Genomic DNA, 72089 nt, shown 5'->3' with positions numbered 1-72089 from the left:
TAATGGTCTTCTGAGATAAGACCACGTAAATAGTAGTTTGAAATTGCCCTCCAATCCAGAAGCTTATATATATATATATATATATATATATATATATATATATATATATATATATATAATATTATATATATACGCTTTCAAAATGCTATCATTCTTAAATTAGGCCAGCTAGGAAACGCCTTAGAATTACCATTTCCGCATCTTAAATCAATCAAAAATTCACTTTTTTTCCTTCTCCAGCTGGTTATTGTGTCTTTAGATATCTTCGTTTACAATGTTTTTGCAAACCCGGAATTATGTTTCACCATTCATTCTGTTTTATCAAAAAAGAAAGGGTACAAAAAGAAAAGTACAAGGACCTGTTTTTTTTTTTTAAGAGCGCTGTATGCGCACGAAACGAAGATACAAAGTCGAAACTCAAGTCTGAGTATTACAAACCATGAGAACAACCATCCTACAACAAAATGAGCGAGTACAATCTTGTTTTCATAGATTCAAGATTAAAAAGCGTGCACATGAACACTTATTTTGTAATATTAAAGACAATGTGGGGTTAAAGCATTCATTATCTGAAAATCAGTGTACAATACTGACAGTTAATTTTATTTTCCTTTTTTTATCCAATTCCATTTAGAGAGGGTAGTGCATTCTGTATTGAGAACTCTCCCTGCATTGGTACTCCTTGCAATCTATAGAAAAACTACAGAACAATAATCAATAATGAAATAGTTATTAAGCAGAGCGAGGAGTTTTTCAGTCATTAAGAACTCTTCAAACGATGACCTTTTCTTGCGTCGAATTGTTTCTATTGCAACTGATTGACAAATTGCCCTACATAATATGTTCATCGACGTAAATAAGCACTGATCAGTGTTTTAGTAGAAGCCATGACAAAAGAAATCATGGTCATGTACATACTCAGCAAAATAGTCACTGTAAAGCCCATTGATCGAGTCCAAGATTTCTTTGTATTCAGAGCATGTGAACTTAATGCACTGATATACTACGGTGGTGATACAAGGGGTTGATTCGTGTTGGAATCTAAATTAGTTAAGTAAAGTGAAAAATGAAACAGTTCATTCATTTTAATCGGCATTGTTTGACAAAGTGTTCTTGTTAAAATGCTGCAATTTGAAGCTTAAATGAAAAATTTATGTCAAAATTAGCACTTGTTGTAGACCTGCTTCTACATAAGCTCTAGAAGAAAGGCATTACGATTTTTCTTCTGTATGCAACCTCAGGGTAAAATAGCAACTGATTTTTAACCTTGATTTCCATCCATGTTTCTGTCAACGTTGTCAAGATCTTGTCTTCTGATACATATTCCATTACATACAATCCAACGCCATCACCGTGATCTATGACTATATTTTCTTCTAAATAACTACCCAGCGAGAAATAGTAATATAGAAATGATGGATTCATTGCTGCATATTTCTGAAAGTGTATAAAGCAAGTCAACTGAATCTTCGCTTGTATTGTTTTATCGTAATTATGTGCACATACATAATGTTATGTAACTATCATAACTATATGCAAATACATTAAGGCCAAATACTATACATACATTAAATGATGCAGCCAAATGGAAGGCTTCGAATATTTTTTTTCCATGAATGCTTAATGTTCAAATAGATATTCATAATCTCGACTAAAGGTATAAAATCTTAAGGAAAGAGAGAAAGTAGGGCATGCCATGCGATTGCACACATATTCACAAAAACGTACCCACAAACATTACTGTATACGCTTTTGTATAAAGGCAAAAAAGAAGTACTGAACGGTGCTGAATGGAAATGAAATAGTTTATGCATAAATCGATCTGAGATAGGTAGAACGTGTCCAAAGAGAATATTCAGTATATTAACTAGGCTCTATGTCAAAGAAGCAGCAAAAAATTTTCGACAAATAACCCTTGCTTCCGTGCTTGTCAGCAAGTAAACTAGTGGATGGATCCAAGTACACGATACCGCAAACTTATCCACGACATGGTCCCATGAATTACCCTGTACCGCATAATACATCAGATAGGGGAGCCAAACCACAAAGACCGATCCTGAGAGAAGTGCCACGGTAACCACTCCTCGATATCGGTCCGATGTAGAGCGTTCACGCCTGATATTGTAGTCGATGTTGTTACCATAGTCATAGTTCCTGGTTCTTACATTCAGTCGTTGGTCACTGCTTTGACTTCGATTCTGTTCGGTACAGCTTTCCCCGCGAGAAGCGTTTGGTACGTGCACGTTGAACACCATCACGCGCCGCTGTCGTCGCGCCGTTTGTAGCAGAAGGACGTTGACGGTTGACGTGAAAACGATAGTGACGGAAACAGGGATGACAACCAGAAGTGTCTGCGCCATGAAGATTTTTCTCTCAGCTGGGGTCAACTCTTGGCCGAGGCACATTCTGGTGATGATGACATGAAATGGTGAGAATGGGAAGGGCAGAAATAGCGAGTAGATGGGGATGGCCACGGCAAAGTACACGAGGAGAGCCACTCTCAATCGGGAATACGTCACGATGGCGTGATATCGGAGAGGCTTGTTGATAAGAACATACATGTTAAAACTAATTCCACAAAGACATGCCGTCACTGACACAATGAAAAACCTGTGAAAGAAGGCAAATGTATATGTAGTTATTGTGCATACTGTAACGTCAATGAATGAATACCACAAGATAGACCAGACGTTCCAGCATGCTCCGAGCACCAGATTACAGATGGCCAGAATTTGGTACAGAATCCGGATCGCTTCTTGGAGTTCTCGTTGATGCTTTAGAATAATCAACACAATACTGTTAAGGCCAAAACTGAGGACAAAAAATATCATGTAGCATATTGTGTGATACTCGGGAATTTTAGCAGTTGCAGTTTCGTTTCCAATATCGCTAGCCATTATGGTCAACGACACAGTCTCTACGCACATTACCACTTTTACGTCATTCGTCAAGGGGTCAGTACACTGCAGCGCAGCAATTTAGTCCCTTGAAATAAACGGCAATGCTTGCAGGGAGGCAGACAAGTTAATGAGATGAAGATGAACTGCAGACTGCACTGAAGCAAACATCCACAAGAAAAAGAAAGGATTACGTTGATCAAACATTCATCTGTATCTGGCCCAACCCCTCTCTCTCTCTCTCTCTCTCTCTCTCTTGGTATTGTAGAATCCGTTGGTTTATATCAGAGACACCTCACAAGCAACTACTACTTCGACGAGCAACCAGCAAAAATCGTCAAGTGATGAAGGGCATACCCAATGCACGGATGTATATTCCCCGAATGACATCCGCGCGTACAATGATTATCTTATAAAGAGCTAAATCAACCGTCGATCGTTAGCATCTGCTTTTGGGCAACGGACACTCTCACCTATATAGGTATTAATAACAATGTCCTTCACAGGTAAGAAGACGTGGAAAAGACGCTGAACATATTGGATGGGTAGGGTAAAGTGAGGCTGATTTAAATGAAGATGACATTGAGCAACATTTTCACTCATACATAGCTGACGACATAATATTTCAGGATTCTTGAAGTTCAGTGATTGGTCGACAGAGATCACGAGGACACACACTTCAGTGCACGGCCAATCCATCATAACTTATCTTTCGTATGACGTTTGAGACAGCGCGCACGCAAAGTCGCGAGCGGTACCACTCCAAGACTCCAACAGTTTAAAGTAGCATAGATGACAAAGGTTAATAATTCTCAGGCAACTGTGAGTATGTGCTGTTTCTATTTGAAAGAGTTTCTAGATTATGAACAGTGGTGACTATGCCAAAGTTTAGCAAAACTGTTGCGAAATTTGAAACGTAGATCCGTAATGTAGAAAAGTACGATGTTGTGAACCATGGTCCTCTGAAATTATTCAATAATCCTGATAATCATTTTTTCCCCTAAATCTGAAATCTTATCATTTGCTCCTATTGCACTTTCCGTAGGAAAATATGGAACGCTGAAATCATTTTGAGTAGTTAACATTGGTAAACGTTGAGTTAATGTATTGTGCTGTTATGGTGTATGTGATATTGTATGTTATAGGAGTTACTTTCAGTCGCATTCTGCGATATCTCTGTGGTGTACCTGTGATGTATTTGATGTTTATTTTGTTGTGATATCCAACGTACAAAGAATTTCCATTGTGGACAGTAAACTAATCAATCAATCAATCAATTCTGCTGTCGTTCGTTTGAAGATGAATGGGGAGAACACGATTGCTTTGAAAACTTTATTGGTTATCATCAAACATACCCCTCATTTAAAAGTTTCCTCGTTTGGTAATTTGTTCGTTTGGTGGGAATTGGGGGAAAATTGCAAAATTTGGCAATTTGCGCACAAATTAATGTTCTTTATGGACCAATTGTGCATACCTAAATGTCACAGTGAAGTAATTAACGCCGTGATGATTTCCCTTCCCATAGTCCACTGCCGAAATAATTGTCATAGTGCCGACTCCCACTAATGTATCTATCTATCTATATATATATATATATATATATACAGGGCTCGACACTAACGGTAGCCCGGTGGCCCGGGGCCACCAAAAACACGTCGGGCCACCCAAATTTCAGAAATGAAGATTTTGGTGGCCCGATCGGGCCACCAAAAAAAAGTTGGATGTTTGACTTCAATTTTGGAAACGGACAGCGGTAACAATCGGCTCCGTTAGATGCTAAAATGAATGTCAGATGTTTGCTTATACTTTTGGAAATGAATAATGGTAAGATTCAGCTCCGTATGGTGCTAAAATTAATGTCAGATATTTGATTTTGCGTTCGGAAATGAATAAGGATAACATTCGGCTCCGGAAGATGCTGAAATAAATGTGGAATGTTTGCTTTGACGTTCGGAAATGAATGCTAATAATATTCAGCTCCGTATACACGATGATAAAATAAGTGTCTGATGTTTGCTTTTATGTTCGAATGTAAATAGCAACGAAATTCAGCTCTACAGATGCTAAAATAAATGTCGTATATTTGCTTTGACGTTCGGAAATGAACAACAATAATATTCAACTCCGAACGATGATAAAATAAATGCCGGATGCTCGCTTTCACGTTCGAAAGTAAATAGCAATAACATTCAGCTCCGAAAGATGCTAAAATAAATGTGGAATGATCCATTTGACGTTCGGAAATGAATAACAATAATATTCAAGTCAGTACGATGATTAAATAATTGTCGGATGTTTGCTTTTACTTTCGAACGTAAATAGCAATAACATTCGGCTTAGGAAGATGCTAAAATGAATGTCAGATGATTGCTTTTACTTTCGGAAGTGAATAACAGTAATATTCTGCTCCATCTGATGCTTAAATAAATGTCAGACATTTGCTATTACATTTGAAATGAATAGCAGTAACATTCAGCTGCGTTTGATGGTAAAGTAAATGTCTGATGTCTGCCTTGACGTCCAAAAATGAAAAACAGTAACATTCGGCTCCGCACGATGCTAAAATAATTGTCAGATGATTCATTTCACTTTCGGAAGTGGACAGCAATAACATTCGGCTCCGTCCGATAATAAAGATAAATGTCGGATGTTTGCTTTTAAATTTGGAAATGAATAACGGTAATATTCTGCTCCGTACGGTGCTAAAATAAATAACAGATTGTTGCTTTTACATTTGGAACTGATTAACGGTATCAATCGGCTCAGTTAGATGCTAAAATACAGTGTAAATAGTGGATGTTTGCTTTCACGCTCGAAAATGAATAAGGATAACATTCAGCTCCGTAAGATGCTAAAATGAATGTCAGGTGTTTGCTTTTACATTTGAAAATGATTAACGTTAACATTCGGCTCCGTATATGTTAAAATACTAGTAAATGTTGGATGATGGCTTTTACAATCAGAAATGAATAACGGTAACTTTCGGCTCTTTATAATGCCAAAACAAATGTCGGATGTTTATAAATGTCTGCAAATGCTCCCACTTTATCATTTCAAACGTAAGTTTTGACCATCTAAATATATAGGCAGGGCTCGACACTAACGGTGGCCCGGTGGCCCGGGGCCACCAAAATTGAAAGTCGGGCCACCAAATTTCAAAAAAGGGCAAATTTGGTGGCCCGCCTCGGGCCACCAAAAGTTTTTGAAAAGTATGTCAATAAATTCGTAACTTTTTGCGCCGGAAATTAGCAGTTAAATTTGTTTAAAGGATGGATGAAAAGGACTGAAGGAGTGCCTGAGAGTGAGTGTTGCAAGTTTGTTGAAGTGTATTTATGAGTAAATATGTCCAACTTCTAATTCTTACTATCCTAAAACTTAAATATTTGACTCATTAAAAAAAAGACTTTTAACGTTTTTTAATTTTTTTTTTCGGAACACCAAATTTTTCTCTCGGGCCACCAAAAATTTGAAATTTGGGATTTTGGTGGCCCCATCGGGCCACCAAACAAAAAAAGTTAGTGTCGAGCCATGATATAGGCATCAACTTTTATGATAATCTATAAGCCTATTTTGTGAAATCATAGAACTCGGAATAACGGTAAGACATTTGAATTTTTTATTCATATTATTTTAGACATGGGTACCTGTATCACTTCAGTAATACTTGATATTTATTTTTCTATGTTTAGTAGGACCGATTTATTTTTATGCCTCCGCTACGAAGTGGTGCCGGAGGCATTATGTTTTTTCGTATGTTTTTCTTGATTTTTTTTTCGGGCCACCAGATTTTACTTTCGGGCCACCAAAAATAGAAATCAATGATTTTGGTGGCCCGATCGGGCCACCAAAAATAAAAGTTAGTGTCGAGCCCTGATATATATATATATATATATATATATATATATATATATATAATGTCACTTTCTAGGGCAATTGATAGTTGTGTCTACATCACTCTTGACTGTCTATTTGTTATGACCGTCTCTCCTAGTGTGCTTCAATGCATTTCCTCATTGTGATTTTATCGGCAATGCATTTATTGAATTTATGGCGTTGTTTCATTATCCTTGTCGGCATCCTGTAAGCAGTGGTAAGGCTTCACCGCCTCTACTTATTTCATAAGTTATTTAACCGTACGCTTGCAATATTTGGTATTCGTAGCACCACTAGGGCTCACTTTAAAAGAAGGGTCTCTGAATGTGACCACTCTGTTCATCTTTAGATAAAATAATGACATGAATAGCTGAAATTAAAATCGCCGTAGCTAGTCTTAGATTATGAGAACAGTGAAAGTGCTTCTATGTCGAGTGTGAGCAATACCATGAATATCTAGACGAATAAGAGCACCCATCCGTTTTTATCGTCTGTGTAGTAAAACTTGGTTGGTAGCACTGGGAGATATTACCTCTTTGTTGGATTTCTATGTGAATTTCCGTCTTTGACTGTCTTGTCCTTTTCCAATATGGAGTATTCACGTTCCTTCCAACCCACTGCTTCTAACATTATTGATTGGAATTTTCTTTATGGTTTTAGCTCACTTGATGGAATCAAACCATATTACCATCCATGACAGGAGATAATGGTTATGTATTACCGTAGGTCATACATGCTGCTTGTACTTAAACTATCCCCCCCCCCCCCAACCTAAATCAAAATCCTTCTGCTCACCGCGCTGAGCCGATAACATTATCAGCTCAGTCATTTGTATATTCATATTGACCATTTAAAAAAAAATGTTTTGGGAAAATCAGCGAATGTTAACAATCTCATAGCTTCCTTGATCTTTATCCCATTGAGATCAAATTGTCACTATATTATAAAATACCATTATAAGATACTACTCTTTCTTATCTGAGTAACTTTTAAATGGTCCGGAATTTCCCTCCAAAACGATAATACAATAAGGTGAGACATTATGTGCCGTACCATAATAACTGTGACATACACTGAAAAAAAGTACCCAACATAATCCTGTGTCCTTTCATTATGTGTATCAATCAACTGTTTGCTAGTAAATATCAAACGGATAAGTGCTATTCACCATAACCTGATTATATACAACAGAATCTCTTGGTTTTTTTTTATTCTAGCATGTCAACGCCAAAATCCTAATGGGGACGCTATATTAGACGAAGTAATGAAGTTATCAGTCCATTTTGTCGATGTCACGCTACATTACATTATCTATAATGTGCAAGCAGGTTCGCAAATTGGCAAAGCCATTATGACACTGAGGAAACGGCGTCATTAAAGCACCATTTTCTGCCTCTGAGCCATTAGTGGACTATACGTTTTCTTGTTCACGACCAGAATATCGTTGAAGGACAGAACAAATTTGGCCAGTGAGAGATGTGGGCCTAATGAACCCAATATTACCTCCTCTAGCTGTTGACTACAGCTGAGATCATCTGTAGCAAATAATTCAAACATCACACCAACTTTTTTTTTCTCTTTAGCAGAAAGGACAACCCACTGACGATACTGCCAATAATCAAAACGTCAATTTTTGATGGAGGTGGCAACGAGAGCGGAGTAAAATTGAGGCACTGCAATCTGTTTAATTGATCCTTCTGATCGATGGTCAAAAATCCGTGCCCAAGAGGACTATTTGTCAGATGAAATTGAGTCGCTATCCTGAATAGCATCATACCTTTGACTTGAGGAGAAGAAAGGTAATTGATTTTACCAATCATTGTAGCATTATTGTTCTCCCGCAGAAATAATTGAAATGAACATTGAATAAGTTCGTCATCGAAAGAAACTAGGTATCGTCATTATGTTTGCAATATTTTGTTGTCACTCGCAGGCTGTCAGCCGGTTGGATTTCTACGATAGAGAATAATCACCTCGAGCTTCCTGGCAAAGACATTTAATCAAGAAATCATGGCATTTAATTCATCGCTCCCGCAGACGGATGTTTCAGTACCTTACGGTGTACGGTGTTTCGAAGCCGCAGTGATCGTCTTCTCATCCACTGCAGGAATTATTTGCAATATTTTGAATATTGCCATTATCCCTCAGCTGTCGGGAGTAAACAAAGTGAGCAAGATCTGCTATGTATTCCTCTCTGCGATTGACCTCCTGGCTTCCTTCTTCACCTTGATGACAATTCCTGGAGTAGTCTTGAATGCTTGGCCGTTTCAAATCTGGTTTTGTATCGTGTTTGCGTTTTTCTCGAAAACATTACCCCAAGTTAGTATTTGGACCTACTTATGTCTAGCCAGTGATAGACTCACGTTCGTGACGAAACCTCTGAAGTACGATCTTGAATCTACAAAGAAACAGAGAATAGTTTGCGTAGTCGGCTCCCTCCTGCAACTTACCGGTTCTGTCTTGACATCATTATTTTACTATACGCCAAATGAATGGTCGGCAAAGGCAATTTATGACACAAGATCTGGAGGCTGTGTGATAAATTACAGAAGCTATGGTACGAAGAGAACAGATTTTATACAACGAATCAGTGACACTTGGTATATTGCTCTGTTCGTCGCTGTCGCTAATGCTCGAATCGCCTGTATTGCACGCCGGCATGCAAGGGCAATTGAAGATCGCTTCCAGATAGCCTCACCGTCAGGTCCTACACAGGATGCGATTGCTTGTTCAACGATAAAGTCTTCGGCCGCTACCTCCGGCCCCATTCCATCACAATCTACATCACCATCTAAACATGAAGTCAGAGAAAAGGGGAAGACGCAAAAGAGTCAGATTATCACAGCACGACAGGGAGAATGTACAGCCCCAGGCAGTTCCCAGTTGCAGGACAGGACAAATGGTAACAGTTTCCGGGGTGTTCCTCCCCGACAGAGGCCCATCAAACAAAAAAGAATAGCTGGTTGGAAAGCCATAAAAATGGCTATCGTAACATCGATAGCTTTCTTCCTAGCATTTATGCCGTTCTACATTTATGAATGGATTTCCGATTTAGCCAATGTGACCGGATACAGTATTCATTTGACCGTGTATCTGCTCTATATTAATCGTGTGTGGTGGAATACGTTGATATTTTATACAACCTGGCAAGCCTATCGAGAAAAAGTTGCTAATTTGTGTAAAATACCATTTCGTCGACTCCGTTGAAACACAAACTACAACGGATATTCCCATTTTTTTTTTTAGAAACCCTAGAAGAGACAAATTATCATTTGTTCACCGATTTTTTGCTTCAAGCGTTAATCTCCAGTCAATTTAAAGCATGGGCTTACTATTGCTCCTACTGACAGACTGATGAATATTCATGTAACTATAACATAACAGAATTGGAATCCTAAATGACTAGACAGTGAGAACCTTTGGTCACACGTGATCGAAATCCATTATGACGAAACAATGAAGCAGCTTGCTCTAATGACTATTTCTGTCCAGAAATTCTGTGAATGGATATATCAGCATCTACATGGGAAAATTGAAAAAAAAAGTATTTCTATGGAAACACAATATTTGGAAAAAAAGAATCAAGTTTCCACTGGAGTGTCATCTGTTTCTACATACTACCCTTCATTGTATTATGGTGTCCAAAACGCTGATATTATCATCAATGTCGTCAGAGGATATATCTAAATCTCTAGTTTGTCAGCTCCATCTCAGCGGCAGGTTTTCAGCAGCCAGTCAGTATGATACACCACCCTGAAGAAAATTCGGTCAGTTATTGAAAAGTATTGGACAAAGGAATGTGTCGGATCATCTCTTGCTGTTAGTTGTGAATCATCTGTTTGGAAACTTAAGTGTGGTAAATGTAACAGTGAAGTTAAAAAAATTACACACGAAGTGATCATGAATGTTTTGTCAGTGACTCCAAATCTTTTTAAACGAATTACCAGAGGTAAATCCTTGGGGTCATAAAAAGTTTTTCTACGATGTGGTAGTGGCAGTGTTGGATATTTGCTGTCCTGTACCAGTAACTGTTCGTCCTCTATAGTAGAGGGAAGTCAGTCGCACCATGGTAAAATGAACGAGTCCAGGCTTTCAGACAGGAAAAAGAGGATTCGAGACGCAATCAAGAATCTCTGGAAATCCATCAGATCGTGAAAAAATTACATTTTGTACCTTTCATTCGAAGCTTGTATTCAAGTGATTATATGTGCTGTAAATGCACTGTAGTTATTGAGTATTGAATAATGCTCATGGTGGTCAACAACCCCAACACCCACACGCACACACACACACACACACACACACACACACACACACACACCCTGTAGCCTCACACATCCTCTATACCCAAACACGACACCAACAGCACACTCATCATATACGGCGGCTACTCATCGCAAAATGTATACCTTTTTTATGTATGTTATTATCATATCCGAGTGTGTGTGTATGTGTGCATACGGGTGTTCTGTATATTTGCACACGCCTTGTATATATTATATAATGCTTTGCAGCGATATTGCTTCATGTAAGTCATGTTATTATAATATCACTGGCAGTGGCATATTTGTCATTCTGTGTTTTTGCTTGTATCGATCCTAATAAAGGCCTATACATATGGCCGAAAGCTCAAATACAAAATGAAGGAAATAGGAAGAAGCTACGTCTAACAAGTGGAATACTATACTGTCTTACGCCTATATAATGTCTCCACCGCCTGGACGTTTAAAAGTTGGCACAACATTTCTTGCATATATATATATATATATATATATACACATTATAACGAGAGTAAGGAGGCGGTAGACGTTGCTTTGAATCCTCACAAGTGATTTTACTTCAAGCTTTCGGGCTTTCTGCCCTTTGTCAAGACTGAGGACAAATCGGACAAAATACAGAACATGGATATCATATACAAAAAATAACAATGATCAAAACAATAGTGAAAATAATAACGACAATGATAGAGGCAGAGACGGCAGAGAATAAATACACGGATAGGAGTGTATATGCATCAATCTTACATAATATAACTTGCATACATACAATCACAAACATGCTTACATAATATCATAAGCATTTACAAATACATTTACAAATAAACACATATATTTTATAGGTGAGAGGAAGGATGAGACGATAGACGTGGCTTGAATCCTCACAGTTTGATTTTTATTCTCAAGTTTTCGGGCCCTGCCCTTTATCAAGAGATGTGATGTACAATTCACATTTAAATTTGGCTGGTTGCAAGTCGGCAATCAGCTGGCAACCGGTTGCGGGAAACATTTAGTGATGATGGGTGGATGTAGGCGTGCTTACTTCCACCTCCATATATATATATATATATATATATATATATATATATATGAAGAAACAAACAGGTAATGCATTTTTGGCCAATTAAGAATGAGTTTATTCGACTCAAATTTTCGGCGCCCTACGCCTTCTGAAGGAGTCTTGACAAGACAAATCTCATATAACTAACATAGGCCCTACATGAAAAATGCGACATTATCAACTCGCTCATTTGAATATTTATAAGGAATGGTAAAGAAATGTTTTCCGAAAAAAAAGGTGAAATTTCAATATGTCATATCTTCCTCATTTCTTACCAGTTTTTGTCATTTTTGGAACCTTCTGTTCAGATTTCTTCTCGTTCTTTTAAAATTTATAGGTTTTCCCGGCCAATTTCGCACTTTTGTCAGTCTAATTCCTTATTGCTGCATTCAACTGAGCAAAATTTAGCGTAGATAGCATGTTTGGTGTTTCAATTTTATGAAATCTTCATTCAAAATCATTTTGGAGCATTCGAAATGCTTTTGAATTCATGCTAATTAACACCTTTTCATCTGAAATTCGTAAGGCAAGCACCATTTCGTTATTCGTTCATTCAATTTAGAATGATATAGTCACGTGATCACGTATATTATGCTGGGCATCCAATTTAACACCTTCTGCAGTCAATTTAGCATACATGTTTATGCTTTGGTTCTTTCTTTATTTTCTTTCTTTACAATTATTGTTTTGTATACCGCATCATTACATTTCATATTTTCGTATTCATTTTAGAGATTTCGGCAACATATTTTTTTGTTTCCAATGTCCTTATTGAGTCTCCCAGTCCGAAGATAGTGCACGTGGCCACAACTTATCTGGCCGTTGAGCACTTTATTCCAAGTGTGTCGGCCAGTTTTAGGAAGTCAAGTTTATGATCCTCAAATGTTTCTATAATTCTTTCTCTGTCTTCTAGAGATGATTTATACGTCTGTATCTAACTTGTGCTGTCATGACTGTAAGAAGATGAAATTAACCTGTAGTACTGGTACATCTTGGCCTATAATGACATGTATGAAAGAAAACCGGCGTTACAGAACAACTCGAGTAATACGGTCAAAAATAAATTACTTTTACTGCTTAACAGTATGAGGATGAAACAAAAAGTCACATAGAAATACACGTTTAAATGTTCTCACCTTTTCAACAAAGAAAAAACATGACGTAAATTTGAATGAAAATGTTTGGAATTTGACTGCCCATTCGAGAAATTGAATGACTCAAAATCCCTTTTCGGCGAGTGATGGCGAATTTGAATGAACGTAGAGTACTGGCCAATATGAATGACATTTTTTTCCGAATTCGAAAGCCACATGTACAAATTTTGTTGATCGAAATGCTAAATTGAACGCACAAGTTGCAATTTTGAAAGACAGACTGTGCGATAACGAGGGTTTTTTGCCAATTTGAATGAATCTTCTTTCAAATGGACTGACAAAAGTATGAAATTGGCCAGAAAATCTATATTTGTATGACAGAAACAGTTCACAAGTATTGATATTCGCAGCTGGAATCAAATAGTAACTCTACCATAATAATAGTGGTGATTCCTTTTATTCCATTTCAATTCAAATCATTTTGGCATGTGTTTCTTCCATATAGAACATGATATAACAAAATTACGACACATTGGTTGACTAGTAAGATGAAAATAAGAGGCAATTAACAAATTTAAGGCATGTATACACAGTTTCAAACCAAACTTGTTACATTATCGATATCTTCTGTGAAAAAAAAAATGAGGGATCCACTAAATTGCAGTGTTCGGTGTAATGAGGACAACATACTCATAACTCATGCTATCTACGCCAAACATTTGACCTTCTTCATCACAAAGGATAAATATTAAGGTATCAAAAACAGGATAGACAGTGCAGAAAACAAAACACAAATGTAAATGATAATAAATACAAATGACTACAAGTTGCTACAAATGGCTCTGAATAGCTGGTGAGTAAGCCCAGAGCACATTAACTAAATCAACTGCTTGGAATATTACTGATGTAAGCTCACAACTTTTTTTTATTTACAGTTGAACATTTAGCTTTTAGTAATCAAAAGGCATATTAAGTGGTGATTCCGTTTTGATTATCCCTCCATCAGGCCTATAAAGGTGGACGAAAGTTGTATGTGTACTTTATTGCTTGAATAACTCTTATCTCGCCGAGGTGACAACTGCTCCCAAATTAGGAGGGTATCATATTTGCTTTAAAAAAGAAGCCCATTTTGACAACGATCACGAACAATACTTCAAGAATCTCTATTTCAAACACACACACACACACACACACACACACACAATCACTCGCATAATAACATTTAATTACTCTCTAAAAAAATCGAGTGAAAATATTCACTCTTAAAAGAGTGAATACAAAAAAGAGTGAATTTCGAGTGAAATTGGAGTGAATTTTTAATGAAAATGTTCATTTTCACTCATTTTGGAGTGACGTCAGGGATCACTCCAAAATCTTCGCGTGATCCCTGACGTCACTCCAAAATGAGTGAAAATGAGCATTTTCACTCAAAATTCACTCCAATTTCACTCGAAATTCACTCTTTTTTGTATTCACTCTTTTTAGAGTGAAAATTTTCACTCGATTTTTCTAGAGAGACAGGTTTCCATGCTTTATTATCCGGACGTACATTGATTTCCATTTATACGGTCAGATAATTCCAAGAACTTTTCATAAAGCAGGAGTTTGATTACCTTTTTATATTTACTTTAAAACACCACATAAGTTATAAAAAGTACATTCATGGAAATCAATGTATCATTAGAATTGCAGTGACTGTTTGATAACGATGATACAATTACAATGTATGAAGCAGAAAGGAAATAAAAGTTGAATCAAATCACAAAAGATTAAAAATTATTGATACTTCTGTGTTGAATGAATGTTATGAGCATAATCCTCGCAATAAAATGTTCCATTTTTCCTACAGAGATATCGGTGCATAATTACTTTATATCCTCTCTGTTGTTTCTTCAAATACTAATCATCATTGTCTTGCAATTTTACTGTGTAATTCGAAATGCATTGAAATCAGGAGCATTAACGTGAACATTAGATATACATGCCGATATGATACTAATTTTGATCACGCGCATTTTCTATATTCAGCGAGTATACATTAATATCGCAGTCATTAATAGTAATCGTAATCTACCGTGTTGTGCATTCATACGAAATTCCTAATCAGCCTCGGCGAGACGAGGGCAGAAGGTAGATAACACTATACAAAACTGCATTCATTATTGTTCAAACACCGATAAAGTAACATGCCATTGCAATTTGTTTGCGCGTGTAGATGATAAAACCAATTCTAAAATTCGTAGAAAAAGCAATGTCGATATCACTATCTGTACAAGGAGAAGTTTTTGATTTTTGTATAAATTGTTTTTTAAATGAAGCATGTTTCACTTTCTTTTCTCCACTGTCTTCATTTCCATATTCACTTGGCTCCAGCTTATAATTATCATATAGGCCATAATATAGGGGGTAAAAAACAAGTGATTTTCAAAACGAATTGCTTTTACATAATCAGAATATTTGGTCATTACTATTGAAGCGACGCAATATTCTTTGAATTGCATATCAGATATGGTTTGATTCTCTTGTCAGGCCTTATGATGCCTAAACGACTCTCACAACCCATATATTCACATTTTATCACGTTAAGAAGAGAAATATTCCGCCACATCACTGACGCTACGTGCACAAATAGGACATGGACGGTTTGTGGCCACCAGTTCTTCTGCACACCTCTTGCACATGTTGGGACGATGACGACAAGGGAAGAAGAAGCAATTGGGTGCGGCACCACATGCACATCCGTCATAGTAAGCGGGATCATCGTCCCCGTGCACTTCCAAAATAGCTACCACATCACTGCGGCAGATGGGGCATGAGCGTCTAGAATCCAGAAGCTGCTGAGCGCACTCCAAGCACGCGCACATGTGCCGGCAAGGGAATATCACGCTTCCCTTTTCCTGGTCCCAGCATATTGTGCACGAACGACTTTCGGAATCCCAAACATAAGGTCTACTTCGTTGAGAACCTTGGTCCCGATTGTTATTCGTAACCTCTACGTTCTGGGCTCTCTCATGGAACTGGAGCGCACAATCTCGACAAATATGGAGGAAATGTATCGATTCGTCACCCGTACATGGTGTTACAGTATTTGTCCCGTTTTCATGATGGCACATGATGCAGGTACATTCCGCTGGAACTTGTCGACCTTCTCGTCTGCGTTTGCTGTTCAAATAAATGAGGAACACACAGTTTATCAAAATCATGACAGTGATGCTACCGTTGACAAACGTTTTCATCTCGTTGTATTTTTCGCCAAAGCCTTCCTCCATCTTTCTCCGTTCCTCTCGGAGAACCATCTCAATCATGGAGTTATCACAGTTTATATTGTGACTCCGCCGCTCATCTTGCCTGTGATTTGTAGGTGATAAAGCATCTCTTATCACGTCTAGTATGCAATATATTATCATCCCAAATAGTACTTGTACAATTTGGGAAGAGGTCCAGGTCCAATTCATTTCTCTATTTGCGCCATTCAATATTTGGATGACGTGAATTCCAAAATTGTACAGTCTTGAGAGAAATGTACCGACTCCTTTGGCTGCTACCAGGATTCCATTGTAACATTTTAGACCAAGTTCAGTAAAAGCATCCCGATGTATCTGGATCTCATGATATAACCTTACGCGAATATTCTCCACCGCCATTGTACAGGTATATAGTCAATATGGCAATTGTTTTCTTTGGGTCGATTAATGCTGAGTCGGGTCCCACTTTCGTTCAGGTGATCCAATTCATATCAATGTAAAACGTGTTGCCCTAGATGAGAGTGAGGCAGATCAGAACTTCATGTCTCTCATATTTGTCCTGTGATGACGTGATGGTGATCTCTGAAGAGCAACCATTACATAGATCATTGTTAATGTCTTAAAAAAGGTGCACGTCAAACACGTAATATGAGTTGGAATCAATTAAGTTCAGTTTGATTCAGTTCAATTCAATTCAATTTACACTTATTTCGACTTGTTACATGACATAGAACATGACACAACCTGAACCCAATTAATACAATGATAATAGTGGGGGTTCCAGCTTTAAGGTAAGCCAGCATAGGCTATAACCCTAATGGTGACACTCTGAAGTTACATGTGGCGTGAGGTACAAATTAGTTAAAAATAATGTCTAGTATCTTGAATAAGAATGTCTCATTCTGATGGGAGGAACCCATCGTAAAGGTAATGTGCTTATATAGAATAAGTTGAGAGAGAAAGATAGAGAGTCGAACAGTGCATAAACAAACTCATGTTCAACACTGGTATGCCAGTATGAAAATAGTATAGATCCTACACAGTTGCAGACAACGTCACATTATAGCACAGATTACTAAATGAAACTTTCACTTCTGTAAATGAAATAAAAAAGGGCAAACAATTGTTTCGTAATATTCCTCTTGTCTTGTTGTGTACATGCGCTCATAGTACTCATTTTATGCGCATGAATATTATTGTACCTAGGGAGAGGGAAGGTAGAAAATGAACCTTAATTCGCTGTACACCAGCCCGAAATAGACTGGATATAGACTGTCTTATATTGTGTCTTCTACTTATCTATAGATACCTACGGGTGTGTGTGTATGTTTTTTTTTTTCATGGACTAAAACGAAGTGGAAACATTATTACCTTAATTTTCTTAACTAAGAACAAGACAATTAAATCTCTTCAACCCGCTGAGAGACGATGAGTATCGTTTTCATGAATGATAGTAGCAATGGATTTAGTGAATGTGGTAGACGTTAATAAGTTAACAAGAAATCACAAATACCACCATCAATGTCCAATACCGTAGTCATGTTGGAGAATTAGAATTTAGATTTATCTGAATTATACATTTAAATGCAATGTGGAAACCCCTTGAAATTGTTTAAGACTAGGATGCAGAGAATTATAGAATTTTGGAATTTTGTATATACGAGTATTGTGTATATAATAGGTAAAAGTATTTTGGGAGACTATTTCACGCTTGTTCACTGAACTGTGCTGTCTCAAATTCAGTGTTAAAGACGATGTCACCAACATTTGTATATGAGAAGAAAACAATGAAAAACTATGCATCAATTGAAAGAGAAAGTATTGGTCTTTAATAAAAGATGTAAATCAGCGTCATGTGATAAATCATGTGACGGCAATATTATGATGTAGATATTTAAGCATGAATTAAGCCCTACACATTTATGAATTATCATATCTCGTGTTCAAATTTATTAATTTATCAAAGATATTTATCGCTTATTCAAAAGAAACCTGGCTGTCCGTCTGTTCAAGCACGGCTTATAACGGCGGCCCTCTGCATTATATGTATATATTATATATTGTACTGTGAATCAAGTCATTATTGGCCATATAAACATTTTGTATGTTATTTAACGTTTCATTTGTCTTTATATACAAAATATGACTTACTATGTAATATGTCAATAATTTTCAGAATTGTATTTGTGTAATTGAACCTGCCTTTGTTATTTTTGTATTCTGAAAGAAAATATGAAATGCAGAAAATAAAATCTTTTCAAACAAAACCACTAATAAAAACTATTCAAAGTCTTTATACAGAAAAATAATTGTCAATAATACAATTTTCATAATGTAAGCTTTCCGATAGTATATATCTAATAGGGTATAATGCTTGCGAATATGAATAAATCTATACCGAATGAAAACTGATAACTGTGGACTAGTGCGGTCTAACTCATAATCCCTATGGATGGGACTACAAACAGTGAAGTACGTGTAACGCGTACGGCAGTGTTCGATCTCACACAGATGTAGACCCATTCTGTTAGCCGTATATAAACCTCAAAAGTGAACACACCAATTCAAACAACTAACAGTGATAGTAAGTGAGGCAAATGACTGTGAGAGGTCAGAGTTTACAGGCTATAATAATTAAAGCTCTATAAATGACGTCAACGTCAAAGCCATCTCTGCTACGGAGGATTATCCCGTGGATAGGCGATTGCAGCGTTTGGGTGAAATACGGGATATCCCGCAGATCGACAGATTTAAAGGTTTTCATTCACTAGACTTCGGTCTGTAATTTTCATTAAGAACACTGTAGGGACATAACGCATCGTCAGTTTATAATCAACGTGATGCAGAAGTATAACTTTGGACCGCTTTTGCTTGTAACCACCCGTTATCTCAAAATCTAAACTAACTTGAACAATGCGCCACAGAAATCGTTAAAAACGACTGTTCATCATGGGCTTTGTTTTGAAGTAGAGCTATTGCGAGTGGACGTGTAGCTACGGACGTTGTGAACTAGAAACACAGGAAGAGATGTTCTATGTGTTATAAAATGCGTACTAGTGTCGCTCGTGAAGTTCGCGCCGTAAGGTTGTTTTGTCAATGTTTCCCAAACCTATCCAAATAAATGTTTGATTTGTTCTCACGCGAATATTGCACCTCGTGAGAATTGAATCTCAATCTTGCGGGGATAGAAAAATAATGGCAGAAACATACTTACCAAACCTAGCGGCTATGAAGATCGCCAGAAACAAAACATTCTGTGGGGAAACCCGTGCCCTCCATTGGACATAAAACCGTACACAGAAATATCGCTCCCCATAATATTATTTTGTATTCCGGGTACAAAGTGCATTTCAGCAATACAGCAGGGTTATGATTTCAGTATCACGCTATTCATGTTTTATAAGAGTGTCAATAGAGCATCATGTGGATATGGATGTATCTTGTTTAGGGTGTGATTGCGCTGAAGTGTGTCTGTGTGTCTTGTTCTCGTGTAAAGCGCTATACACTATGTATACCACTGCGTGTGGCAATTTCAATTAATGGTTGTCATCCCACAAGCTTGACACCCACGAGTAATACAGCCCACGAGTATACAGGCCTATTTATACAGCCCGCAAGTCACACAGCCCACCAGCTCTGGGCAAAAAAAAAGCCAAAACAAAACAAAACAAAACAAAAACAAAACAAAACAAAAAAAGAGAGAGAGGGTAAGGCCACAAGCCCGAGTGACTAAGCAAATAAGACCCATGAGATCGACTAAACAAATAAGGCCCACGAGCTCGACATTAAACATAGGCCTATATAGGCCTACAGTGTCGAGCTCGACACTGCGTGCTAAGCCTCGTGTTGTAATGTCGGTCTCGTGGACATTTTTAACCTGTAGTGTCCTGTTCGTGGGCCTAATTTGCCTATATAGCGTTGAGCTCATGTGCCTTATTCGCCTAGTGTCAAGCTGATGGACCGTAGACAGCGCATGGACCTATTTTACTTGATGTCGAGCTCATGGGCCTTGTTCACTTAATGTCTAGCTGATGAGCTATAATTATGACTCGCGGGCTGTAAAACTCGTGGGCTGTATGACTGATGGGTTGTATAACTCGTGGGCTGTAGGCCTATGCCTCGTTGGGGTCGGGCTCCTGACATGCACCCGATTAATGTGAGATGTCGTTTTCACGATCGTATGTTTACCCTTCTCCGATGCCCTTTTGCCAATTGTTGTTTTTCTTACGCAGTTTGTCCCTACGTAAAGACATTTAACAATCACAACCAGCCGCCCCCCCCCCCCCCCCCGACATACCAGTCGATCTTCTCGCTCGGACCAGTGTTTGTCCGTTCTAGTCATATTAACGCTTTTAATTAAGTAGTTGATAAACTATCCCTTGGTAATTTTTTGTTTGTTAACAAAGTCCAGATACAAATAACTCTAACATTGTACACTTTGCTACAGATGTGTACATGTACATCAATATAAAAAAATAACTCTGTACGTGAACAACAGCCAGATGCTCTGAGAGTGCACGTCTATGTTATTGCATCTATCTACTCTCTAAAAAAATCGAGTGCAAATATTCACTCTTAAAAGAGTGAATACAACAAAGAGTGAATTTAGAGTGAAATTGGAGTGAATTTTGAGTGAAAATGTCCAGTTTCACTCTTTTTAGAGTGACCTCAGGGATCACTCCAAAATCTTCGAGTGATCCCTGAGGTCACTCCAAAATGAGTGAAAATGAATATTTTCACTCAAAATTCACTCCAATTTCACTCTAAATTCACTCTTTTTTGTATTCACTCTTTTAAGAGTGAATATTTTCACTCGATTTTTTTTTAGAGAGTAGTTTTAAGTTTGAACCACCTTTAAATACCAGGAAAACCACCAAAAAAAATTGTAATTAGTAAATAGTTGTTTTGGAACTCATCATAATTATATCATACACCAGTTGATAAAGATGAAGAAATTCCACTGCTAGAAATTGGTATAGTATGCAGTTGTGCTTCTGAGGGATGTTGTACACAGTACAGTCTCTGGATGTTGCATAGAGTTGCAGCACATGAAGAGCATGCATGCTTCCAATGGTATTATGGGTAAACAATAATTTTCTTCTGCTGCCATCTTAATGTCTAAATATAGTATGCCGCCTACTTTCCATTGAATAGTGTAAAATTAGTAACAAAAACAGTTAGTTATATTACTGCTTGGTTGGTTACGTTACATGGTTAGCTACGTTATACATTTAAATGCTTGTCAATTCACTATAGGACAATGTAAGTAACCTAAGTCATTCGTTTGGACTGTTTTGAGTTAGGGCCTATTTATGAAAAGGAGGAATTATCAAAATATGAAGATTCTGGGCAGTTGCTTTCCTTCCGGGAAAAATAGAGTTGATTTTTTGGTTAGTTACGTTACATACACTCAGCAAAAAAGAAAGTAAACACTTTTCCGAGTTCACATTTTTCATAGAAGAATTTGATGAAAATCCATGTACTATATACCATATTCAAGGTAATTCAATTGGCTATCAACGTAGTAGGTCCTGGTCGTATAAATTTTATGCATGAGTGAGCACATTCGTTTTTGTCCTCCAAGGCACAAAAGTAAAAAATGCAAAAATTGACATGTTGTCTTTCATTTACAAATGCCCTTTAAGATAACAATCATTACAAAAGACCAGTTTAACACAAAGAGAGACATGAATGAAATAGCAAAAATAAGTTTTCATTCTCTTTATCTCTTTATAACCTAAAACAAAAAGAAAGTGGGAAACTTAAGGGGAAAATAAGAATTTTCTATCAACTCAAACTTCAAATGACAGAGGGAGTGAGGGCACAAAGATGATCAAATGAGCAGAATATCTTTATTTTATTCTTTTAATTTAATAATTTAAGAAATCATGAGATACATTAAAGAACCAGATATCATTTACAATTTTCCTAATTTGAGAAAATAACTTCAAATTCCTACCATTTTTTTTTAATATTGCTTCTTCTCTCATTTCATTTGAATTTGGATTTGACAGAAGATTCTTCATTTTCCTATTTTTTTCTTAGCTTTTATTGGTATTTTGGGGCTTCAAAAATATCATAGAGATCATAGGTTTATTTTTGGAACTTAACTCATTTTTTTTTTGTGTTAAATTTGTCTCTTGTTCTTAACGTTACATGAAAGAGCACTTACGCATGAACACTGATGAATGACAACTTGTTCATTTTTGCAATTTTTACTTTTGTGACTTGGGAGAGAAAAACAAAGGTGTTTACTCATGCGTAAAGTTTCCCTTTTTATTGACCTACCAGGTTGATAGCCAATTAAATTACCTTTCACATGGTTTACAATCAACTTTAGCCTAATATTTCATGAGAAATATAAACTTGAAAAGTGCTTACTTTCTTATTTTGCCGAGTGTATATTCGAAGGGGTACAAATTTCCAGTAGTTGTGGTCATTAGCAATCCTGATACAAGTGTTTAGCTCTGAATACTGACAGCTGATTACATTCTATGATAAAATGTGTCTGTATTCACTTAAATGACCCTTCTTTAAATATTCAGTAATGATTTGAACATTAAGTTTTGCTAATAATTTCAAGCTGAAATATCAACTGTGCAAAATTCAAATTTTCACGTTTTCTTGGAAGTGACAACATCTTAAGACATTTTGTCATTATTCTTCTACCATAATAGATAAATTTCACTAAAAAAAAAAAATCATAATTCTAAAATTTAAGGTCATGTCTACTAATTCATGGAATTGCCCTTCTAGTTATGGGTGTGCTTATCATTCTGAAACAATAATCACACATGACACATATAAGATCACTACAATAAACTTCATGTCCAATCAGTGTGGAGACATGATCATAATGATTGTGGACTGGGAACACGTTGACATCCACCAGTAATGGGTGTCAACATAGAGTCGACTAGTCCTGTCGACTGCGAATATATACACCTTAAAGGTGACTTCGGGAAACGATGTAGGCCTGTCGTTAAAGTGACGTTTCCGAGCATCAGGTGCAAGCGTAACCCCAGACTGGTATCAGTTGGTATAATCCGTCATTCGTGTCAATACATACCATGAACACAATGTCGCATCAAGATTATCGTGGAAATATAGTCACACAAAATTATGCGTGCCATGTACTCCCCTCCCACCCACCCACCCACCCACCCCCGGCCCACTCTCTTCCTCTCGACACAGTTTTTTTATTTTATTTTATTTTTATTCGAATTACGTTTGATGTCACCATCGGTTTTCACAACAGAACGAATACAAACATTCACCTTGATCAATGTGATCAAACTGAAAACTTCTGCTTTAATACAATAATCGCTCAGAAAATAGACAAATGAAAGGACAGCATGACATTAAAGCCTACAGTAAACTAAAGTCTCATAAAACATACTTGAATATATCATGTACTTTTCCTCTCTCTCTCTCTCTCTCTCTTTTAAACATCGAAATCATACCCCATGTCCCTTTATCTATATACCCTAGCCCTACATACACGCACACACACATAGGCCAACACACAATAAATACACAAAACATGACTCATCACAAACAGACAGTCGTATCCACAAGTAGAGATAAGTTTACCAAAGTATAACAATATCTAGAGACAAACATTGAGGAAAACAACGAGTTCTTTCTGTGCACAAGATGGACAAAAGCAGATCTTTAATCAAATTAGTCATTTATTTCTCTGAAAATAACTTGTTCATTTATTGTTCTGTTCCATTTTTAGAAAACATTTCGGTTACAAAGGATACACGTGAAGTCTTTATTCTAGTGAGTTACAAAAGACGATCAAATTAGGTTTTTAGTCGAGCATTCAGACAGAAGAGGTGATGACAGATACCTTTACTGCTCTGTATCACGTGTACCGGAAGCAGACTTTGCTCCCTCTGAAAAATAAAGTGTGTCTGAAAACAACACACACAACAAAATAAAAAATTGATATACACAGACAGTGGCCCTTTTCATGAAAGGGAGAGGGTAACCCATTATAGCTAACAACAATAAACACTTTACAATTATAGTCAGTACGTGTACAAAAGTTGACAAAATGGGAATTGCTCAATGTAAGCATGGTTCTCCTATTTTCTATTTTTCTACTGATAATCTCAAATTGATTGACAGGCAGCCATGCATTCTTGCAGACTCTTACCTGAGAACACTGGAAACTTGAAATGGGGGTAGCGTTGAGAGCTGGGGGTATGATGTCCATTTGCATATTCCATCATACTGGTAAAAATGCCTGGCAAGTACACTGTACTTTATAGAAGGTTGAACTATCAGTTTGGGAAAAAAAGACTTAAAGCTCTATTACCTGATTACTTCTGATTCTAGAGAAGAATATTATTGAATATTCATTAATAATTCGGGAGGTTTGGGTCCCCTAGGACCCCCAAGGAAAGCATGGTGCCCATTCAAACATTTAGAGATTCTATCTCCCTAAGAATGCTACTTGCCAAGATTGGTGAAAGTCCATTATGTTGTTATCATGAAAATGGACAATTTAGGTCTGCAGAGGGGACAGCCCTGGATCTGCAAAGAACAAACTTGAACTAGAAAGTCATCAATGTATACACTCATGGTATTAGCTTTGCTTCATCACTTCTGGTTCTAGAGAAGGTTTGTAAATATTCCGTAATGCTGGGAGGGGGGATATTGGGCCCCCAGGGTCCCATGTTTGGTGGAACATTCATCGAGGGGTTTTCAAGAAGAAGATGAACATGTACGAGTTACTAAGTAAGTTTCCATTTGGACCCATCCCACCCCACTCCCCTGGGTCCCAAGGGAGGGGGAGGGGTGGCACCCCTGAGTCTGCCATGAACAAACTTGAAACAACAGTCATCAATATACTGACTCATTGTATTAACTTAGCTCAATCACTTCTGGTTCTAGAGAAAATCTTTCAAGATTCATAAGGGTGGGGCTGTGGGTTGCCCCCCCCCCCCCCCCCCGGTGGGGCATGGTGCCCATTTGAAGCAAATTAGATTCTTTTCCCCTAGGTATGCCATCTGCTAATTTTTTTTTTTTAAATCACGGTGTTTTCAAGAAGAACATGAAAAAGTACAATTTAGGCCCCATTAGGACCCCTCCCCTGGGTCCCAAGGGAGGCACCCCTGATTCCACCATGAACGAACTTGGATCTACAGTCATCAATGTACTAACTCATAGTATTAACTTCGCTCTATCACTTCTGGTTCTAGAGAAGAAGATTTTGAAAGATTCCTCACTTGGGGGGGGGGTTGGGCCCCTTGGGAGCCCCCAAGTGGGGCATGGTGCCCATTTGAACGAATTGAGCTCCTATCCCCCTAGTGCTGCTACCTGTCAAGTTTGGTGAAAATCTGTAACGGGGTTCTCAAGAAGAAGATGAAAATGAACAATTTAGGTCCCCGGCCATTAGGACCCCTCCCCGCACCCGTCTCCCCTGGGTCCCAAGGGAGACACCCATGATTCCGTCATGAACAAACTTGAAACTACAGTCATCAATGTACTAACTCATAGTATTAACTTCGCTCTATCACTTTTGGTTCTAGAGAAGAAGATTTTTAAAGATTCCTTAACCCTATTAAGCCCAAGCTATTTTGACCCCTCGCAGGCCCAAGGGGGGCACATTGTGCCCCCATATTATTTTGTTATTATTTGATGTATCATCATCATATTTGGCACATGGGTAGAGTAACTCATACTCTACATGACTAAACATTTGAATTTTCTCAAGGTCACCGATGGAGGGTGCTATTTACCAAAATATAAGGAAATACATAGGAAATATGCTAAAAACATGATTTTTCTGTATGATTTCTTTATCCCCATTATATGTCCTATTACAGACCAATCATTTTCATATTTGTCACAAATGATAAGCAAATGGAATCTTATTATTTGTTATGGTTGAAATTTCTCAAGGTCACCACATGGGGGCGCAATTCATGTCAACATAATGATACATTATGAGACCTAAGATGAAATGTTTGGGATGGGTACATGTATAGTTATGACATTTCATATTTGCATAATAATGGAATTTTGAGATTGCAAATTGATAAAATTATAAACTAATGATATTGTAGGCATAACTTTGGTGAAGGAATCAAAATAACACAAAATAGAAGGGCAATCTTTAGAAAATATTATTGTTTTCAATTATCTCTATTATATCTATTGTTTTAGGCCTTTGTCACATAAAAACAAAGGAAATAATAAGAAAACTGTCCAGGACTATTATTACTTCATACTTTTCTCCTTCAACAAATTTCAGCCAAGAAACACCCATTTCATACACTGTAATGCTGTTAAATGATACGGGAAAAGAAAACAGATACAAAATCTGACTGACATGGTTGTCAGTTTATGGTTGCCATGGCAACCAGCAACATCAAATATAGCTAAATTATATATCAAAATGTTTGCAATAAGATTTGCAATATGATTTTAGGAAAAGTCATCAAATTTGGTTGAAATCGGATTAAGGGCGAAGGAGTGGCAAATGAAAATCTGGTAGGGGGGCACAATGTCCCCCCCCCCCCCTTGGGCTTTATAGGGTTAATGGGGGGAGGGGGCTGAACGCCAAGTTGGGCATGGGTGCCCATTTTGAACAAATTGAGATCCTATCCCCCTAGGAATGCTACCTGCCAAGTTAGGTGAAAATTGGCCATGGAATCCTCAAAAAGAAGATGAAAATGTAAAAAGTTTACGCACGACGCACGACGCACGACGCACGACGCACGACGGACGCCGGACGAAGAGCGATCGCAATAGTTCATTTTAGCTGCTACAAGTGGCTCTGAATAGCTGGTGAGTAAGCACAGAGCACATTAACAAATCAACTGCTTGGGACACTATTGATGTAAACTCACAACCCTTTTTTTTTCAGTTAAACATTTAGCTTTTAGTAATCAAAAAGCATATCAAGTGGTGATTCCGTTTTGATTATCTCTCCATTAGGCCTACAGATGTGGACGAAAGTTGTATGTTTGGTCTCAAATTAGGAGGGTATCATACATGTATTTGCTTCTTTTCTTTTTTTAAAGGAACCCATTTTTTCAACGGTCACAAGAAAGACTTCAAGAATCTCTATTTCAAACACACACACACACACACACACACACAATCACTCACATAATAACATGTGATTATAACGACAAGTCTTCATACTTTATCTGACATACATTGATTTCCATTTATACGGACTGATAATTCCAAGAACTTTTATATTAATTTAGCAGGAATTTGATTACCTTTGTATATTTACTTTAAAACACCACATAAGCAATAAGTACGTTCTTAGAAATCAATGTATCATTAGATTTGCAGTGACTGTTTGATAACAATGATATAACAATGTACGAAACAGAACTGAAATGAAAGTTGAATCAAATCGCGCGAGATTTAGAATAGATTGATACTTCTTTGTTGAATGCTATCAGCATAATCCTCGCAATCAAATGTTCCATTTTTTCCTACAGAGATATCGGTGCATAATTTCTTTGTATCCTCTCTGTTGTTTCTTCAAATACTAATCATCATTGTCTTTCAGTCTTACAGTTTAATTCGAAATGCATCACTTTAAATCAGTTTGAACGTTTTCTTTTACCTTATTTTTATGCAAACTGCATGGAAATAAGGAACATTAAAGTGAACAGTATATATACTAGGTGTTACAAAATACATTTCCCACTTTTGATCCTTAATAGTTCGAAAACTATACATCAGATAACACTGTCATTGATAAGAGTAATAGCTGAATAGTGTACAGTTTAGTTGGAGGTGATTTGGATTTGAGAGCATGAATCAGTTTCGTTGAATCCATGATTAATCTTAAAGTTAAGTTCCAGATTTTGGTCACATTTGAACCCTCTGTACAAAATTGAATTTTACACAAGATCCAATGATGTGTATATCAGTGTGTGCTTATAATGACACTGAACAGTAGACATGAATACCTCAAATACCACCTTTTCAGAGCTCTGCCGACTTGGCTTCTGGACTCTTGCTCCAAGGCACATAAATGCTTTATTAATAATTCGTGATGGATTGCCCTGGGCACAGTTAGTCTGAATTCATGGTAAAGGGTGAAAGGCCTGCGCATGAAAAGAATAAGCACATGTTGTCATATGCTTGCATACACTACATTTCAGGATGAATAAAGACTAGCTGTGATAGTGGAATTTCTCATGAATATGCAATAGAGAATTCCAATCCTGGCCATTCTTCTGGACCATTGTCAGAGTGTTAACCACACACTTCCATACACACCAATTGACCCCTGTGCAAAATCAAAAAAAAAAAAAATGTACAGAGGGTTGAAAACAGAGCAAAATCTTAAACCTAACTTAAAAATAAGTCTTGAATTTTAAAAAAAAAAACTGATTTATGATATCATTTATAGATTACCTCCAACAAAATTGTACACTCTTCAGCTATTGCTCATATCAATGTCAGTGTTATTTGATATATAGTTTTTGTACTATTAAGGATCAAAAGTGGGAAATGCTTTTTTTTTGTAACATCTAGTACATATCGGCATAGTGATACTAATTTTGATCACGCGTATTTTCTACATTCAGTGAGTATAAGCCTACATTCATATCGCATTCATTATCAAATAGTAACCCTAATCTACAGTGTTGTGCAGTCATACGAAGTTCCTAATCAGCCTCTGTAAGATGAGGGCAGAAGGTAAATGACACTCTACAAAACTGCATTCATTATTTTTCAATACACCAATTAAGTAACATATACCATTGCACTTCATTTGCGCGTTTAGATCATAAGATAGATTTTAAAATTCATTGAAAAAGCAAAGTCGATATCACTATCTGTACAAGGAGAAGCTTTTGATTTTTGTCTACTTTGTTTTTTGAATTAAATATGTTTCATGCGCTTTCTCTTCTCCATTGTCTTCATTTCCATATTCACTTGGCTCCAGCTTACAATAATTATATAGGCCCTAATAGGGGGGGGGGGGTAAAAGATAAGTGTATGTCCACGATTTTCAGGACGAATTGCATTGAGATCTACAATCAGAATATTATAGTCATTACTATTGAAGCGACACAATATGCTTTGAATTGCATATCACTATATGGTTTGATTCTCTTGTCAGTGCTGATGATGCCTAATTGGATCTCACAACCCATACATTCACATTTTATCACGTTAAGAAGAGAAATATTCCGCCACATCACTGATGTTACGTGCACAGATAGGACATGGACGGTTTGTGGCCACCAGTACTTCTGCACACCTCTTGCACATGTTGGGGCGATGACGGCAGGGGAAGAAGAAGCAATTGGGTGCGGCACCACATGCACATCCGTCATAGTAAGCGGGATCTTCGGCCCCGTGCACTTCCAAAATAGCTAGCACATCCCTGCGGCAGATGGGGCATGAGCTTCCTAAATTCAGGAGCTGCTGAGCGCACTCTAAGCACGCGCACATGTGCCGGCAAGGGAATATAACGCTTCCTTTTTCCCGGTCCCAGCATATGGGACACATACGACTTTCGGGATCCCTAACGTTAGGCCTAATTTGTTGAGCACCTCGGTCCCGATTGCCGTCCGCGACCTCTACATTTTGGGCTCTCTCATGGAACTGGGGTGCACAATTTCGACAAATATGAAGAACTTGGATCGATTCGGCACCTGATGTTACAGTATTTGTCCCGTTTTCGTTGTGGCACATAATGCAAACCGCTGGAACTTGCCGACTTTCTCGTCTGGGTTTGGTGTTGAAATATATGATGAATGCACAGTTTATTAAAATCATAACAACGAAACAATAGAACATAAACGTTTTCATCTCGTTGTGTTTTTTATCGAATGTTTCCGCCATCTTTCTTCGTTCCTCTAGCAGAACCCTCACAATCATGCTGTTGTCGCAGTTAATATAAGTCTGCCGCTCATCTATCTGCACGTTTGTTGGGCATAAGGCGTATCTTATCCCGTCTAGAATGTAATCTAGTATCATCATGAATAATAATTGTATACTTAAATTGGCAAATTAGAAGTTCACGGGTCCAACCCATTGCACGAATTGCGCCATTTAGTCTTTAAATTTTCAGAATCGTACAATCTTGAGAGGAATATACCACCCCTTAACCCTCTGCTTGCCACATCATAATACCTGACCATAGCTTTCTTTGTAAAATTTGTGCACATTTGACTTATCGGCACAGAAAGGGTTAATAGACTGCTAGCAGGATTTCATTGTGACATTTTAAACCGAGTTCAGCAAAAGGTCACACATCTGTGTATGTGGATCTCTTGATGCAACTTTAGATATTCTCCTGCTCCGCCATTCTACAGGTTTGTCAACATGGCAATGGTTTTCGTTGCGTAATCAATGCCAAGTTGGGTCTCAGCTTCGTTCAGGTGATCCAATACACAGCGCAATGGCCTGTGTAAACGTGCTACCGTTGATGAGAGTGATACAGATCAGTATACTTCACAGAACTAATCTTCTTTTTCCGTGCCGGTGATCTCTGAAAAGGAACCAATACATAGATCTCTTAAAACTCATATTCGCCGGTTGCGTAATAATGCAGTTTAAATTACAAGTTGTTAGTGCCGGAGGCTATTTCACGCACGTTCCCCTTACTGTGCTGTCCTAAATTCAAGCTGATGTAGTCCAGTAGACGGTCCCATAGGCCATGTACATGACCTTGAAAACCTTTTTGGTACAAGGGTTTGTTGTTTTGTTGTTGTTGATTTGTGTTCTAGAAAGGTATTCAAGTAAATCCCAACTTTTTTTTATTAGCCTAATTAGCATAATCATATAATTAGCACATGAATAATATGTAATAAATTGCAACTTTGAACCAGGAAGCCAGGAAACACAGAAAGTACATGTACAACTTTTCCAAGGTTTTATAATCATGTTGAGGAATCCATTTATAGCAACACTCTCCATTTTGAAATGATGTAAGTGTCTCAAACATGCAAATTAGCATAATGAGTTAATTTGCATACACAGTAGTCTAAAAGATTGTATCATACTTTGTTTATGACGTGGAAAATTATTTGGTGGAATTTTTTTTCGTTGTCGTTGATTTGTGTTTTAGATGAGTACTGAAGTAAATTCAGCTTGGTTGCCACCTTGGCAGCCTTGGCAAATAAACTTTATACAGTCTGATTAGCAAATTCAGCTACTTAGCATAATATGTAATATGTTGCTGGTTTCGATCCAAGAAGCCTGAAAACATGGATAACACAACTTTTCAAGGATTTGGGTTTTTTATGAGAAATCCATTTATAACAACAGTTTCCATTTTGAAAACATGCAAATGTCTTCAAAATATAATTAGCATAAATAGCTACTTTGCATATCACATAGTCCGGTTGACGGTTAGTACCAAGTTCACGACGTGTAAAATTTGTTCACAGATTTTTTTTTTTTTTTTTTTTTGTGCTCTAGATGGGTATTGAAGTTATCTAAGCTTGACTGCCACCGTGGAAACCTTGGACAATTATCTTTATTAACCGAATAAGCATAATCACCTATTTAGCATAATATGTAATATGTTTCTAATCTAAATCCAGAAAGCCTGAAAACACGGATAATGTAACTTCTCAAGGGTTTTCTATGATGAGGAATCCATTCATAACAACAGTTTCCATTTTGAAATGATGCGAGTATCCTAAACATGCAAATTAGCTTAATGAGCCAATTTGCATATGTACAATAATCCGGTAGATGGTGTAATAAAAAAAAATACCATGTTCCTGATATAGACAAGTTGTTTAGTGAAAGTTTTTTTTTCTTTTTTGTTTAATTTGTGCTCTACATGAGTATTAAAGTAGACTAAGCTTATTTGTAACCTGTAGCAACCTTGGGTAAAATCTTTATTAACCCAATTAACATATTTTGCTAATTAGATCATTATGAAACATGTTGCTAGTTTCAATCTAGGAAACCTGAAAGCAGGGATAATACAACTTTTTGAGGTTTTCAAGGACGACGAGAAATTCATTTATAACTCCACTTTCCATTTTTAAACAATGGAAGTGTCTGAAATGTCACAATTAGCATATGAACTAATATGAATATTTACAATAGTCTAGTAGATGATACCGTATGATATGTGGGTGATCTGCAAAAGTTGTTCAGTACAAAGTTTTTTGCTGCTTCGAGATTTAGATGGGTACTGAAGGAAATGAGCTTGAAAATTCAAACTTTACGAATGAATTTAAATTCAAACAATATACACAAAGCTCCCTCACTTTTCTTCTCTCTTTTCTTAGATATTAGAGTTTCAAATAACTTATCAATGACTTAAACAATAATGCAACATAATCATTGTAGAATTTGATTGTTTGGTTCAGGATTTTTTTTCAATTAAAATAGATAACCAACGTATTGTTTCACTTATCAATTGAAAAATGTTCGAAATATGTCACCCATAGTTGTGCACCAAATTGTTCTAAAGATGCAAAAGTATGGTCGGGTGAGGGTGATATCCCCCTCCAACTTCCCCTACTCCTTTCGGCAGTTTCACTCCCTCAAAAAAGGTTCACTATTAAGTTGTCATTCGAAACTTTAAAGAAATCACTTTCAGGCTGCCTGGAGTAAAAGATATTAATAAAGATAGTATGTGTACCAATTGGCCAAGGCTGCCAGGGTGACAGCCAAGATTGATTTACTTAACCCTTTCCATACTGAATTATAAAATCCCCATAAACTCTTCATACACGGGCCACCAGGTTCCCGTAGGAAACAGGTTAAGTACCCATCTAGAGCACAAACAAGAGAGAGCCTCCTACTAGTACTATACAACTTTTCCACGCCATGTATATGGCATATGGTACCATCTACCGCACTATTGTATGCATATAGTCCCAGGGGCGTCACCAGCTTTTTTGCAAGGGGGGTGCGTTTCGACACTAACTGTAACGAGATTTTTTGGACAGACATTTGGAATATAGGAAGCTCTCAATCCCTAGACTTTTACTGTTTTTGAGGGAAACCAAGCGGGGAAAGGGCACCGGCACAGCTAGGATTTCATTTGGGGGGGGGGGGGGGGGTAGTATGCGAGGGAGCGAGCAAGGGGGGGGGGGGGGGGGGAGTGTGGAAGTGCCTGTTGTCCCCCCCACCTCCTCCCACGGTTAAAACTGAAAATTCATTTTGATGCATGTTTTGCTTGTTTTATCGACTTGAAACAGTCCCAATTGTTTAAGGTATCAGTACATTTTGAGGTAACTTGTTATTGAACAATTTTCGCCTAAATAATTCAAATAAACTCCTAGTAATAATTCTTACACTGATGTCATGAACGCGACCGAGCCCGAGCAAGTGGAACGAGCAAGGGGGAGGTTGTGGGAGGGGGTTGTCCCCCCTATAAATGGATTATGGAATGACGGTGTGAAACGACAACTGGCAGCAATATCGGGAGAATGGCATAACGATTACATGCGAGCAAGCGGAGAGAGCGATCTTGAAAATTTTGACATTTTACAGTCCCAAAACTGCCGTTTGCAGCCATATATTTTATTCTTTATTTTTTGCTTTGGAAATTAAGGGGGCGCACCGCGCGCAGCTGGCGGCAATTACTGGCAGCAACATCAGGAGAATGGCAAACAATTAAATGCGAGCGAGCGGAGCGAGCTTGCTTGAAAATTTTACATTTCACAGTAAAAAAAAACTGCCGTTTGTAGCTATATTTTTTCGCTGTGGAATTTAAGGGGGGGGCGCACGGGACGCAACTCCTGGCAATTGCTGGCAGCAATATCAGGAGAGCATAACGATTACATGCGAGCGAGAGCGAGCGAGCTTGAAAATTTTACATTTTACAGCCCGAAAACTGCCGTTCTTAGCTATATTTTTTCGCTTTGGAAATTAAAGGGGGCGTACCGGGCGCAGCTGCCGGCAATTACTGGCAGCAACATCAGCAGAATGGCATAACAATTAAATGCGAGTGAGCGGAGCGAGCGAGCTTGAAAATTTTGACATTTCGCAGTCAAAAAAACTGCCGTTTGCAGCTATATTTTTTCGCTTTGGAATTTAAGGGGGGGGCGCATCGGCCGCAACTCCTGGCAATTGCTGGCAGCAATATCAGGAGAGCATAATCATTACATGCGAGCGAGCAGAGCGAGCGAGCTTGAAAATTTTACATTTTACAGTCCAAAAACTGCCGTTCTTAGCTATATATATATATTTTCGCTTTGAAAATTAAGGTGGGTGGCGCACTGGACGGAACTGATGGCAATTACTGGCAGCAACATCAGGTGATGAGCGAAGAGAGCGAACTTGACAATTTTACATTTTACAGTCCAAAAAATGCCGTTCTTAGCCATATTTTTTTTCGCTTGGGAAATTAAGAGGAGCGCACCGGGGCAACTGCTGGCAATTACTGGCAGCAATATCAGGAGAATTAAATTCGAGCGAGCGGAGCGAGCAAGCTTGAAAATTGTGACATTTTACAGTCCCCAAACTGCCGTTTGTAGCTATATTTTTGCGCTTTGGAAATTAAGGAGGGCGTACCGGGCGCAACTGCCGGCAATTACTGGCAGCAACTTCAGGAGAATGGCATTACGACTAAATTTTACAGTCCAAAAACTGCCGTTTGAAGCTATATCTTTTTTGCTGTCGAAATTAAAGGGGGGCGCACCGGGCGCAACTGCTGGCAATTACTGGCAGCAATATCAGGAGAATTTAAATGCGAGCGAGCGGAGCGAGCGAGCTTGAAAATTTTGACATTTATTTTTACAGTCCAAAACTGCCGTTTGAAGCTATATTTTTTCGCTTTGGAAATTAAGGGGGGGGGGAAACGCCTGGTGCGCCCCTCCCCCTGGATCCGCCACTGGTAGTCAAGGGTGTCGGTAATATCAGGAGAATTTCAATGCGAGCGAGCGGAGCGAGCGAGCTTGAAAAATTTGACATTTTACAGTTCAAAACTGCCGTTTGAAGCTATATTTTTTCGCTTTGGAAATTAAGGGGGGGGGGAAACGCCTGGTGCGCCCCTCCCCCTGGATCCGCCACTGGTAGTCAAGGGTGTCGGTTTATGTTCATGACTGGGGGAGGTATGACCAGCGAGGTGGCGTCGAAGTGACCAAGCGGGAGAAGGAACCTGCACTTTAGAGCAACCCCTAATAAATGTGCGTGTTTGTTTGTGTGTGTGTATTATATACATGGAGAAGTTAGGAATTAGCCCAGGTCAAGTCTTTTTATTGGCAATGCAAGACATTTTTTATAGATTAGTATGTAAAGCAACACTGCAATATCAATGATCTAGCTTTGATATAACGAAGCGTAAGGTACAAAGGTGTAAATTCTACATCACATTGCGCCAACATTATAGCGACTCTTTTTGCCGTTCGTATGTTCGGGGGGGGGGGGGGCACTTCATGAAGCGTTTTGTCAGATATTTCGTCTGACAAACTGTTAAAAGCTACTGAAGTCCTTGCATCTGATTGGCTGAAAGTTAATTTGTCCGACAAATTTATCGGACAAAATGCTTCATGAAATGCCCCCCTGATATGAGTACACACTGGGCACATCCTGCTTATATGCAGAATGCCAACCAGGAATCACGCTGAATCACAATCTTTTGTTGGCTCCGGGCTTTTTGAACAATGTTTCACACTATATACTTACTTAATTATGGTTAAAAGAAATCATAGAAAAATATCTAATTTCTTGATGACCCTTTCATTAAAAAGCAGTTTACCAACCCTTGAATTACTATTTTGGTAAGTCTTTTTTTTTTTTAAACCAGAGGATGGGGGGGGGGGGGGGTACGGTACGGTCGATACATAGTAAACACTGTATAGAATACTAGTAGATATGTATAAAATCAGTGCTGCCAGATCCAGGGGTGCGAATTGTTTTTGCCCACGATTTTTTTTATTTTTTTTTTGTCCCTGGTGCAAAATTGGAAAAAAAAATAGAAAAGAATAATTATTTAGCGTCCGGCGTTGAGGTCGCTCGCGGACTGAAGGTTTTTTTTTTGGTTTTTTTTTGTTTGTTTTTTTTTTTTTTTTAAAGGATCTGAAGGGGGTTCGCACCCAACGCACCCCCCCCCCCCCCCCCCCCCCCCCCCCCTGGTGACGCCCATTAGTCCCGGGCAAGTCCAAGATAACGCGCACGTTACGTATGGGACATTCAGAGACTTTTATGACCTGAAAAATAGTGTTAATGGCCTTTCATCATATTGAACTTCATCATGGTGATTGATATCTAGGAGAAGTATAATCATGTAAAAAATTGAGAAAAATGACCTTGACAATTATATTCTAGAAGAGAAAATATGTGCCGTTACGTATGGGACCAGAAAAATTTTGTTTTTTTGAACATTTTTTTCAACCTCAAAACTCTCTGAAAGTATATCATTCTACAACTTGTAACTCACTGTGATGAAAGTCACAACACTCAAGATTATCACAGGTAAGTTTCATGTCATTAGGCAAAAAGCTCTAATTACAGGTTCTAATTAAAGACAGACATGACGCGTTACGTATGGGACAGTTACGTATGGGACGGTTTGTCCCCCATTCATTTAGTGTGTGAAGAACTATGTTTATGGGTATTTTGCATAATTATTGAAGTAAAATCAGTTGAAACTACTCAAATACTGATCCAGATTGTCAAGGAAACAATATTCCCCAAATGTTCACCATTATAATCATATTCAATCATATTTTTATATATTTATGACCAACCTGGGTATGCATGCCCTTTGTCCCCCATTCGTTTAGTGTGTGGAGAACCATGTTTATGGGTATTTTGCAAAATAATTTTGCAAAATACCCATAAACAAATTTTTGCATAATTATTGAAGTGGAATCAGTTGAAATTACTCAAATACTGATCCAGATTGACAAGGGAACAATATTCCCCAGATATTTACCATCATAATCACATTTAATCATATTCTATATTTTTATGACCAACCTTAGTATGTATGCCCTATTTTTATCAGGATAGTTACTACTGAAAAATTGAATAGTTTAAAGTGTTTACTTCCTATGATGAAGGGCAGTTTGCCATTCAGTTTCAATAAAATTCAGCTTGATACAAGAAATATCAAGTTTAATAAATAAGCAATACCTGCTGCATGGAACCCCAGTGATCGAGTAGATATATGATGTCTGTCTAGCAGTCAGGTCATTGATTCGAGTCACACTTCAGTATGTATACCCATGAATTTTGTTGTGGCTACTATTGAAAACTGAATAAGGACAATTTGTGTATCACTTGCAATAAATAAAAAATAATTTTACTTTATTTTTTTTAATATATATCACAACCATTTCAAATTGGAACTCCATACATAAACTTTGAATTCCTCTAGTCTTAATATTGTATGCTCTTAAGTAATTCATATAATTGGTTTCCAATCATCTCATTAAATGTTGAAAACGGAATCCTCATTTCTACAAAAAACTATACCATCCCTTTAATGCTGATTTTTCATTGTGTATTTTGCCATTTTCCCCTCCCCCTTTCTGAAAATTGTTCAGTCAAGTTCATGTATTGTTTCAAGTGTCTATAACTCAAAAAGTAGCTACAATGTTGAGATGCTTTCTTCAGGATGATTGACCATTTGTGTACTGAGAGACCTTCCCAGCTAGCTATATGCATTCACATGCAATATGTATGAGGATGTCCCATACGTAACATTATTTCAATGCCTAATAAAAAATGTTTCTTTTACTTTTTTTCTTTTTTCTCTGGTATTTAATTTCTCTAAACAATAAATTAGAACTTTCCAAAAGGGCATTAAAATAACCTTAGCAATTTCAGAAAAAACCTAAAAAAATGACCTCATTTTGTTACGTATGGGACATCTCATGATAGGACACGAGCTAATTTGCATAATCATTTGCATAATCCCTAAATTTTCATACCAAGTTAAACTATGTGATGAACTTTTTATGTCCACATATAAATCAAATATCATTTGCTTTCCTTTGAATTAATATGAATTTTTATAAATGTCCCATACGTAATGCTGTGTTTCACATTTATGCAAATGAAGCCCTTGAAATTTGCATAGATTTATATAATATCATTTTTTCCTCCATGGAAATCAAAACTTCAACTCATAAGCTTCAAAATGATACCAAACATGTCAATAATGAGCGAAGATGAAATTTTGCCTTCTGAGGGGACCTTATCTTGGACTTGCCCTCCCTATATATGCAAATTAGCTCATTACACTAATTTGCATGATTAAGACATATGGATCATTTAAAAATGGAAATTGTTGTTACAAATGGATCCGTGTTTTCAGGCTTCTGGATTATATAAGATTAATAGATTAACTAGAGATTGTAATTTGTCATCACTGACAAATTAAGGTGATCCGATTTTTTTTTTAATCAATGATTCGAGTCCTGATCGTAATAGGCATGACAATACAAGTTTCATCTGTGTTTAGAGACATTGGCCGTGTGAGGTTTGGATTCTCATTTAGAAAAGGGAGTCATATCTGCCATCTTTGGTACCAATTCTGTATACACTGAATAACGAAGATACAGCAACGAATACATATGACCTTTGACTCACCTTTACACTCCCAAGATGGCATCTGAGGAAAAAGTGGTTATTTTGTGAAATGATTCTTGCGACATCGTCTATATTCGTGTGCAAAATATGGCAAAGATAGGACAGGTATTCACCAAGATGCAAAATGCAAAGTCTTAGGTACAACATAAAATCTGGGAGAAATTCACCGAAGGGTAAGTGAGAGCTAGTGCTCGATAAAGAAAAGCATGTCGATTTTCACATTAAAAAAAAATCCCTCCCATAGAGATAACACGTCCTAACGAAAATACAGAAAGAAGTACATATGACCTTTGACCTCACTTTGCACACCCAAGATGGCGTCTGAGCAAAAAGTGGTTATTTTGTGAAATGATCCTTGTTACATGGTCTTTGTGTGTGCAAAATATGGGAAAGATAGGACATGTATTCACCAAGATACAGGATGAAACATTTATGACCTTTGACCCTAATTTACATACCCAAGATGGTGTCTGATCAAGTAGTTGTTATTTTATGAAATAATGTACGTGACATGAACTAAACATGTGCAAAATATGGGATTGATAGCCATTGTTGTTGTTCATCTATTGCACAGAAAGTAGTAGAAAGAAAGAAAAATAAAGAAAAAAATATGTTATTTTATAGAAATTTGAAGGAGAAGCATAAAAAAATCAGAAAAAGATAAAGTTAGGAAGGGAGATTAAGACTAACTAAAGAAAAAGAAGAAAAAAAAGTGTTTAAAAAAATGAAAAAAAAAATATTGGCAGGGGTGAGCCTCGAACCAGGGACCTTAGGATTACGAGTCGGATGCGCTATGCAATGACCTATTTCATGCTCCATAGGCCCTGTGTATTAAGCAAAATGACGCTGTATCGAAGCCACGTGCCATTTTCAACCAAGTTTTTCGACGTGATGCCGACGTCGTATGAAAAAATGAAGGGCACACTTACGATAGCCCAAAGTCTCAGCTACAACATACTAAAATCTGGGAAAAATTCACCGAAGCAAAAGTGAGCTAGTGCTCGAAAAAGAGAGTCATGTCAATTTTCACTGCCAGAAAAACTGCTCTCCCATAGAGATAACACGTAAACTGGTCAAATTCTACAAGGATACATTCAATCCATTTTTACGAGGCGATGACGTCATCCAATCAAAATGTTGTTTTAACATTAATGAAAGAACATTTCATAAGCTACAACATACTGAAATATGGGAGAAAATTGGCAGAGGATAAGTGAGATACGCTCGAGTAAACTTGTAATTTCATGACGTCATTTTGAAAATTTACTTTTTTTACTTTATTAAGAAATTTGATATCTTTTAATCATTTTGTCAGCATTGCCTACCCATGAAATGACATGTACAACTCATCAGCTTTCAATATATGTAAAGAAAATGGGGGGTCACCGTCCATCGTGACGAGTAAAATCGGATTTAAAATTGGCAGTTTTTTGGCATAGTTGCACTGTATATCGCCATTGACGCGCGCGCGGAATTTCAACTTTGACGGCCCCGTATGACGTCATATTGAGTCGGATTGACTTGAAACGTGGTATAAATATTCCTTGACATTTCAGACATGCGATCAAAGTGAAAAAACTGGAAATTTCAATTGCATATGAGCTGTGCGTGCGTATATGCGCGCGCGCGTACGCGTCCGTCCAATTTTTTCAATTTTTCAAAAAATGCTCCAAATGGTCTGAAACGTGTGCAAAAAAATTTTGAGCTCGATTGGAGCATACAAATATTTCAACGCGCGCGTACGCGCACGTTTTAAGAGAAAATATGAATTTTGAGAACATGAGTAGAATGCGCATAACTTTAAATATATGTGACGTAAATTTCATTGAAAAATTCTATTTCATTAATGAGATATGATTGAGAATGTGTTTTCATATAATGACGTCATAGTGACGTCATGGTCGACTGATCACAATGATACATTAGATTTGCCGTCTTTGGGACATGATGCATACATGATATAATTTTGAAATTGACAGGCAGCGGACTTTCTGAGCTAACCTCTGCACAACTTTTGAGGAGAACTAGAGATTGTAATTTGTCATCACTGACAAATTAAGGTGATCCGATTTTTTTTTAATCAATGATTCGAGTCCTGATCGTAATAGGCATGACAATACAAGTTTCATCTGTGTTTAGAGACATTGGCCGTGTGAGGTTTGAATTCTCATTTAGAAAAGGGAGTCATATCTGCCATCTTTGGTACCAATTCTGTATACACTGAATAACGAAGATACAGCAACGAATACATATGACCTTTGACCCACCTTTACACTCCCAAGATGGCATCTGAGGAAAAAGTGGTTATTTTGTGAAATGATTCTTGCGACATCGTCTATATTCGTGTGCAAAATATGGCAAAGATAGGACAGGTATTCACCAAGATGCAAAATGCAAAGTCTTAGGTACAACATAAAATCTGGGAGAAATTCACCGAAGGGTAAGTGAGAGCTAGTGCTCGATAAAGAAAAGCATGTCGATTTTCACATAAAAAAAAATCCCTCCCATAGAGATAACACGTCATAACGAAAATACAGAAAGAAGTACATATGACCTTTGACCTCACTTTTCACACCCAAGATGGCGTCTGAGCAAAAAGTGGTTATTTTGTGAAATGATCCTTGTTACATGGTCTTTGTGTGTGCAAAATATGGGAAAGATAGGACATGTATTCACCAAGATACAGGATGAAACATTTATGACCTTTGACCCTAATTTACATACCCAAGATGGTGTCTGATCAAGTAGTTGTTATTTTATGAAATAATGTACGTGACATGAACTAAACATGTGCAAAATATGGGATTGATAGCCATTGTTGTTGTTCATCTATTGCACAGAAAGTAGTAGAAAGAAAGAAAAATAAAGAAAAAAATATGTTATTTTATAGAAATTTGAAGGAGAAGCATAAAAAAATCAGAAAAAGATAAAGTTAGGAAGGGAGATTAAGACTAACTAAAGAAAAAGAAGAAAAAAGTGTTTAAAAAAATGAAAAAAAAAAATATTGGCAGGGGTGAGCCTCGAACCAGGGACCTTAGGATTACGAGTCGGATGCGCTATGCAATGACCTATTTCATGCTCCATAGGCCCTGTGTATTAAGCAAAATGACGCTGCATCGAAGCCACGTGCCATTTTCAACCAAGTTTTTCGACGTGATGCCGACGTCGTATGAAAAAATGAAGGGCACACTTACGATAGCCCAAAGTCTCAGCTACAACATACTAAAATCTGGGAGAAATTCACCGAAGCATAAGTGAGCTAGTGCTCGAAAAAGAGAGTCATGTCAATTTTCACTGCCAGAAAAACTGCACTCCCATAGAGATAACACGTCATAATGAAGATACAGAAAGAATATATGACCTTTGACCCCACTTTGCACAGACATGATGACATCTGAGCAAAAAGTGGTTATTTTGTGAAATGATTCTTGTAACATGGTCTTTGTGTGTGCAAAATATGGGAGAGATAGGACATGTATTCACCAAGATACAGGATAAAACATTTATGACCTTTGACCCTAATTTACATACCCAAGATGGTGTCCGATCAAGTAATTGTTATTTTATGAAATAATGTACGTGACATGAACAAAACATGTGCAAAATATGGGATTAATAGCCATTGTTGTTGTTCATCTATTGCACAGAAAGTAGTAGAAAGAAAGAAAAATAAAGAAAAAATTATGTTATTTTTATAGAAATTTGAAGGAGAAGCATGAAAAAATCAGAAAAAGATAAAGTTAGGAAAGGAGATTAAGACTAACTAAAGAAAAAAAAGGAAAAAAAGTGTTCAAAAAAAAAAAAACTGGCAGGGGTGAGCATCGAACCAGGGACCTTAGGATTACGAGTCGGATGCGCTATGCAATGACCTATTTCATGCTCCATAGGCCCTGTGTATTAAGCAAAATGACGCTGCATCGAAGCCACATGCAATTTTTCAACCAAGTTTTTCGATGTGATACCAACGTTGTATGAAAAAATGGAGGGCACACTTACGATAGCCCAAAGTCTCAGCTACAACATACTAAAATCTGGGAGAAATTCACCGAAGCATAAGTGAGCTAGTGCTCGAAAAAGAGAGTCATGTCAATTTTCACTGCCAGAAAAACTGCACTCCCATAGAGATAACACGTAAACTGGTGAAATTTTACAAGGATACTTTCAATCCATTTTTACGAGGTGATGACGTTATCCAATCAAAATGTTGTTATCACATTGATGAAAGAACATTTCATAAGCTACAACATACTGAAATCTGGGTGAAAATTGGCGAAATTTAAGTGAGATACGCTCGAGTGAATTTGAAATTTGATGACGTCATTTGGAAAATTTACTTTGTTTACTTTATTAAGAAATTTGATATCTTTTAATCATTTTTTCAGTATCGCCAACCCATGAAATGACATGTACAACTCATCAGCTTTTAGAATATGTCAAGAAAATGGGGGGTCATCGTCCATCCTGACGAGTAAAATCCGATTTAAAATTGGCGGTTTTTTGGCATAGTTGCACAGTGTATCCCCATTGACGCACGCGCGGAATTTTGAATTTGACGGGCCCGTATGATGTCATATTGAGTCGGATCGACTTGAAACTTGATAGAAATATTCCTTGACATTGTGGACATCCGATCCATGTGAAAAAAACTGAAAATTTCTATTGCATATGAGCTGTGCGTGCGTATATGCGCGCGCGCGTACGCGTCCGTCCGATTTTTTCAATTTTTCAAAAAATGCTCTAAATGGTCTGAAACGTGTGCAAAAAAAATTTGAGCTCGATTTGAGCATACAAATATTTCAACGCGCGCGTACGCGCACGTACCAAGAGAAAATGTGAATTTTGAGAATATGAGTAGAATGCGCATAACTTGAAATAATTGTGACGTGAATTTCATTGAAAAACTTCATTCCATTAATGAGATATGATTGAGAATGTGTTTTCATATAATGACGTCATAGTGACGTCACGGTCGACTGATCACTTTGATTTTAGTTCGATAGCCGTCTTTGGGACACGATACATACATGGTATAAGTTTGAACTTGATAGGCATAGTACTTTCTGAGCTAACCTCTGCACAACTTTTGGGGAGAAATAAAGAAAGAAGAAGAAGAAGAAGAAGAAAGAATCCGTACAGATACAATAGGTGATCCGAGAGGATACTCGGATCACCTAAAAATAAAGAAGAAGAACAAAGAATCCGTACAGATACAGAAGGTGATCCGAGAGGATACTCGGATCACCTAATAATGGTTACTGTCCAAGGCTGCTAAGTTGGCAACCAAGATTAATTTACTTCAACACCCATCTAGAACACAATTAAAAAAAAAAAACACCCCAAGATAATCATACTAAACTTTCCACATTATATACATAGTATATGGTACCATCCTTTGTACTAGACTGTGTACATAAATATGCAAATTAGTCATAACACTAATTTGCATATTTAATGGCATTGTCGTTATAAATGGATTCTCCCTCATAGAAAACCCTTAATGTTCCAGTCTTCCTGGATTGATATTAGCAACATATTTTGTATTTAGTTTCCTATGATAATTAGCTGAATATGCAAATCAGACTAATAAAGATATAATATTATCTAAGGCTCTCAAAGTGGCAGCCAAGCTTTATTCATCTCAATACCATTTACAACACGATTCAACAAAATCCTTCCACTAAACAACTTTTCCACGTCATACATAGTACATGGTACCATCTACTAGACCGTGTGACATATGCAAATTAGTTCATTATGCTAATTTGCATTTTTAAGACACTTACACAGATCCTGTCAAGAAGGAAAATTTTGTTTTGAATGGATTCCGCATCGTAGAAAACCCTTGAAAGTTGAAAAGTTGTATTATTAATGTTTTCGGGCTTCCTGGTTTAAAATTAGAAAATTTATTGCATAATGTCAATCATATAAGATTATGCTAATTAGGCTAATAAAAAACAACAGTCACCAACACTTTATGAGAAGAAAATATGGAAAACTATACATCAGTTTAAAGAGAAAGGAATGATCTTTAATATAAGATGTACGGTAAGTCAGCATCGTGCAATGAATTATGTGATATCACATGATATAAGTATTTACGTATCGACTAAAAATTTATGAATAATCATATCACTCATACTAGATCTGCGATATTTATTCAAAATAAACCACTAATGAAAAATATCCAGTCTTCATACAGAAAACCATTTATCAATTATGAAATTTTCATATAGTAAGCTAGCTTTCTAATGGTAGGCCCTATATAACTCATATGGTATAATGCCAGAAGCGGATCTAGAGGGGGGTGGGGGGGGGGGGGGGGGGGGGGTGGGGTTGCAACCCTCCCCCCCCCCCCCCCCAAAAAAAAAAAAAAAAAAAAAATCCGGGGTCCATTTCTTTTTAATCTTATCTTTTTTTTTTAAACTTGTAATTTCATTTTTTTCTATTTATGTATTGCACATGGCAATGACCTCTATACCAAAAATAGTGGTATTTTAGATGCAAGAAAACGCCATTTTCACACACAGATTTTCAAAAATTATCCCTACTGTGGGAGGGGGACACCCCCCCTCCCACACCCTTCCCCACCCCCCCACCCCCTTTATAAAAAGCTAGATCCGCCCCTGAATGCTTGAAAATATGAACAAATATTGAATGAAATCTGATCATAGTGTGGTCCAACTAAAAAGATTTTTAACTTGAAACCTTTAGGATGGGACTACAGTAAAGAGTACGTACGCATACGGCAGTGTCCGATCTGTAGACCAGTGAAAGTGAATAGCAATCCATACAACAGTGCAGTGGTGGCCGGTAGAATTTGGTGATGCAAAGGACTGGGATGTCAACCCAGGATGTCCACTTTAGAGTTCACGGGCTCTAATAAGCTCTATATATGACATAATCGTCGGAACCCTTTCTGATGCACATAATTTTGACCGAAAGATCGGTCTGTATCTGTCCGTCGGGGAATGTTCCGCGGAGACTGCGTCTGGCTTCACGGATCCCCTCCGTATAGGTGTCTACGGAGGACAGCGTTAATGGCAAAATATAAAAGAGTCCTCCGGACAGACGGATCTTTCTGTCTACACATAATTATGATATGTCTCCCGTAGATCGGCGTTTGCAGCGTTTGCAGTGATTGCGCAATTTACGGGATATCCCGGAAGAGATCGGCAGATGTGATGAAATCACAGACGTCGAAGGGGATTGGTTTGTGTGTGTGCATTAGAATTAATTTCAGTTCGATTCAGTTGAATTCAATTCACAATTATGTCCACTTTATTACATGACACAAATATGACATAAACTAAAGTTTGAAACCCTACGTACAAAATTACATGCAATACTACAGGGTGCAAATCATTGTATGCAATGAAGGAATTTCTCATTCTAGTACAGTAGGTGGAGTTAACATTCCGTAAAGTTAATGAGCTTATTGTACATTTTTTTCTTTCTCTCCTTTTCTCTCCCCCTAGAGAAGGATCCAGAGCCTGGAGGAAGAGAGGGAGAGGGAGAGAGAGAAAGAGAGAGGGGGGGGGGGGGGGAGAGAAAATGAAAAGTATAACAGTGGATACAAAAATGCACGTTCAACACTGGTGTACTTGTGTGAACATAGATCTTACACACTTGCAGACAGTACAGTAGGACCCTACAAATAAAATGCATAACGTCAAATGAAACTTTATAATAGAAACAAAAACAGCAACGACAAGTCCATGCTTCACATTCAGTGGCGTATCTAGGGGGGGGGGGGGCAAGGGGGGCACGTGCCCCGGGCGCCACTCCTTGGGGGCGCAAAAAACGAGAAAAAAAAAGCGAAGAAAAGAAGAAAAAAGAAAAAAAACGAAGAAGAAGAAGCAGAAAAGAAAAAAGAAGAAGAAGAAGAAGAAGAAGAAGAAAAAACTCGCCCGGAAAAGGGGGGGGGAGGGAGAATGGTGGGGGGGGGACAGAAAACCAAATCAAACAATATAAAAACAAAACATGATGATGACGCGGACAAAATGACAATGTTTATTGTGTTCACACAAGAATTCCATGTTCCGTAAGCTGAAATATAAAAATTTTCGGCGCGCTCGCTGCGCTCGCTCGCCAATATATAAAAAAGAAGGTAAGAACAAAACTTGATGACGCGGACAAAATGTCAATGTCTATTGTGTTCACACATGTCAATATTTAGCAGGCAAAATGTTTCACTGAGCAGCGGCTGCAATTTCTTTCGTTCTGAAGCGATCGCCAATTGGATCAAAAGGCGCCAACGGTTTCGAACATACGGGGGGGGGGGGGGCGCAAAAACCCCCCAAATCAAACAAGATAAGAACAAAACGCAATGATGACGCGGAAATATACAAATTTCGGCTCACTCGCTCGTACTATTTGAGTATTTTTTCAAGTCCTCATTTTGGTGGTATAAATCGTTATCTATAAGGCCGTCACTATATCTTGATTAGAATTGTAAGATTTAATGAGCAAAAAATGACAAGAGTTCCATGTTTAGTAAGCTGAAATACAAGAATTTTCGCAGGCAAAATGTTTCTCTGAGCAGCGGCTGCAATTTCTTTCGTTCTGAAGGCGATCGCCGATTGGATCAAAAGAGGACGCCAACGGTTTCGAACATATGGGGGGGGGGCGCAAAAAAAAATCAAAAAAGATAAGAACAAAACGTAATGATGACGCGGAAATATACAAATTTCGGCTTCAGTTTGTTGGTATAAATCGTTATCTATAAGGTTGTCACTATATCTTGATTAGAATTGTAAGATTTAATAAGCAAAAAATGACAAGAATTCCATGTTTTGTAAGCTGAAATACAAGAATTTTCGGCTCGCTCGCTGCGATCGCTCGCCAAAATTTATATATATATATAAAAAAGAGAGATAAGAGCAAAACGTGATGATGACGCAGAAATATACAAATTTCGGCTCACTCGCGCGCACTAATTTAGAGTATTTTTTTAAAGTCCTCAGTTTGTTGGTATATAAATCGTTATCTATAAGGCCGTCACTATATCTTGATTAGAATTGTAAGATTTGATAAGCAAAAAATGGCAAGATTTCCATGTTTTGTAAGCTGAAATACAAAAATTTTCGGCTCGCCCGCTGCGCTCGCTCGCCAAAATTTATCAAAATTCGCTACATTTAAATCACCCTCAAAAGACCCCTTTTAAGTGCTTGAAAAAAAGCATATCATGTAGACTTTGTTCAAAGTCCCTACCGAGATGGGGTTGGGGTTGAACACTTTTTTCAGAAATTAGGGGCGCAATTTTCGCGCTTGCCCCGGGCGCCGTTTCCCCTAGATACGCCACTGTTCACATTTGTAATTGATATTGCCTCACTCGGCTCTTTTTTCTGTCTGTTTTTTCCTCAAGCAATTTGGCCAGTTTTGTTAGTTTTGCAAATAAGATATCTTTATGAGGCCCGACGGCAAACTACAAGCCCTGCTGATTTAGAACTCCTCATCTCCATGTGCCAACAACTTTGTTTCGGAATCTGCCATTTTTATAACATTTACAACATATGTTTGTATCTCAGTTCACAGTCAATTATTTTTCATTACACTGTTGTACTGATTTCGTGTCGTTCTGTGTATTCAAGCGTGTCATTGTACCCACATTTTTTGGAGGTGAAATAAATAACGATTAAAACTTGAAATTGAACTTGATTCAGAAAGAAAAAAAGAATCACGAAACTATAAAACTTATACCACATGATATGTACACGCGCGTATTTACTGTCTCGTGCGAAGATACGTGAACAGCAGGGGCGGATCCAGGAATTCTGTTGAGGGGAGGCGCCTTTACCAAATGAAAGGGGCGCACGCAACCCCTCCCCCTCCTTTTTAATTTATATTTCTTTTATTTATATTTCTTTTATTTAAAAAAAAAAAATAAAGAGGGGGCGCGCCCGGTGCACACCCCTCTATCTGCCACTGAACAGTATACTCATTTTATGCGCATATTATGTACCTTGGAAGGGGGGGGGGAGAAAAGGAACCTTCACTGTATGTCAGCACGAAAAGACCGGATAGTACTTATGTGATTGTGATTATGTGTGGGGTTTTTTAATGAACTAACACGAAGTGGAAGCAATATCATCTTGATTTTTTAATTTGCACCGAGAACAACGAAGTACCACGATCCGATGAAAGGCGATGAGCAGCTTTCCATATAGGGTCGTAGGGATCGACGGATTTAGCTCATGTAAACGTTATGTCGGGCATAACAAGAAATCGTCATTATACCACCATCATTCAATTTAGTCATGTTTCTTGTTGAAGGAGTATAACTTAGATTTATCTGAAGTAGCCTGGTATGTTTAAATGCATAAGTCCTACAAATTGCTTTAGATTAGGATGCAAAGAATTATAGAATTTCGGGATATCGTAAATAAGAGCATTTTTAGATATCATACTCTCGTCTTAAGGAGCTGGTCAGATTCGTTTGTCTACTTAATATGCTTGTGATTTCGTGTGTGTTTTCTTCCTCTGAAGCCTTCCACTCCTTACCACTGGTGGTAAGTTACTTCTACTCAGTATGCATTAACAATCCAATGTTTACAACACAATCTTAATGTATTCATTGGTAATTTAATTGTGTGTGTGTGTGTGTATAAGTGGGTATGTCCTCAATTACACTTTGTAAAAAAAAAAAAAAAAAAATGAAAGTGGTTATCAATTCACTCGAATTTTGCCTGTATTTGACCCTTCCCTATTCCAAATCAGTTCCGTTGATTCCCTCTTGCAATAAAATTCGACTAAAATTGGTCAGTTTTTATACGCTTTACATTATCCTTATAATCTCTCTTACCATTTGGGTAGATACAGTGTATCATTTACATATTATTTCACTGACTGGCTAAGAGCAAATTTGTCAGTGAAAACCACTGACAAAGCACCGACGAAATGCCCCTCTGCATATATGCATACAATCTTCGCTAAATAGTTAGCTCCCGTTCTCGCGTTCTCACTCGTTTCTGACTTGATGTTCGCCTTTAGCTAAGAACGTTTCTCCAGTAAGACTCTGTATAATTATGAATTATATGAAATCAAAATGTGAAATGCCTTTGAGACTATAGAGAGTATGAGACAAATTAATGACGAAATCACGACGACGTCGCAGATTCCCAACTCAATAAATCTACACAGCTATCGTCACTCTTCAGAATTAACTTCAGTGCTCGTCAGTTGGACGGTAGTATATGTACGATTGGGTGAAGGTGGCACTAAGCTGTGAATTTGTACAATACATGCATTTGATTATACAATTACTCTCACAATCATTTAAAAACAAACAAACACACGCACACACACAGACACACAATTATACACAAAACATGACGCATCACATTCAGACACTCGTATCCACAGGTAGAGATGATTTTACCCAAGCATAATAATAATGTTCTTACATACAAACACAGATGAAAACATGGATTTTCTATGCTCACGATGGACAATAGCTGATGTTTGTTTAAATTAGTCATTTATTTCTCTAAAAATAACTTGTTCATTTATTGTTCTTTTCCATTCATAGAAAACATTTAGGTTACAAAGGATACACGTGAAGTCCTTATATGCAAGTGAGTTACAAAAGACGATGAAATTAGGTTTCTAGTCGAGCATTCAGATAGAAAAGGTGACAGACACCTTTACTGCTCTGTATCACGTGTACTGGAAGCGGACTTTGCTCCCTCTGAGAAATAAAATGTGTCTGAAAATAACACATACAACAAAATTAAAACAGATACGCACAGACAGTGGCCCTTTTCATAAAAGGGAGAAGGAAACCCATTATGGTTAACAATAAAAATACACTTTACAATTATATTCAGTACATGTACAGAAAGCGACAAGATGGTAATTGTTCAATGCACACATGATTCTCTTATTTTCTTATTTATCCATTGGTAATCTCTCATTGATTGACAGACAGCCAACCCATCACATGTACTTAGTTGATTTTTAATCAAAGGAAAAATACAGACATACTAAATGAGTTGGATCCTTATGCTGAAAAATAAACCCACATTTTCTTATTTTTATAATCTTGGCCAGCCACAGCAAATGCCACTCACATATTACATGCCTTCAAAATTGGTTATGTCTCAGCATATCATACTGTTTCAATATTTGATATCGCATTAATTTTTAAAGAAAACATTTTTTTTCTGAATGACATGCACTATGCTTGAAGAATCAACAATTTGTGTTAGTGTGGTGATGTGCCAGTTTATCGGAAAAAAACACATCATACATGTAATGGCACTACCACTTGCTGATTTGATCATTCCTTAGTTCAAAGGGGCAAGTATTATAAAACAACAACAACCTTGATTTTCAAAGCCACACAAACATAATCAAGTGAATGGCAAGTACAGTCCTTTTTCATAACAAGGCAAGTGCCAAAATGTGTCTCGCCCATTCGCATAGAAGAAATTAATGTTTTTCTAACTCCCGGAAGTTCATTGACCCCGCCTATGACATTTGACCTTGTGGTGACCTTCAACTCCCCAAGGGACATCTACCATCCAAGTTTGGTCACAAACGGACATATACATCAAAAGTTATGAGCCATAATCGAAACGCGCTGTAAAATCTTAACATTGGGCCCTAAAGTTCATTGACCCCTGCCTGTGACCTTTGACCTTGAGGTGACCTTCATGTTTGGTTAAATGTGTAGCTTTGTATAACCACTCTTCCCTCCAAGTTTGATTGAAATTGAAGTCCTCAGTAGAGAGTTATTCATGTTTTTGTAGCGTTACGGACGGACGACGGACGGACAGACGCCGCAGGTGATCCCTTAGTCTCCCCACACCTCCGGTGAGCTCGACAAAAAGCGTGTTTCATGTTAAAACATGCAAGGCATTGGACCTGATGGAGATGACATTATACATGTTATCACATACAAAGAGATATGGGGCTTCCTGTTCAAGTTGATTTATGGTATCAAAATCAAGCAATTTCACATGTTTCATTAAGCTCACACATTATACTATACAGAAAAGATATAATTTCAATAAAGTTTCATGTTTTATTATCCTCCCTTAAAAAAAAAAAAAAAAAAGATATTAGAAGCAAATATCTTTAGTTCACAATCAGTTTCCTTTTATCTTCGTGAGCTTTTGCAATTGTTTTCTGCAAGCTTCTTCAGACTGGCATTGACTTGCTGTAGATGAGAGGTTGGCAGTCTGGCAGTGCAACAGACATCCAACAAGGGCGTAAGAACTCCATGAATTGTGACATGGGGTGATACAAATCATCCTAGATGTACATTCCCAGTCTCTCGGACTGCAAGACTGCCCATATCTTGTTTATGGCGAGTCAATACCAGTATGATAAAGCCTGCAAAACAGAAGAAGGCAAAAACTCACAAAGGTCAGAATCAAACTCTGATTGTAAACTAAAGAAATTCATCTTTAATAGACATTTACCAATCAGATGAACCCCTTCCCCCCCCCCCCCCAAGGAAAAAAAAATGATATAAAAATACGAGAATTAGATGGGACAGTAACATTGAGGTTTCACAACTCTCCCTTGGCTTCAAAGAAAACAAAGACCAATATCATAAAAATCATCTTTTCCAGTTACTTAGAATTACAAGCAGGTATGTAGGAGAGGTGTGAGGCGATGACATTATAATATACAATAAGCATTTATACAATTATGATCAATATCACTGTTCCTTGATAACAGAAGAAACAAAACATTCTTGCTTATTGGAGTTTATGAAACCTCCTTGTTTGATTTCACTATAGGACCTATACATTGAATCAACTTTGACAACATGAATTTCACTGAGAATATTATAACCTGCATTCTTCACAAAGCACCAGAGACAGCACATCTCCCAAGATTTGTGATATAATTAATGTCATTTCCTATTGCCAAAACTAAAAGTCTGAGACAAAGTAGACATGAGATCAAACCGTGAAGGTAACACAATTCTCTGTTGGAATTCCACTGGAGGTTGAGAGTCCAGTGAACTTGGTTATATAAGAAAATGATGCAGGCTCAACATCAAGACTTATCTGTGAAAACATTGATGAATTTAAAGGCATTTGCACCAGTGAATTCTAAACTGTCTTCAAAGAAAGTCTACATTGCTCTACCCCTTGTAAACTGTCATCACTGAAGGTAGGGTCACAACAAGTGAGCTTTTGCACTTCTTTCCTAAAGTTGACACAATCATGTACACAGACAACTTTTCTGTCTACATATTAAAACGAAATGCCCTTGGTGGTATGATAATTACTGTTATGAAGCAAAGTGCCAAAAAAAAAAATATAAGACAATCCTTTTTAAACCTTTCAATGAACAACAAAAAGTAATCCTTACAACATTCAGCTGCTAAACAGACTTCAATATGGTGGACAAAGTCACAAATTTTCTGGGATGTACATCATTGCCACTCATCAGCCACTCGTAAGAAGTGGTTTGTCTACAAGGAACAAAAACAGGAGCATTCACACACACACATACACACAAACGCATACACATACACTCACAAGCAAAGAACAAAGCAGCCCCTCACTGCATGCTTCCCGTGCTTTGGTTTTGCAATTCTGAATAGACTTGGTGTAAACTTACACCATGATGATCATGCTGCATCACATAAAAGTGACAAAAATTTAACTTTGGACACCATTCTGCTCCACATCTACCAACACTAGGAAGATTTGCACAAAAGTATAAAAAAAAGTGTTGTTGTTAAGTGTGTGTAGTGCAGCCCAAGTTTACAACTGACAAAAGAAAAGTGGGGGTTGTAGTGTCAATTTCTCTTTAAGCATCCACAGAATAGAAAAGCATACCAATATGTATTTAATTTTGCACAGATTACCTTTATAATGAAAACTGTTCTTCTGAAGAAGAAAGTTTACCCCTTGCCTTTTTTTTTTTGTATTTTTGTTTTTGTTGTTGTTGGTTTTTTTTTTTTGTAGTTTAAGCAATGTATTGTATTATAGTTTTGTTTGTATCGTTATATTTGTTATTGTATAATGTATGATGATGTGCATGTGATTTAATCCAGCACGGACCAGCTGAAGAACAGCCATTGGCTAAAGCAGGTTGTGTGCTAAAATAAACTGAACTGAACTAAACTGACTTGCTCTACACAGCAACTACATGAAAAATCTGAAGGATTTCCAGTATCTAAATGTATGAAGTATGAAACAGTGAAATTTATCCCTTTGTAAATGAGTCATATGAGTAAATACAAAACAAAAAACAAACATATCCACGAATTTGACTACAATAGTGATCTAGGCATTTCAAGGCTTACAGGAAAATCTTTTACCTCATGCCAGGTTTATTGTTAGTCACAGATAAAGTATTGTCCAATTTCTGGCAATGAGATTTTTCTCATTTCTAACATGCTCTGGTGACATGCCAAAAAGTGCAGCAAACTGAAAAAAAAAATATAAAAATTGGCAGGAGTTAACAATAATACACTCAATAAAATAGGCAGGAACAAAATGTGGGAGGACTGTCACTGTTTCCATGACTTTGGTACTGTGGTTTGTGAGACACTGCTTTCATATGATACTCAAATCAATCCCCTTTATTCAGAACACCCTGTCACAAAACTAACAAGATAGTTTGCCAGGATAAAGGAGTGATTTCGAAAAAAATACAATTGTAGCTGTTGAGTTTAGAGCCAGTCAATCATGAAGGAGGCAGGGCATTATAGGCAAAGTTATATTACTTGTAATGCCCAAGAAACATGTTCCAGTGAGAAGTAGTAGAAGAAGAAGAAGAAGAAGAAGAAGGAAAAGAAAAGTAAAATGCCCTTTTTTTCCACTTTTGAAAGAGGGGATTTGACACAAATTTGTGATGAGTATGAAAGAAACTAAGAGGTGCAGCAAATTACATAAAGGAAAGATATCCTTTTTGATGAAAGCCTTTATAGAGTATGACTTAGAAGGACCTGAAGAAAAATATTAAACTATGTACTGAATGAGGATTTTTATAGCATATTATCTTGTAAGAAGTTGCAAAAAGAAACAATGTTTTCTATGGAATGCAAAACTCTACGCATGTTGGTAACCCAATGACCATGAGAGCAAAAGCCCAAAGGCGTGCAAGTGCTCTTCCAGTGTGCACAACACCTTCTAAAGGTTGAATAGAGTCCCACACATCCATATAGAGCACTGTCTAACAGGCTCAAAGTGATTCCTCCACATAACACTCCCTGGTTCCGGCTCATGGCACTACCATCACTTACATAATGTCCATTACCAGCAGTCTTTGACTTCAAAAGTAGAGGCCAATTTGCATCAAGAGAGCTAGAGGGGAGAACAAAAAGGCTACGTCGGCGTCAACTTTTCATTCAACTTTAGCTCGGCGCCATCTTCGAGAAGCTGCATGGCAATGCGGGCAATGTTCCTGGCATCATCGATGCCCCTGTGAGGCTGGCCTGCGAATGCCAGACCGATGTTGTCCAGCATCGTCCGCAAGGGCACTCTCTTGGTCTTGTAGACGTTGGCAAAGACTTTGCTTATGTTGATCCACTCCCGGGCATACTTTGGGTAGCTGATCTCACTAACCTTGCACTGCAGCTGAAGGTATAAATCCATGTCTAGAGAGCTGTGATGGATTCATATATACACACACACAAAAAGAAAGAGATAGGCAGAAAAAAAGTGAAATTTTACCATTTACACTTGAAATGACCTTTGACTCGACGGTCAAAAACCTTCCCGAGAGAATCTTTTATCTGATTATACACTAAGTTTCATGAAAATACCTTCAGGCATTGCAGATAATTTGGGGAAATATTGATTATTGATAGTTTACAAATTTGACATTCACCTTTGACCTTGAACATGCGCACCCAAAAGTTGATCTAGCACAGCTTTGTCCACTCATACATACAGGATATGATCAGTTTCATTTGGATACCTCCTATGGTTCTTAAGTTCCGCCGTTCACAAAATCGATTATGCATGGATGAAGGACGGACAACCCAAAAGTATAATGCTTCTGAGCCCTGTTTCATAAAGCTGTTCATAAAGTTATGCATGACTTTACGAATCATGGAATATGAAGTGCCAATATGTGTGCCCATTTTTTTCCCCTTACGTTTTAACAAAGTACGACTGTATGTCAATATTTCATCTACACTGGGGCAACAATACACTTTCAACTAAAAATGTGTGTTAAAATGTAAGAATAATCATTATCGTCTGCAAATTTCATTTTTAGCCATTGAAATTAACAATAACTAGGAAACCCACTTGGCATGCCATGTTTAAGTTGTTTGTAAAGTCATGCGTAACTTTACGAACAACTTAATGAAACAGGGCCCTGGTGACACTTTGGGGCAGAGGCATAAGAAAAAATCTTAATTGGATTTCACTCTGCCATTCCCAACATTTTCATGGATGATTACAGTTTTTTATCCAAACTCAAAGTAAAAAGTGTGCAATATGCGAAGTATGAAAAATCTATGAATACTGATCCCTGTACCACCCTCAACTATACATTACATGATATCAAACTCATTGCAAATCTGTAGCACTGCCCCCATTTTGATAGCATCATCCATCAGTCAAGTCAACATGTCGTCATACCCACAAAGACACAATAAGTTTCCTGTCGTGTTCAATGCAGTGCACTCCTGACATAACAAACAGGGTTATAACGAAATTCTGGTTACAACGAAATAAAATTCAGGCCGCAACATTACTAGCTCTTTGTTTTTCATTGTTTATTTGTTCGGTTATAACAAAATTTCGATATAACGAAAGGAAACTGTCAGTCCCAATGACTCTGTTATAACGGGAGTCCAGTGAAGTACATACAATGATTTTTTTTTTTTTTCAAAATCTGCAAAACAAAATGAAATCTAACAAAATGATATGCCAACAGGAAATACCAACACCAGATAATTCATTTGTTCACTTTTTGGAAAGAATTGAACGGTCGAATGGTAAGATGTTATACCGAGGAGGTATCGACTCACCAATCTGTGGCTATTGCAAATGAGTGCTTGCTTCCTAGGCCCTTAGACTTCATCCACCTTTCAGTGTGTTGGAGGACTACTGGGAATTCTTCTGCTTTGTCGACCATAAACTGGCAAGTCAAATATCAAAAAGTCACAATGTAGAAATCTGCACCATGTTGCTCCATCTTATTCTCAATGCAATTTCCCAGAAAACAGTGTCACTGTTAATCACTTACCAGTTTCTGCTTTCTAAATGTCTTGTGGCAGGTTTGGTTTGGACAATAAGATAGGACAATCATACATGACCGGACAACACTCTAAAATTTGACAATGTTGATATACCAAAATCAGGAAATCAATGAAAAACAATTTTATCACAGGTTTTCATTGTAATGGGCCACATATATTGATGCTCATGACATTTACCAACTACAAATCAAGTATTGCCATATTTCCTGCAAATACAGTATCACAGTGAATCCACCTGACAATTGTGTTTACAATGCGTAATACAATCAAGTTTTTAATTCAAACACATGATTTCTTGCTTCAATGGAATCCCTGTCCCTAGTATTCAGATTTTATGCATGCTTTGTTCACAAAAGTTGCCCTTAATCTCCACAAAGCTTGCCCTACCTAGCAACAACTAGAGGGCGGTGAGTTGGCTCAGTCAGTAGCGCGTCTGCCTCACAATCCTAAGGGCCCGAGTTTGAACCCGAGTCTGGACTGAGCAATGTTGTGTGTTAACATACCGTCCCCTCTAGCAAGAGGCAAAACACTCTGTCCCTCGGATAGGACATAAAATGGAGGTCCCGTGTATGAGAGAGTCACAACTCATGCACATAAAAGATCCTGCTCCATTCATTCATCACAAAGAGCAGGGTGTTTAACCCGGTGAAGTGGTCCCACCTCACATCCAACTGGACCCCATGGAAGCCCAGCTTAGAGTAGCTGAATATGGGCTATCCAGCCATCTTCTCAGATGGAAATGAACAAACAAACTAAGTGAATTCCTGCCTATGGCACCTAGTTGGAGGGAGCGGGTGAATCACTGCTTTGTTACGAGGCTGTGGGAAATATCCATAAATGACAAATAGTCGTAACTACATGTATGAATGATACAGGATGATTAATACATCAAATCAATTTCACAGTATTTGCCACGACATCTCCTATTCATTTTCCCCCTTCTACATCTGGAGGACACTAGCAGATGTCATAGACATTCAAATCACAGGAAGAAATCAATGAAAGAGTCCATCTCTTTAGTAAGGCCAAAATCATTTGATACATTTATAAATACCTGTGTATGCTAATTGATATCATCAGATATACATGCATGCTGAATTGATTCAGTGAGACTTTGCTGGATTATCTTTAATAGAGAATGTAAGGATAACCTTTGACTGCACAGCATAATCATTTCAGACACAGTTCCACCTGTGCTGTCTGTGCAATTGCTTTGCTTTAAGTGTGGACTGGTAACGGCATTGCTAACATTCCACACAGATTAATGATGACATTGTGTGCTGGGAAGAATAAACAATGACTATGGACCGACTTCTTGAGAGCTTTCTGTATGTGGCCAAGTACCATTAGGCTGCGTTCACATAGAAGTATACTATTCGGGTATTCGGGCTCGTTTTTCGAGGGCACGCGAATAGCTTGAATCGAACGATACGATTTCCTCACACCGGTTCACATAAGAGGGCACTATTCGAAAGTACCGAATACCTGCGAAAAGTATAGCAAAGTGGGAATCGAGCTTGTTCGATTTTCTTGCAGTGTATACCGTCTCTTGTTTATGAAATAATGACAATTTTGGTCTGGCTTTGCCCTTTAGCAAATATAAGCATGTAGACTGACATTCTGATGCAGTTTAGAAATTGTTAATAAGATTTGCTGCGATGTAGGAGGAAGAAATCCTCACTACATGGGATGGTGAGTTGACGGTGCGGGTGATGGTGTATTTGGTGCTCGAATAGCGAATAGAGAATACCGAATACCGAATACCGAATACTTCTATGTGAACGCAGCCTTAGTGACCCCAAGACCCAAGACTGTGTGAAAATCAAACAATTAAGAAAATCCAAAGAATCATGTGCCATGCTAACACAAGTTGCAGGACAAACTTTATTCCACAACAGCCCACATAAGTACATCTGCGTCAGCTGACTGTCTGTCCTGAGCTGTTGAGAGATCTAACCAACTACATGATGTCTCACCTGTGAGATGTGTGTGAGTTGTTGACAGAACTTGGACAGCTTGGGATTTATCACTGGCTTACAAAATGCTTCAAATGTGTCCTCCTGTGGTAAAGAAGAAGAAATAGTTACTGTCTAAGCTGTTATCGCCAATCTAACAACAAGCGAAAATGTCAAGTTACACTAAGGTAATTGGGCATTTATGATACAGTTGTGTCGATTTGCGAAAACAACATCTCATGAAAATGTCTCTGACCTCCTCATTCACGAAAATATCAGTACGCGAAAGTAATAGCTTATACAGTACACTTTCTTGTTTCCAGTACAATGTATTAATGTTTGATTTTCCAACTCATGTTGACTTCAATTCTTCTGCAACACGGCCAAGAATTCACCACTAGGTAGTCTAAATCTAGTCTGTGGATTATGCAAATTGTATAGAATGAATGTATGTGACACATTATATGCTAACAATCATCCCATAATCATGCTATACACTGACACGCACATGGGCAAATGCCAAAGTATGCCTAGCTTGCACTTGTTTTTAGTCTTTTGACTGAATTTAGATCAATATCACGGATTTAATTCAAACCATCTTTGGAAATGCTGGCCAGAAAGTGCAGCCATTTGTCCATAAAGTATGATGCCTTCGTGCACTGCTCAAAAAAAAGAAGAAAAAGACAAATAAAAAAAGGAAAAGTCTCTTGTACTCACTATTTGCCGAGTTCTTGTGTTGACCAGAACAACAGGGAACTCAATAATTTCATGAATGTAGTCAATGGGGTTGATCTCCATACATGTGGCTTCAACATCAATGACACACAGATAGTCGAAGTGGACTGGTACCTCAGATGATAGGCCAGCCTCTGCAAGCGCCTCCTTCTTGTAGTGATTCTTCAGCCGCCCCTTGAGTACATTGGCACTGCCCCTGCAGTATAAATTCAGAGATTGTCATTTCAGTTGAAGATCTGAGCATGCAGATGGAACAAACTTGTTGAAATATCAATATTATTGGCCCAGCTTGGCTTGAATTTGCACTGCATGCTGCTTGATATATAAGTACCAAAAAAGAAGCAGCCCTCTCCCATGTGAACACCCCTCCACAGATAATGCCACAAGACTTGGTAATGCAAATAAATCTAAAGTTGGATGAAGAAAAATGAAACTTTTGTTTTGTTTTGCTTTTTGTGTGTGTGTTTTTTTACTTTGCTTTTCAACATAATTTGGTGCTGGGTATAACCCTTACTATATGCGTTGTTTGCCTTTTTACACACAAGTTGGAGTGCTTTCTTTGCAGATTTGCAAAGATGTCTGGCAAATAATTGTAAATAGATAGACTTTATCTAACTCACATACTTCAGGTTGTGTCAGCATGGCTTTTCTGTTGGAACATTACTACACCTGAGCTGGCTTGCCCATCCACAACTACATGTACGTCAATCTGGATGGATTTCTGAATACCCATGAAGTGTCGGAGCCATAACGGGTTAAGGGTAATATACAGTAATAACCTACTTGTTTATTTTGTCACATGCATTATTTGAATCCTGTACATCTAACATGACAAATTGCAGTCTGTTGGGATTTATTCATATGACTTAATGTTGCTGCTGAATCATTGTTCATCAGTGCTCTGTGTCTTGTCCTGCCGTGTGGGATGAATCATTTCCTCCAGGGAGGCACAAGATCTCATCTCGGCTCGCCAGTGCGTCAAGAACATTACACCAATTTTTCTTTCTCCTTCCATTCAAAATAAATTCAATAATTCTCATGCACTTATCTAAACCTTACTGATTATTCAGATTCAGCTCCTGCAAGTTTCTCTGCAGCTCAAGTGTACACATCCTGTTGATTAGGCCATTTTTCAGAGACATCTTTTTGTAGACAGGATGGCTGAAGTCTTTGGGTGGGCTGGCAGAACTGACCTGTAACAATTGATTCAAAGAAAGATCCTTAATTTGGAAAGTTTGGCATTGTTAATGTCAGAACATCATAATGCACAAGAAATGTTTTCTGCTGTTTCTGAATGATTCATAACATGCACAAAGCGCACAGAATTGTTTTCAACCAGGCAAGGTTTCTTCCGATTATCTGCTGTAGAACTGTGCAAGGTTTGTACAATGACAATGCTCCCTAACTCACTTATCATATAAAAAACTAGAAATGTCGCTACGGCGACTGGTGTATGCCTCCGCCATAATGCATGGTTCTCCTAACAGGTCTATAGTATAATGTCTTGACAATGTGTGATGACAGTTTCACACAATTGGCAAAATATCAAAATGACAGGTTTGCCACAAATGTATTGAATGTTCACTTTCCTAGAACTAGGTTCAATTGGATGAATGATTAAAACGTCAGAGTGCAGGTATTTGGGGGAACTGATGATTTTTACTTGACTTTTGACCCTTTTATAAGTTTATGCATTGAGTAATTTTCAAGGTATTGAGAAAAAGTATAATTTCAGTATCAAATGGTAAAATAGTATTATCTAAACCTGGCCTTTGACCTTTGACCTCACAGTTCCAAAGAGAATCACTGTTAGGTAGAACATACATAGATATATAAGTTTCATGATGATACCTTGAGTTACTTTTGAGAAATGGAGGAAGAAGTGCAATTTAGCACTTTCACTTGACCTTTTGACCTTTGACCTTTTGGCAAGAAACATCCCACAGAATATATATTGGGTTGTACATGCATACATCAAGTTTTTTAAAAAAATCCTTCAGGCATTGCATAAATATAAGGAAAGTAGTGATATTTTGAGGCGTTGACCTTGACCTTTGACCCCTGACCTTCGACCCATGACCCCCAACTTCCCTAGATAATCACTGCCCATCGATACATGCATATATACTAACTTCCATGAAGATACCTTGAACCATTTGCGAGATATGGAGAAAAACATGAAATTTCAACCTTTTTTTCACAAAATAACCTGTGACCTTTGACCTTTGACCCCGTGACCCTAAAATCCAAGCAAAGTATCATCCCCCCAGGATATACCCTCATACCAAGTTTTATGCAAAACCACCACACGGTTCTTGAGATATCGACAAAAACAAAACGGGACAAACGTATGGACATCTACGGACGGACGTACAGACGTACGGACGTACGGAAGGACGGACGTACGGACGTATGGACGGACATGCGGACGACCCGAAAACATAATGCCTCTGGCCACTTCGTTGGCGGAGGCATAAAAATCATAGCAAAATTATACATATCTCTTTCAAAACTAAAAATCTATACCAGGTAGTTGCTTTGTGATGTACTCAAGTGATCCTCAAGATACATTTGTACACTGTCCTTGCCTACCATTCCTCCCTCACAGTATATTTCTCATAACTAACCAGAGCTTTTGTAGATGGACAGCAAAATATTCAAGCTTCCATCTCAGCCTTTGGAATCTTGCTTCCTCTGTGAAGTATTAACGACCATGCTCAAATCTGTCAATGACCTTGCAGAAATCCTAGATTGTCAAGGTAAATCTGACGTCATCCTCACAGACTTCAGCAAGGTCTTCGACACTGTCCCTCATTATTGACTCAGAAAGAGTTAAAATAATCAGGTATCACAGGCACCCTTCACGACTGGCTCACAATTCCCTCATTTAGAGATCGCAGTGTGTTGGTTGTGTTAGGTGGCTCATTTTTTCCTCTATCTGTTCAGTCTGGCATCCTGCAAGACACCGTTTTAGGACCCTTACTGCTAAATCTCTACATTAACAAACTGCCACATAGTATCAGCTCCGACGTACACTGTAAGTATGACTGTTGGCTGACGACTGTATTCTTTATCGCGAGATAGAGCCTGATGAAGATAAAAGAATGTTACAAAATGATGGCAATACCCTGTATAACTAGGTGTCCCTTTGGCAAATAAAATCTAAAACAGACAAATGTTATGTCATGCATATCAATCGCTTAAGTGAAAGACCCTTCAAACCTGCTATAACATTAATGGAAAATCCCTTCATTCTGTTTCAAGTCACACTTGCCTATATAGTATTAAAATAACCAGCAAGTTGACATGGGCAGACCATGTGTATACCACTGCATCTACAGCAAACAAAGTAGCAGGCATCTTACGAAGAAACCTGTACATGTAGCTGTCCACATAAGATAAAGGAGGTTGCATACAAAACTTTGTTTGGCTGACGCTGAAATACCGTGCCTCAGTGTACGTATGTGTGGGACCAATACAAGCCTAGACCAAAAGTTTAAAGCGATCATGGTATAGTACATTGTATTGGTTGAGATGAGAATTGAGTTTTTCACTTTTTGCAAGATACTAAGTAACCACCTATGAAATGTTACAGAACATACAATTCTAAGAAGAACTCAATGTTCATTTGATGAAAATCAGTTTTTGAAAGGCTGAAATATCCAAAAACAAAGTAAAACAAAGCAATCCTATTAAAAGGTGGGACCCAACTTTTATAGGGATCAATTTGTTTTGGATATCTCAGCCATTTCAAACCCAATTTTCATCATTCCTCTTTATAGAATTACATGCTCTTTCATATTTCATAAGAGGTTTCCTCTTATCTCACAAAAAAAGCTGGAAACCTGAAGTCCCATCTCAATCAAAATACATTGCTATCCCTGTTAAACTTGAAGCAGTGCAGTGTAGAGCAGCAAGATTTGTTTGTAAGGATTCAGGAAGAAGCAGGGCAGTAGTGTCTCCTCCATGTTGATAAAACTGGGATGGAAACACCTTGAAGACCGTCACACCATTTCCAGACTTACACTTTTGTATTTAAGGTTACCATGGTAGGCATACACTGTATCTGTTAATTGTATCGCTGATGACTGCACTGTTATGAATTACTGTATACCGTACTCGTTTCTCCCATGGACTATGGCAGAATGAATCTCTCACCAACAAATGATGTAAGAGATGCCCCAATTGCTGACACATTTAAGGCAATACTAGGTCATAGGTGACATCTAGTAGACATTTCAGCTTTTATCTTCTTTTTTTTTTGGGGGGGGGGGGGGGGCACTTGCACTTTTAACCAACTGCCAAGTGCTAGCCACCTTGCACTAGTAACTTAGTAATGGCAATATCCCAGCAGCAAATTTTGTATGCAACTGGTAAACTAGTCATTAAGATTAATAAGTGCTTCTGGCATGGTTCCAGAAAGACTTCCCTATGTCCAACCCCCCCCCCCACTGTCTGCCATACATTCTACACAACTCTACCCTTGGGCCCCGTTACTACGTCAGCTTATGCAGGCTGTCCCAACCACTTGCCAAATATGCGTGCGAGTGTGCATCCATGCATTTAAGCTAAAGTAAGAGCGTGAAATTGATCCAAAGATATATTCATATTCAATTTTTTTTTTTAGCTTTCCATAGTTTATTTTCCATACATGCTCCTTATCATTTCTTCTCAGTTCTCACACTTAGCCTCCCATACATCCCAATTCCTTTCCCCTTCCTCGTGCCTATTATACACTTTCCAGTGCCTTCTTTACTTCTCACCCACCTCCATCACCTCATGACTCTTTTGTTCTGTTCCCACTCATGTTTCACTTTTCAGCTCATGAACACCTATCTTTACTTTACATTGGTTCTTTTCTTTAACCTCAGGTCACACCTTTTCTTTATAGCATTTTGATTGTTTTGTGTACATGTAGTCTATGCGATTTAAATATGCAAATGGAAAGAACCCTGTGTGGTTCTTGATAAAGAATCAGTCTACCACTGGAACTTACTGAGAGAGGACCTCCTTCTTCTGCCTCTCCCTTTCTGCCCTGAATGTTTGTTGGAGGTTAACTAAATGCTGCTCAGCTTGTGGAGTGCCGAGTGACAAGCTGATGATGATGATTTTGGACACCAGAATGAGTGTACACTAATATGTATAATAAGGTTAGGGTAGCCTTTACTATTTAGTAGACCATGCAATGACAGATCATGATACAACAATGCACTGCTTTAATTCATTCAGTGCTAGTGACTGCCTCTTCAACTTCGCTTGTCGGAACAGGGAACAGTCACCGATACCGAATGAATCAAAGCAGGGGCCGTATTCTGAGGGCTAACTAAGTGTCTGATTAGCACTTAATTACCGAATTGGTAGTCTGAGAGCATGATCAAGTAGGGGGTATATTAACTACCATAGCAACAAGCGTTTTGGTGGGAAAGACTTACGCGTTTGCGCGTATCAATGCGCATGCACCTCTGAGAGGACTTAATCACAGAGTTAATAACGAATCGGTATTCTGAGGGTGTAATTAAGTATGAAAGTTAATGGAAAACTTAATGATACCAAACGGAGTCATTAACTACTCCCATATCACGCATTACAGCGTGTTTTCTCTGCCACAACGATGCTTACCGTATTCGGTAACCAAGGAGCGGTTATCATGGTATCCGCGTGGAGATCTTCGTGTGTGTAGGTGAGGGGTTGTAATCAAATGCAGATTGTGCGCACGGAGCTCTTGGGTTGAAATTACAGGGGGCATGGAAGAGCGCGCATTGAGGGCATATTTGTGCGCATAATCATCATTTTGGCTTCTAACAACGCGTCTGATTGGATGGAATAACAATTAGATGGAGGAACCTAAGATAATAATAGGGGACTTAATCATACCTTAATTACGTCCTCAGAATACTGATTATGCCCATGATTAAGGGTCTATTAACTTCTCGATTTAATTACAAAGTTAATCACATACTTAATTACGACCTCAGAATACCACCCCAGTGCATTAAATTTTAAATTAATACATCACTTTCACTACAAAAAAAAAAAAACATAATTGTGATTGTGACAACAATAAAATGTCATTAGACAAACTTGTTACAATCAGCATCAACACCACCTCAATATCTTCACCTTTGCACTTGAAGTTGATGGTACCGTTTTCCATCTCTGCGACTCGTGTTCATTTCCCTTTTTCATTTTCTTGCTGTCCATCTCAACTAAAGCGTGTCCTTGATCATCATTTTCATCTTCTTCCATTTGATCCTGGACTGTCTCATCAACATCCATCATGGCAATTTGATCATCCCCTTCAATGTTATTTCTTTTAGCAGTATGTGACTTGTCTTTGACGGTCGAACAACAGTCCTTTCCCCTTTGAATCAATGTAGGCGATCGCGATCGGTTTGCCGATACACGTTTCAATTTGGACTTACGCGGATTTGAACGTCTGGGACTACGCGCACCACTTTGTCTAGATTTTGACTCACCCGGGATACTGGGCATATCTGCATCCATTCCTGATCTGAAATGCAGCCAAACAATGCATGAAATAAAGATCAAGCTGAAAAATGCTATAAAGTATTCTAACTCAAGCATAACAACAATAACTCTTGCGACAAACACATGGACATCATATCATCGCACACGACGGTAAGCTTCGCTCGCGTAGAGCTTTGGTTTACATAGTCGATCGGTTCGATCGGGATCGCATCTGTACGTACCCGACCTGCATCTACTGTATGTCTTCGAGATGTTCGAGATTTAGATGTGCGTGATTGGTCGTAGTCCATCGTATGCAGAATTATGTTGGCTGCGCTAGGTTATTTTACCACTACATCGCTAACACACGCCACGTACCCAGGCTCATGCAGGCCAGCCAGCCAGATTGCACCGCGTTGTACTAGTGTGAGAAGCCGCGGCCGAGGAGGACACTTACTCGTAGCTTAGCTGCACTATCATCTAGGACACGATACCACCCGCATCCTGGCCTGGGGGATCTGAATGGATGAGTTGCTATGCGACGTCTTGAGAATTGTCTCACATTGCCGGTTGCCCATCATCTGATATCCTGAATTTACCTGGCATTGTTCTCAGTATAAAATCTACTGTAGTATGTGGAGGGAAAGTGAAGAAACATTCAAACAGAGATCTAGACATTACCATCATAGCGCACTCCATGCTCCAGGAATCATTGGGAATGCATCTTCGTACTGAAACTGAAGGACAATTGGCAATATCGATGGACCCGGATTCTCCCTTGAACAGAGTAGGTAGCTATTCAAATCAGTTCAAAATACCCCTATTCCAATCAAATCAATCAAAATGTAGGAGTTCAATGTACATTTAGGGCCTTTGCCTACATGTACATTGTACATTTTCAGATTTATTAAGATTAATGTTGAATTATTTATTATTATTTATTTGGCATTTGCAAAACAATACAACTTACAAGTGATAACATAGAGTGTTCTAAGCGAAATACAAGATGCCATGTAACATTGTGAAATGTGTTGGGATCCCCTGCCCGTGATTAATTAACAGTGTGAATAAAGTTTATGCATTGTATGCAATATTGCAAGATCAAGATGGATGCATTTCAAAGAAATAAATAATATTCCATATACTTAATAATGATGAGAATTGGCAATAATATCCTTGTATTATGTGGTTGTTGGTAGTGCTTTGAGGTGACAAATACATTTGTTGTACACCTCCCGAAACGATATGCATGTGCTGTTTTAAATATACTTTACATCAGTCCCAGTCCAACAACATGCAATGCAGATGGGCCTCTTTCACAACCTCTTTACCTTTAGTTTTAGTTAGACCAGGGAGGTGGAAGAAGCCTCCCTGGTTAGACCTTATTATGTCTGCGTTGTGATTGTTATTGTTAGATGATAATGATATATAATGAACTGTTCTATTCTCACTATTTACCTGGTACTCTACAAATCTGTAAATGCTGAAGCTATCTAGCATCTGTCATAAGCTCTCCATCATTTCTCAGAGCTAGAGAAAGCACTGTTGTTGTTTTTCTAGTGCAACCAAAGAATCACTTTCCAAATGTCAAATAAAAGTTGTAACTTGCATTCACTTAACATTCATAATTGACAATTTCAATTTGAGATTCTATTTTTTAAGCAACAATCCGTGGATAAGATAGATGTAAGATGTGGTATCTTTCTATCGCAGATCAATAAGATAAATGGAAATCCAGTGGTTAGTCAATGTAAGCAATGTCAAAGTTGTCGGAAGATGCCTGTCCTGTGATTTGTGATTATATCGTTTTGTTTAATGTTTTATGTGTTTATGTGTAAGACTTGAAACAAAATAGATACCTGAATTACCGTACCATTAATACACCTTGTATTATGTTATATTTCTACTGTATACTATATCAACACGCACAGTAAATTATTGTTATTTTCTTGTCCTATGAATTGACATGCATTATGAAGTTCAGGCATCTCAAGTCGTGGGGTTGTCGATGGAGACCCAAATTTGCTTCTTCTTTTTTATTGATTATAAAGGTTTTGATTGATTATAAAGCTGCTTTCACCACAATTGTTGCCTGTGATTATGTGTATGATTTTTGAAATGCAGGCCCACCAATGTGAAAGAAAGGCAGAGAGGTTGATCAACAGTGGACTGTATGATGCAGCTCTTCAGTGTTACAGAAATGCAGCAGGTACAAGTACCTACATACTGGTATTCCAATTTAACCCATTGAGGACGGACTAATTTTGCTACAACACACATTTCCCATAGACACCTGCCCGAGTATACTCGGGACTCGTCCTCAACGGGTTAACTTTACATTGTAGATGAGGCTTTATGTTAGAGAAGAGTGAATCCCAAATATACTGTATGTGAATTGAGTGAATGCAGCATTATTAGTAGAACACATCAGTAAAGTTTGAGGAAAATCAGACAATCTGTTCAGAAGTAATGAATTTTAAAGTTTTGGTTCAGCTTTCAGTAGATGAGAAGACTACAACACCTTGTGATGTCACATTCCTGTATGGAAGATGATATGAAGAAAATATAAAGAAAATTCAACATATATTTAACTTTTACATAATGAGAGGGCACTTGACTTACCTCTGTCAGAAAACAGGGGTATTATAAACCCATAACCTAGACTATTGACTTATAAAGACTAAACCTGAGTATACTGAGGGCATATGTTTATGGGACATGTGTGTTATAACAAAATCAGCTCATCCTCAGAGGGTTTACGTATGTCAAGAACAAGTCAAGAGATTGTGTACTTTTCATTACAAATCAAATTTTGTGGAATCCTCTTTATTCATGTATGTTTATGTCATGAACTATAGAAGTCTTTTCATCCAGTGATGGCAGCACAAAGACTTCAAAAATGCATTACCTTTCATCGCTCTGTCCAGTTTTCCTCAAACTTCGCTAATGTGTTCAACTTGTAATGCTGCAGTCACTCAATTTACATAGGGGTTTCTTTCCCCTTTGAGGAGGTACATATTGCAGATGATGATCCATCAACCTGTTTGTGTCTTTCTCTTTTTTTTCTCTTTCTCTTTGACCTCTACTTGAATGAACATACCCATATACTGTATTTTGCAGGACTGATTCATAGTTAACTATTGGCTTGATAATAATGAAGGCATACAGGCAAGTGTAATTTGAAGTAAATCATTTTGATGCAGGGAGTTTGATTTTGTGTTTATTTCATTTATTTTCAGCTCTACTCTTTCCATGAATTTACTGGTCAGTAGAATTGGTAGATATCTGCAACATGTGCCATTGTTTGTCAACTTCTAGAATGTAATTACATTGTACAGTGTATATACAAATGTCAGAAACATGCATGTGTACTAATCACTGATTTGTGGAGTAGAAGGTACATGTACAGTCCTATCCACAACTTGCATGTTAGACAAACAGAGGTTACAGCCAACAAACTGTGTACACTGCATCATGGCCATGTGTTGTTTGTTTTCCTTTGCAGATTATATTCAAGAAGCCATGAAAAACACAAGGGATGCTGCTGCACTGCAGTCACTAAAATTGCAGAAAGAAAGCTATGACAAAATGCCGCTCCTTGTAAATAAGAGAAGAGAGCATAGTCAAGTTAAAGTCACCCTGGAGAACATCCATTTAGAAAGCAAAGGTGAAGAGAAAGTGGCAAGCACAAAGGATGGAGTGACGAAAACAGATGGAGACCAAGATAATACAGATGGAGGAGCTGCTATGGATGTAGCAAGCAGCTTGATGAGTTTGGAGCCATTGGGGAGTAAGGACAATACTGCTCTGATGGTCAGAGAAAACAGGGCTGAGAGTTTTGAGGCACTTGATTGTGAAGACTTAGATTCCCTTCTCCAGTTTCTCCAGGATAACTCGGAGGTGGATGCCAAGCACAGCCGACGCATCTACAGTCCTGCTGCAGTGCTTCGAGCAATAAGGTCCTACACAACCAGGAGCGCGGGCCAGGAGCATCCGAGGGTGGTGGAACTCTCTGAGCAGAAGCAGGTGGGACGGAAAATGGACAAGGACTACCGGGTCCAACTCGAGGAGCTGGAAGTGCAGAACTCCGAGCTTCGCAAGCACGTTCTGAACCTCCTGGAGCAGTTGGAGAGCTGCGAGCAGGAGAACTCGCGGCTGAAGAGCGGCATGGAGGAGCTGAAACAGGAGCTGGAGACCCAGAAGAGCCGGGTCCTGGTGCAGCAGAGTAGACCAGACTTCAGGAACGACTTCAGTGTGCCATTCAGCCTAGCTGCTCCTATGATGAACGGCATGTCAGCATCAGCAGAATCCAGAATCATCATACCACAGACTCCGCCAGCACTTGCTCCTCTAGAAATGCCAAACTTTGATGATCGATAATTCTGAAGGTTGCCAAAGAGGAAGGAAACTGTGGCCTAGACAGTTTTGTGTCACTCTACATTTTTTATCTATTTTTTTTTTTTGCCCATACATGTGTGAGCCATCTTTTGTTTTGTTTTGTTTTTTTCCAGGCATGGATCAATCATTTCTTAACTAGCCAATCAAAAGTGACACCATAGTTGTCTAATTTAGCAACTATGCTAGAGCTTCTTTTTGTTGTTTGTGCCATGGGATTGCCAGGCTCAGTTTGTACAAAGTAATCATTACAATTAATCTGAAGTATTCAATCCCAGACTGACTTTATCCATTTTACAGTTTGTTAATGGGTTGTTGTTGTTTTTCCATGGAAAAGCAAGTATTTTGAGGAAAAATTTGTGTATCGTAATTTCCTTGTCCAAAGTTTGATTCCCAAATAGATTTGGTAGTGCATATTTTTTGAAGTATATGTGTGTTCAGCTTCAAAACAAAAGGTTAAGCTAAAATTTAAAACTTGTAATAAATAGGAAAAATTAGTGTCATTGCAGAGAGATACAGGATGGAATTTACCTGTATTTGCAGTATAGTTTAAGAGATCTTGAAACAAAGGAATCTTCTCGAAGGACTGAATGTTTATAAGATTTGCTACAAGCGCCATGAGCACCGAAAGGTGGGCCTGTGCGCTATACAAGTGGCCACTATCGTTATTATTATTACTATTATCGAATACCTTTTTGGGCCTTGAACACTCAAAATGCAGGCAACATGGTGAATGCTTTCCGTATGAACACTGACACATGCTATTGTGATATGAACATTTCCAGTATATTCATTTGAGGTAGAAAACCTGCTGTACAGTATCACATAGTGCAATGAATTCATTTTGAATCTCCTATACCTGTGTAGTTTTTGTCACAATCTTGCCAAGAAACGAGGCTTCAGATTTTGATCTTGATTAAGGAATTTCTTCTAGCAACCAACATCTATACCATACCTATTTTTAATGCGCACTGTGCATTGAAAGTAAAATTATGACCTCCCGGATGTACACAGTGCAAACACGCTGCGGGAGGTCAGGGAACTAGCACCCTGGAACTGTGGGTGTGTGACAATTACCTCATGTGGTCTCCTCAAGTGACGAATGGCGAGTCGATGGGAGAAGGGTGCCATTAGCACATTATTTCCAGATGATGAAAGACAAAGGCTCTCTGTGATGAATAATCTCAGAATTATGGCAAATTTAGGCTTTCATTGTATAAGTGGTATTACATCATCATCTCTTTTCCTTACTGTTCAGACATAATGTGCATTTGTTGAGTATTACATTTTTATATTATGTAAGTATTACATGGTAAAGTCCACATTTATGCATTTCAAACCTCTGTGTGGTGCATTGTTGAGCGAACTGTGAACAAGATCAAGCAAGGCTCCTC

At 38.0% G+C, this 72089-nt stretch overlaps 2 protein-coding genes across 2 annotated transcripts; one reads left to right on the top strand and one right to left on the bottom strand.

Moving 5' to 3' along the window:
* Positions 1 to 55253: 55253 nt before the first annotated feature.
* LOC139708898 (3'-5' exoribonuclease 1-like) lies at positions 55254 to 66462 on the bottom strand. Its single transcript, XM_071620862.1, has 6 exons — positions 65953 to 66462; positions 60892 to 61025; positions 59815 to 60028; positions 59119 to 59202; positions 56912 to 57021; positions 55254 to 55533 (listed from the first exon to the last, which is right to left on the bottom strand). The coding sequence occupies exons 1-6, from the start codon at positions 66415 to 66417 to the stop codon at positions 55254 to 55256; spliced, it is 1287 nt and encodes a 428-aa protein (XP_071476963.1). The 5' UTR covers positions 66418 to 66462.
* Positions 66463 to 66882: 420 nt separating this feature from the next.
* Positions 66883 to 71346, top strand: LOC139708897 (uncharacterized). Its single transcript, XM_071620861.1, has 3 exons — positions 66883 to 67087; positions 68425 to 68509; positions 69806 to 71346. Exons 1-3 carry the CDS (start codon positions 66998 to 67000, stop codon positions 70678 to 70680), a joined length of 1050 nt encoding a protein of 349 aa, XP_071476962.1. The 5' UTR covers positions 66883 to 66997; the 3' UTR covers positions 70681 to 71346.
* Positions 71347 to 72089: the final 743 nt, after the last annotated feature.

The sequence above is a fragment of the Diadema antillarum genome, unplaced genomic scaffold, assembly GCF_040938485.1.
Source record: "Diadema antillarum isolate AM-2024a unplaced genomic scaffold, OU_Dant_1.0 seq00001384_RagTag, whole genome shotgun sequence".
NCBI lineage: Eukaryota > Metazoa > Echinodermata > Echinoidea > Diadematoida > Diadematidae > Diadema > Diadema antillarum.
The sequence above is the reverse complement of the archived record's forward strand: the minus strand, read 5'-3'. Positions and strand labels throughout refer to the sequence as shown.

Bases quoted from the DNA above. Each gene is read 5' to 3' on its own strand.
- LOC139708897 (XM_071620861.1), top strand. From the start codon at position 66,998: ATGCTCCAGGAATCATTGGGAATGCATCTTCGTACTGAAACTGAAGGA. The intron at 67,088-68,424 runs GTAGGTAGCTAT...TTTGAAATGCAG, and splicing joins CGGATTCTCCCTTGAACAGA to GCCCACCAATGTGAAAGAAA. The intron at 68,510-69,805 runs GTACAAGTACCT...TTTCCTTTGCAG, and splicing joins GTGTTACAGAAATGCAGCAG to ATTATATTCAAGAAGCCATG.
- LOC139708898 (XM_071620862.1), bottom strand. From the start codon at position 66,417: ATGCTTGAGTTAGAATACTTTATAGCATTTTTCAGCTTGATCTTTATT. The intron at 61,026-65,952 runs GTGAAGATATTG...CAATTGTTACAG, and splicing joins CATCAACTTCAAGTGCAAAG to GTCAGTTCTGCCAGCCCACC. The intron at 55,534-56,911 runs GTGAGTCGATAC...AATCCATCACAG, and splicing joins TTTGCAATAGCCACAGATTG to CTCTCTAGACATGGATTTAT.